The following is a 60948-nucleotide window of genomic DNA, read 5'->3' as shown; positions in this document are numbered from 1 at the left end:
AACATGCAGTAACGTAATGTAACATGTAACGTGCAGTATGTGTAGCATGTAATGTGCAGTATGTGTAGCATGTAACATGCAGTATGTGTAGCATGTAACGTGCAGTATGTGTAGCGTGTAGCATGTAACATGCAGTATGTGTAGCATGTAACGTGCAGTATGTGTAGCATGTAACATGCAGTATGTGTAGCATGTAACATGCAGTATGTGTAGCATTTAACGTGCAGTATGTGTAGCATGTAACATGCAGCCTGTGTAGCATGTACCATGCAGTATGTGTAGCATGTAACCCACAGTATGTAGCATGTAACATGCAGTATGTTTAGCATGTAACATGCAGTATGTGTAGCATGTACCATGCAGTATGTGTAGCATGTAAAATGCAGTATACAGCAAGTAAACCATAGTACTGTATGTAAAATGTAACATAAATCATGTAGCATGTAACATACAACATGTAACACAGTATATAGCATCTAATAAGCTGCATTTTAAACCAATATAATGTTGTGTCTAAACTGTTTTTTCTAATAAATGTTCAAAAATAAGTCATACTTTAACACAAAAGTTTTTAAAATTTATTAGGTTTTCGTTTAAATACAAAAAAGAATATTCATAAAATTAATGTACAACGCCAATAACTGTTTAACAAAACAATTTTACTCAACGCTTTTTTAAAAGTTATCCAACCGTGGATAGAAAACAAAGGATATTTTATTATAAGAAACATTTCCTAAAAGGTAATATTGTAATTCGGTGCATATTGCATTTTATTTCTGCCTGCCCTGGGCCAAAACCTTTAGTCTCACAGGGGTTTTCTTTCATTGATAAAAGCCCAGTTGACTCTGAATCATCGATACCTGCAGACTAATGCTTTATCATCCACCGAATGTAGGGCTCTTTGTAACGTCTCAACCATCGTCTTTCTAAATCTGCGATTTATAATGCAGGGCATGACTCAAGTTTACATAATGTTATTACTTTCGTTTCGTTGCTGCAACATTATTCGCCAACAACCCATAGAATGTTCACTCCGGAAGCACCTAGATTTACACGCCTAAAAAGAAAGAATTTGAATGTTAAAATCGAAAAAAATTAAAAAAGCAAAAGCCTACGATTGTGTGTAGAATTTGTCTAAATCTACGCTTCCCCACTCCAATCCACTTCAAACTGTATCTCAAACATAGTGGTGGGCTATCATATTTAGTCTTTATGTTGCTTGATTTCTCACTGTATTATATGTTAAATATTGATGCTACATTTTATAAATATTAAAATTATTAGGGAAAAGTTTATTTAAGTTTATTTTTTATCCATCAGCATTTTTAACGATTTTAACTTTAAAAGTACAGATTTTATATCTTAACTTTGTTCTGAATAATTTATATGTTTGTATTTGTATGTTTTATCGAGGGCCCTTAATGATCAGTTCCCTCCTGGGACTGGATATGCCACTTTCATTACAAATGGTATTAAATAAACAAATAATAAAAAAAAGGTTCACATATTACAGTATCTATATATTATAAGTGAGAGAGTTTGTCTGTCTGTTTGTTTGTCTGTTTGTTTGTTTGTCCGCAATTGTACCGGGAATGTTCTAAGCTATATTTCAACATCATCCGCCACCTAGGATCCAAGTTAGGGACCAAAATGTGGTCAAAGCCCCCACTTTCGATGTTTGTTCGTTATAAAAATTTCTGTTTCTGCACGTAACCATACGTATGGGGTATCAAAATGATGGCAATTGTACCCTATTCTTTAAGGGTAGATTTTTGTGTTTAAAAAACGTTCATAGAGGATGTGAACCAAGAAACATGGACGATGAGGATGATTGAGCAACTTACCCTAGCATACCGTGTTCCTTTGTTTTAATGCGGTGAAGGAACAATAGAATAGACTGGAACATATTGCTTCTACCCTGAAAAAACAATAGAAACATATCGTCAAATAATATGGGTATTGTATTGTATTGTCGAATTGATCTTAATATTCATGATTTTGTTGATTTTAATCCAAGATATTCCGAATCAGTTATTTTTAAACACAAATATGCCAGAACCAATTCTTTTAAATATTCATTGTACACTAATTTTCCCCGTGTATGGCAAGAGATTCCTAATTATATTAGAAAACATTCTTTACTTTAGTTTTAACACATTAAACAATAGAAACATATCGTCAAATAATATGGGTATTCAATACAGAAATATCTATTAACGTTATACTTTAAGTCTGATTGCAGCAAAATGCGTTGGATAGCAGATTCAACGATTTTACAGAAAAAGTGGGTAAACATAAATTCTAAAAGTCGTTAAAACAGTTTTACGATTGCAATCGTTGAACTATGTTTTACTTCAACGCTGAGGAACTCAATGTCGACTTGAAAGCAGGCTTTGTTATTGAGTGCTTCAACGTCATTGACTGATTTCAATCGACATGCGTTGCCTTTGTGTGAGATAGAACAGTAAGTTATGTGCTTCTTACATACAGTTTTCATTTTCTTCATTACTTACTCATTTTTTAATCAGTGGCGTAAGCGCGAGTACTTAATGGCTAAACCCAAGGGGCCCCAGAGCTTAAGGGGCCCCAGAGCTTAAGGTGCCACAGAGCTTAAGGGGACCCAGAGCTTAAGGGGCCCCAGAGCTTAAGGGGCCACAGAGCTTAAGCTGCCCCACTACCACAGTGTTAGGAGTGCTAAACCAGGGCCTTTCCTTCCCATGTTCCACCAAAATTATATCTAAACAGATAAATGTATTAGCCTAAGTTTAAGGTGGGACTCTCTCTCAACAGGTGTTCTGCTACCGGGCATAGTAAGGTCCTGAAGGTCATCATGGGTAGGGTTGCTCACACCATCGGACCACAAATAGATAGCACACTTATACTGCACCAGAATGTTATTAACGCTTAAATTACTTAATTTTGTACGAGAGAAACATCATCAGAAAAAAAAGAAGTTAAGTTAACCAATTCATTGTTTGGGATCATGTCAAAACTATTTAAAAAAAAGGTATTTTTATTATTGTATTTGGACCACAGCAATTTTAACAGAACTATTCACTTTCATTTTATCTCTAAGATGAGTCATCATACACTCCTCAAGCTGTGTAAGTAAATATTTAGGTAATGCAGTATATATCTATAAACCTTGTATACAAATCCAAACAATAAACTAATCAAAGCCATATAAAAAGCTTTACATTTCATCAAAAAGTAAACATGTGAACTCATGTATACAATAAACACAGTTTTCCTACACAAGTCACAAGAAGATCAAGTAAATAAATTAAATCCATCAATTGTAGACTTTTTCTTATTTTTCAAAATGTTAGGGATCAAAATCATTCTTCTGCATTCATTGCAATAAATGTAACTGCAAAAACAGATACTGTGTGAATTATTACTGATCATTGATAGTCAGAGCAATCAAACAACAGGACACCGAGCTCGCCTTGCCAAGATAGGAACTCGTAACAGTCCTTTTATCTTATGTCTGGCTGCGACAAACACCAAAAGTACTGTGCTGTGTACATATTCTCCGCAGTGCACAGTGTCTGTTAAGGGACGTAGAACTGATTGTGTCACAGCCACAGATAACCCCTTTGATCTCTGGAGCTCAGCATCCTTTTGTTAGATTGCCTTGGTCACAATAATATATACAAAATCCTATATACTGTAAATATATTAAGCTGAAAATGTGGATGGAAATATTTCGACTATCTCATATAAAAGGGTGATAATAAATAAATTATGATTGACTAACTCCTATTTGCATTGAGTAATACAACAATATCTGACTATAAAACGTTGACCTTTGTGATGAGAGTAATGATATAAAACGAACAGGAAGAACATACAATAACCATTCTAAACAGTGTGAGAGGAGACACATAGAAGTGACCAAAGCAGTATATAAGTACTGAAACCATCAACATATTTCAAAGTCAAAGAAAACAGTTTAAGGTAAGTACAAAAAATCACAATTATTCTATTAATAATAATAATAATAATATCCTGGATTTATATAGCGTCTAACGTTGTGAAACCTCTAAGCGCTGAACATTATTACCCAACCTCATTTTTTCTAAACACATACAGTATGAAAACATACTCCCATAATGCAGCTAGTCAGTCCAAAGTTGTGTCTTGATCTAACTGGGTTCCCATTTATACACCTGGGTGGAGAGAGGCAAACGTAAGTAAAGTATCTTGCCTAAGGATACAAGCAATGTGGCGAGAGTTGGATTCGAACCTCGATCTCCCGATCAGTAGTTGAAGGTCCAACACACTGCGGCACACGCCCTTGCCTTATTCACGCCCTTGCCTTATTCACGCCCTTACCCTTAGCCAAATTCATTTATATTGTTTTAGTTTTTCTAAAAATTCATAAGGGATTGTGTCAGTGCGTTGTTGCTGCTGTCATTAATCAATGGTATTACAGTTACTATAGTCAAAATATTTTAACATGATCCCTAGCAATTATGTATTGACCTACGTCGACGGTTGTTTACTGTTTTTTTGGTATTTTGTTGTTCTTTCTTTCCTCTTTGTCAAGTGCCACTGTAAAATTGTAAACTCCAAATAAATTATTATTATTATAGCGGCTGTTACACAGTTACCTAGTTACAGTTTAATAGGTTACTGTGTTATTGTATCAAAAATAGAGTTTTAATAATTTCATGGTTAGGCAGAGTACTAAAGAATCTACTGTATATGGTCGGAAAGAATGAAAGTTTATTTAATTATTTTTTTTTTATTTATTCAATTTCTGCCATATACATAACAAAGAAGACAAAACAATTATAAAAGGAGGCACGGAAAGACCAAACAGGTGCTAAACACCTATGCTAGTTGGTCAACCCAGAACAGAAAAAAATAAATAAATTACGTTCTACAATAAAAGCATCGACAAGAAAGCGACCAACTACACACATTTTCAATATCAAAATTATTCAAAAAATAAATATTGAGATAATTAGGTTATATGCATTATGCATATAACCTCTTGATTCTGTCAAAATCTTTATTTATTTATTTATTTATTTATTTATTTATTCTTTCCTTAGCACTATTTTGTCCGTGAATTATCTTGGCATCAGTTTCATCTAGCTAAGTCAAGTTTTCAGAGTATATTCCTTATGGCCAGGAATCGATGTGGTTATATTTTCACGATGCGCAATCAAAAATTACGCGGTCTACGCGCGATTTTATGAAATCACGTTTGTAATCATATCTTCACAAGCATGAATCACAATTAAACAAAATTTGGTACTCATAAATTTCAGGTCATATTTCATCATATGGCAATACAATTAAGTGCGTAGCGCATATAACGCTTGCGTACGCGCGCTTAAAATGTTCAAAATTGTCAAAATTTATTTTCGATGAAATTAGAGTACGTTTCAGGCAATTTTAAGCGTTTAAAAAATTACCATGAGTGCGCCGATTTTTGCACGCGCACTGCGCGTTAAACGTTAATGCGCACTCTTTTTGCCCGATTTCTGTTTTACAATCTTTCTTTAATAATATCATCATATTTGATTCACGTTTCAACTCGAAATTGCGTTATACGAGCACGTCAAAAGTGACTGACTACGCACGTATAAGTTAACAAAATGGTGAAAATATGCTAATTTTTAAAATTAATATATATCGTCAGAATGCTGGGGAACACCTATTTTTTATTTCATTTTCTTGAAGTGTATGTATCATATGTATGATTTATTATCAAATTAAGAGAACAAAAGTTGATTAAGTCTTCATTAATTGCATATTAAATTAAAAAAAAATAATTTCGACAATCAAACAAATTATGACATTTTCTTAGGCCGAAATAACAAACTTAACATTAACTTTCTTTCTTAAGAAGTTCATATATTAAAGTTAAAAGTATATAGTTTGACAGTGCATCATTTTTTTACATTTTTAAAGATGTCATCATAGTAAAAAATTATAATTCATTGCGGTATGTAATAATCTATTTGCACCAAAGTGGTTACTGCATAGTAAATACACGGAGGAATTTTTCTACAACGTTTAGTCAGTTGTGTATGGCTCGATGGTCTGTGCTCGTGTCTATGGCATTCAAGGTACCGAGATCGAGTCCCACCTTGGGAAACTAAATTAGATTTTTTTTTTATTATTCGTATTGTTTGTTCAAATTTATTTCTTAGTGTATAGATTATACACATGATTTATAATGAAATCTAAATAAAAATTAACTTATGTCTTTATTATTATGTAACAACAAATGTGGTTTATGACATTATACGCATAGGGATCTTTGATCGGATTGTGATACCGGCTATGGTGGTCGCGTTAGCAAGGTCCTATCATATATTATAAATAATTAAAGATTCTGACAAAATCAATCAATCAATATATCTTTTAAAAGTCAATTATCTTTATTGAAATCAATGCATATAACCTATAATTCGTCATAGTGACGAATTAAATCTAGTTAAGTAATTTGGTTTTAAAAGAACTAACAGAAATATTTAAGTTGCGGATTTCACTGGGTAAGTTATTCCAAATTCTGGTAACACGTGGAATATATGATTGATTTTATTAAGGTCATAAAGGTTGAACATTTAACCTACCACTTTATGAGGACTAAGATCTGTATATATATATATATATATATATATATATATATATATATATATATATATATATCTATTATTAAAAGTATCATTGATGATGAAACACATCCTCTTCACAAACAATTTGCTCTCATGAATTCTGGCATAAGACTACGTGCACTTAATACCAAAACAAAACGGTTTAGGTGCTCGTTTGTACCTAATGCTATACACTTATATAACTCCAGAGTACAAAGGTAAAATGTAACCAATAATTTTTATCTAATTTTAACAATTTTTAGCCTCTTAACTTTTTGTGTGTTTTTTTTTGTAAATTGTATTTTATATTTTTGTATTTTGCCAGTTTTCAAATCACATTTCTGTTTTTTAAATGGACAATAAAGTATATATGACTATGACTATGACTATTAAGCTAGTTTGAAAAAAAAGTGTGATATTTCCAAATATAGTAGTGATATACAGTATATGCCTAAATATCATACTGATTGATTATAACATCATCATGTCCATATATGGGCACATTACATTTGTTTTTGACACATTTAATTTGATGGTGTAGACAGAGCTTAAGGGCTTGCTGAAGAATTGCATTTAAACAAGTTTAAGAATAAACAAAATTTGATTACTGCAGTAATTGCAGTAGCATGTTTATATGGTCTTTCACACAACAACTGGAATTTTCAAATTAACTTTAAAAGTTAAGATCATATACGATATATATTACTTAATTTTTTTTTAAAGGACTTTAAGATGGCAAATATTGAAGTATCTCAAGAGTTCCAAAAACTCAAAGAAGATGTACAACTTTATAATCAACAACTGGAAGATGACCTGAAAGCTGTTGATAGTAACGCAAGAAAATTAGAAAAAAGCAAAGAATATAGCTTCGTAGATATTAATATTCATGTAGATGAAATGGTTAAAAATATTCAAGAAAGTGGTAAGAGAATGAAGAACCAAGTGGAGAGAATGTTTGAGAAGAAGAAAAAGGCGATCGAAATACAGGCTGATAACCTCGATAAGAAAAAAGCTGCAGTGGATGACAAAATGGAATCTCTAATTCAAGTGCTGGAGAAAGGAGAAGTAGAGATGGCATCAGCTAAAGATGGAATGAAAGAGCTGCAAGAATTTATCAAGGAGTCACCGGACACAAAACCTAACGATAATGGAGAGATTTACTTTTTGAAAAACAAGCATCAAAGTTTGTTGACTTTTAACATCGGAAAAGTTACACAAACAAAGGCAAGCTATCAAATTGTGGAACACGATGCTTCCTCCAAAGGGGAGAATATTATTGTTGTAAAATTGCACCAAATTAGAGACATCGACGAGAGTAAACTGAGCGCCACCTGGACACACCCAACGGGAGAAATGAGCATCACGAAAGTCGAGCAAGATGAAAAGGGTGATTACATTGTCGCAGAGAAATACACGTTTCCAGGTGTTTGCAAAATAGAGGTTAGCGCTGATGGCAGTCCAATCGAGCAATCGCCAATAATAATCACAGTTGAGAAATCAAAACTTTTAAACACGATTCCTGCAAAAGGTGGCGACGTACAAGATGCCGTGAAATTTGATGACGACAGCTTACTTGTTTCGTGTAATGGTGGTATTAGTAAGTATAATTATTCAGGAGAATTTTTGGGGGAGATTGCGCTACCAGAGGGTGCGAAGGTCAACAGAATGCTGAAAATAAATGATTGCATAGCTTTCAGTGACAGTGGCCGTAAGTGCGTAACAATATGCAACATAAATGGCGAGATTGTTAAATCAATCGGTGAGGGCGTATTGAAAGACCCTTATGGTATGTGTGTAGATGAAGTGTCAAACACTTTATACGTTGCCGATTATGAGGATGATTGTGTGTTTGTGTTTAACATCAAAAGCGGTGAGATGATCAGAACTATTGGTGCGCAAGATGGAGAGGTACTTAGGGGGACCATTGATGTTGCTTTAATTCAAGGGAATGTTCTTATATTGCGACACACCAGCAGGAAACTACAATTATTCGGTAATAAGGGAAGGTTCATTAAAAACCTTGTCACAATCGGCGGGAGTGGGAATGGATTTGTGCTTTATCCCAGTGGGTTAGTAGTCGATGATGATAACAACATCATTGTTGCCAGTAAACAGAAAATCCAGCTTCTAAGTAATACCGGAGATTTCATTAAACGAATCGATACTCCAAAAGATGGCATATTTGATCCATGTGGAATATCCATCATTTCGAATGATCCCAGAACAGTTTCTGTAGCTAACCGCGGTAACAAAACAGTAAAACTATTCCAATATTAATAGTTCCATCAAAAATAATCAGAACTGCTACTGTAAACTTATTGTTCTGTAACAAATATTCAGAATTGCTACTATAAACTTACTGTTCTGTAACAATACAGAACTGCTACTGTAAACTTACTGTTCTGTAACAATACAGAACTGCTACTATAAACTTACTGTTCTGTAACAAATAATCAGAATTGCTACTGTAAACTTACTGTTCTGTAACAAATAATCAGAATTGCTACTATAAACTTACTGTTCTGTAACAATACAGAACTGCTACTGTAAACTTACTGTTCTGTAACAAATAATCAGAATTGCTACTGTAAACTTACTGTTCTGTAACAAATAATCAGAATTGCTACTGTAAACTTACTGTTCTGTAACTATACAGAACTGCTACTGTAAACTTACTGTTCTGTAACAAATAATCAGAATTGCTACTGTAAACTTACTGTTCTGTAACAAATAATCAGAATTGCTACTATAAACTTACTGTTCTGTAACAATACAGAACTGCTACTGTAAACTTACTGTTCTGTAACAAATAATCAGAATTGCTACTGTAAACTTACTGTTCTGTAACAAATAATCAGAATTGCTACTGTAAACTTACTGTTCTGTAACTATACAGAACTGCTACTGTAAACTTACTGTTCTGTAACAAATAATCAGAATTGCAACTGTAAATGTAATTTAACTGTGCGATGTAACATACTGTATACAGAATTGATAATTGTAAAAGTATTGTAGTGTAACATACTTTAATTACTACTGTAAACTTATATATATATAGTGGCGCTGTGCAACACGGCGACACAGCTCGTCTCATTGTCTCACTATTGTTACTCATTTTTTGACGTTATTTTCGTATATTTGGACTGTATTGTATTGTGGAAGAAGTCATTTGATTTATACATTATGTTGTATGTGAAAGTTTTGAAATTTATGTATTTTTTGCTGATATTTTGGCTGTTCTTACTGTGTGGATTGAGTAAGCCGGGCGGTGGAATTGCGTACACGTCATCTGATTTGCATTCCATGGGCGAGAGGTCGACCTCACCGCTACCGGCACACGTTGAATTACCATCTGAGATACAACGTCGCAGGCTTCGGAAAAGGGGCAAGGCTGGTGGGGTCAGAAAGCGACTACAACGAAGGAAATGTAAGCCTTTTATACCATCTTTAATATTTGGAAATGTAAGATCTTTGAATAACAAAGTCGATTTACTCAGAGCAAACGTCGAACACTTCAGCGATTTTAGGAATGCCAGCTTACTTGCATTCACGGAAACCCACCTGAGCGATAAGCATAGCGATCAACATATTCAAGTAGTTGGCTTTAAATCTGTTCGTGGGGATCGTACAGCCGAAGCGAACAAAGATGGCGGTGGTGGTCTTTGCCTCTACATTAATGAGAAATACTGTCATCCAAATAACTCTACGCTTAAGCTTCATAAATGTTCGCCACACTCGGAAGTGCTGGTTGTTGGTATTCGCCCCTACTATCTTCCGAGAGAGTTCTCGCATGTTATCAATGTTATGGTATACATACCTAACAAAAAGCTTGAAAAGCCTGCTATAAATGAGATCGCAGAAATTATCGAAGGTATTGAGTGTAGTCACCTGAGGCGCTTGTAATTATCAATGGCGATTTCAACAGATGCAAGCTCAAGAAAACAACGGCCACTTATTATAAGCATGTTACATGTAAAACGAGGGACAACGCGATTCTTGATTTATGCTACTCTAGTGTGAAGGATGCCTATATTTCGACCCCACTACCGAACTTGGGCAAATCTGATCATAATTTGATTTTACTCAGTCCTAAATATCGCCCGTTAAATAAGACATGCCAACCAAAAATTATTAATGTACGTAAATGGTCTCCTGAAGCCGAGGAAGCCCTGATAGCGGAATTTGAATCTACCGATTGGGATATTTTTACGGAGGATGAAGATTTGAATAGTATTACTTATGCAGTGAGCTCGTACATAAACTTTTGTATTGATAAATGCGTTCCAGTTAAAAAAGTGAAAATCTACCCTAACAACAAGCCATGGATCACGAAAGGCGTTAAATTACTGTTGTGTGAGAAACGTAAAGCCTTTAAGATGGGCGACTCTAATCGTATGAAAATATTGACTAGAGAGATTAAATCTGAAATAATGAAACAGAAGAACATTTATAGGAAAAAAGTTGAACATAACTTCATGTCTAATAATATGAAACAAGTTTGGCAGGGTATGAAACTTATGAGTGGTTACACAAACGGTGGTAATACACCCACCTCGATTCCGAATGTTACTGTGCAATATGTTAATGAGTTAAATGAATTTTATAACCGTTTTAATGTTCATGATTTTAAAAAAGAAAGAGAGGCTCTATTTAGCTTGTGTCGGGTGACTGATCCCAAATTTAGTATAAGCATTTCTGATGTACATAACGAATTCATGAAACTCAATTCATCGAAGGCTGCTGGGCCGGATAGAATCCCACCACGAGTACTTAAGGTCTGCTCTCCTCACCTTGATGGTATATTTACATTTATTTTCAATATGTGTCTTTCTTATCATGCGTTCCCGGATATTTGGAAACTTTCATGCATAATACCGGTACCTAAGAAACCTAAGATTAACAGCATGAATGATTTGAGACCCGTTGCACTCACGTCTGTCGCGATGAAAATATTGGAACGTATTATTTTAAAAATTATGCAACCTTATGCTGAAAAAGTGTTAGACCCGTTGCAATTTGCTTACCGATCACTCCGTAGAACCAGTGATGCGATTTATTTTAAATTACATGAATTGTATTCACATCTAGATAATGTAAAGAAAGGCCACTCGGCACGTATTATGTATTTTGATTTTCAATCTGCGTTTAATACCATACAACCCCATATCTTAGCAGACAAAATGTTGAATATGGAGTTTCCCCGTCCGATTGTTCGTTTAGTTTTAAATTTCATTTGTGATAGAAAACAATTTGTTAATATTAATGGTGTTAAGTCAGAAATCGTAACCTCTGACACCGGTGTTCCTCAGGGTACTGTCAACGCACCTAAATTATATTCCTTGTATACGGCGGATTACAGATCTTTAAATGATGAGCTTTGCCCCGTTGTTAAATTCGCTGATGACACTAGTACTATTGGTCTCATAGTTTCAAACAATGATGAAAATTATCGTAGCGAAATACAAAGATTTGTTAAATTTTGTGACGATAATTATCTCCAAATAAATGCATCAAAAACAAAGGAGATGATCATTGATTTTAGGACTAAACATAAATTTAATTTTCAACCAATCACTATCAAAGGTAAAGAAATTGAAATTGTTGACCAGTACAAGTATCTAGGAATTGTTTTCAATGATAAACTGAGTTGGGGAGACCATATAGACTTCATCAGCAAAAAATTAAGTCCCAGAATGTATTGTATGAGAACTTTATATAAATTTAACTCCTGTGATTTGATGTTACTTTCGTTCTATAGATCCGTTATATGTAGTGTTTGGACGTATTGCCTCTCCTGTTGGGCTGGTAATGTTACCGGAGGGAATAAAGGACGCCTTGAAACTTTCATCCGTCAGGCTGGTAAAATGATTGGTCTGGAACTGCCTTCCTTTACCGATGTGCACCTAGAACACCTCCAGAAAGATTTCGAACGCATTGAGTCGGATGCCTCTCATCCTCTCCACAAAGTGATCATAGACCAACTTAATCCAAGTGGTAGATTGAGGCTCCTCAGTGTGAAAACAAATCGATTTGCTAAATCCTTTATTCCCTCCGGTATCATCCAGTACAACAGGAAGTCAAGAAGATAATTTTATAATTGTAATTTTTTAGATGTTTTTATATGAATGGTTTTATGCTATATTTGTTTTTATAGTGTTTTCTTTGTTATTATGACGAGCAATGAATTTCCTTTTTGAGGATCAATAAAAGTTATCTTATCTTATCTTATCTTATCTTATTGTTGTGTAACAAATAATCAGTACTCAGAAATATGTTTATTTAGATGTAATTGGCTATTCTTTAGAATTATTTTAATATAATTATATAAAATAATAAATAATAATAATATTAATAATCCATTATTCATATATAATTTAATATACTTGGATTACTCAATAATATTTTGGAAGTAAAAAAGAAATAATTCATATATTATATCATTTGTATTACATTCCAAATTATTTATTATACTGGTTTTCTGTGTTTTTATGACTTTCTATTTCACTACTGTAGTACTCAAGAATAAGCCCATATTAGGGCAAAAGCCCACCTTAAGTTGTAAGTTAAAAATTGCCAAAATCCAAGTAATTTCAACGGTACTATATTCTTACCTAGCTGATCAATCAGTGTATTTAAGACTTACCTTTGGAAGATCCCATGTGTCATCACCAACAATCAACTTATAGTGTGGCGGATTAATAGTTGACTGGTATAATATTAGGTTATCTTTTCTCTTTAAATCTGAAACAAACAAGGCCAACAGCCATAAGTCGCGTGCTCTCAGAAAAAAATGAACTTTCAAAAAGTAATGTACTTTAAAACTTTTCTGTACATCAAAACAGTTCAAAAAGTACAGAAAAGCGATAAAACGCATAGTGATACCGGACCAACAGACAGACCGACCGACATAGTAAACTACAGAGTCGCGTCCACGCGACTAAAAATATATATCATATGTGACAAAGAAAGTAGCATCTAGTAATTGTTAACTAACAACTTTAGTTTAGCTGGTGTCTATAGAAATGCTTAAGTAACAACTTACCAGGTTTATCTGGTGTCTTTAGAAAGTGTTCATTCGTAAAGATTGTACCATCAGGATATTTCGGGTGTGGTGGTAGACGGAAATTAAAATAGCTACACAGAAGGTGCATTATGATCTAAAATGAATGAAAAATAAATATTTCTGTTATTTTAAATTGTGAATTTGTCAATAAATTGAAATAAAAATTGTTTTCGTTTCGAAATCATATGTTTTCTTCCATCACACGTGGTGACACATGACAGAAATAATAATAAATACAATGTCGATGACAATAATGTTGGTGGTGACAATGACAATGGAAACAATGACAACAATTTTGGTGGCGACAATGACGATGACAACAATTTGGTGGTGACAATGAAAATGACAACAATTTGGTGGTGACAATGACGATGACAACAATTTGGTGGTGACAATGACGATGACAACAATTTGGTGGTGACAATGACGATGACAACAATTTTATTGGTGACAATGACGATGACAACAATTTGGTGGTGACAATGACGATGACAACAATTTTATTGGTGACAATGACGATGACAACAATTTGGTGGTGACAATGACGATGACAACAATTTGGTGGCGACAATGACGATGACAACAATTTGGTGGTGACAATGACGATGACAACAATTTGGTGGCGACAATGACAACAATTTGGTGGTGACAATGACAATGACAACAATTTGGTGTTGACAATGAAAATGACAACAATTTGGTGGTGACAATGACGATGACAACAATTTGGTGTTGACAAAGACGATGACAACAATTTGGTGGCGACAATAACGATGACAACAATTTGGTGGTGACAATGACGATGACAACAAATTGGTGGCGACAATGACAACAATTTGGTGGCGACAATGACAACAATTTTGGTGGTGACAATGACGATGACAACAATTTGGTGGTGACAATGACGATGACAACAATTTGGTGGTGACAATGACAATGACAACAATTTGGTGGTGACAATGACAATGACAACAATTTTGTTGGTGACAATGACAACAATTTTGGTGGTGACAATGACGATGACAACAATTTGGTGTTGACAAAGACGATGACAACAATTTGGTGGCGACAATAACGATGACAACAATTTGGTGGCGACAATGACGATGACAACAATTTGGTGGTGACAATGACGATGACAACAATTTGGTGGCGACAATGACAACAATTTGGTGGTGACAATGACAATGACAACAATTTGGTGGTGACAATGACGATGACAACAATTTGGTGGTGACAATGACGATGACAACAATTTTGGTGGTGACAATGACGATGACAACAATTTTGGTGGTGACAATGACGATGACAACAATTTTAATGGTGACAATGACGATGAAAACATTTTTGATGGTGACAATGACGATGACAACAATTTGGTGGCGACAATAACGATGACAACAATTTGGTGGTGACAATGACGATGACAACAATTTTGGTGGTGACAATGACGAAAACAATTTTGGTGGTGACAATGACGAAAACAATTTTGGTGGTGACAATGACGATGACAACAATTTGGTGGTGACAAAGACGATGACAACAATTTTGATGGTGACAATGACGATGACAACAATTTTTGGTGATGACAATGACAATGACAACAATTTTGATGGTGACAAAGACGATGACAACAATTTGGTGGTGACAAAGACGATGACAACAATTTGGTGTTGACAAAGACGATGACAACAACACGTGGTGACACATGACACAAATAATAATAAATACAATGTCGATGACAATAATGTTGGTGGTGACAATGACAATAGAAACAATGACAACAATTTTGGTGGTGACAATGACGATGACAACAATTTGGTGTTGACAAAGACGATGACAACAATTTGTTGGCGACAATAACGATGACAACAATTTGGTGGTGACAATGACGATGACAACAATATATTATATTATTATAATATATTATTTGTAATATTAACTTCATGAGAATTAATATTATTCTTACAACTGAATCTGTGGGTAAATCTTGGTGCCATTTCCTTCCCTTATGTGTTCCTCCACCATTCCACCTAAATTCACTTATACTGCCGCCACTGCCTAATTCTGTAACACAAATAAAAGAATAATTAAATTTAATACACAATATACTATTATTCGTCATTATTCGTCGTTATTCTTAAAATCAGCTCACTCTAAAGAAAAAATGTATTAAATATACGAAAGTGAAAACAATCTTACCTTTAAGCCTAGTAACTAAGTATTCTTGGTTCGTTGAGATATCTAGGTAGGGCAGAACTGCATTCAGTGTGGGCAAGTGTTGAGCTTTGGTGTGGGCTACTTGCTTTAAAGATGTAAGGCTCACATCTGTTAATAAAAAAAAGAACATTTTGAATATAATATATTCTTTATGATAAACCAATAGTGTTTGATGTTTCGATTTCCTTACAACAAATATTCATCTGGCAGTGCTCTCTATAAGCAGGCCTGGCCCGGGATTTGTAAAATACATACTTACCTCCAATTTTCAGCTCTGGGGTGCCAAGTTGAGTTAGCCTCCTATTAATACTATCAATTTCTACGGTAAGTGGCTTCAATACTGACTGGTATATCCACTGAAAGAGATTTTTTTATAAATACAGATTAAATACATTTAGGCCTAAAATATGTTCTTTTTTTCCAGATGAACAGAAAAAATACAAATGTCATTCCATATATAACAATAGGAATTTTTAGATTTGAGTGAACATGCACAACGTTCCACATAGTTGACCGTTACTTGTCGACAGATATATAAATGTTATGTGGACAATTTCGTTGATGTACTAGTGAACATTATGACGTAATGACCTTGGGATCTATAGCTAGTAGCACTCGTGGGGCTATTCCACTGCTGGGCCGGTAGTAGTACACGTGCCTAGCCAGCGTTTAGCTTGGGCCTAGCCTAGATCCTTAATTTTAATGAAGGCTGGAATCCTAGTGATAAGATACTGCATAGCATGTAGTATTGAATTCTTTATTTAAAATATCCGATAAAAATTGATTTCTACTCTCTAAAGCCTTGTTCACACTGGCAAACAATCGTTTTTATTTGCAATAAAAAGGCTGTGACACTTTTATATTTGGGAAGAACGAAAATATCTTACTCTATTATAATAATAGTGTATTTCAAAAGAAAAAAAGGTCAAAGTTAAAACCTTTCTTAAATTGGCTGTCCATTCTTCAACCGTATCCTTAGAAATATGGAACTTCGACCACACTTCGGCTGCAGTCAAAGTTGCAGGAAAATCGGGGTCATCATCGTCATTACGAGAAGACGAAGACTGCGGTGATCGACTAGCTAATTGGTACTGATATTTACGCAGCACCGGAGTGAATTCTGCCGCTGTGCGATTATAAGTCCAGAACGATGGGCTTCCGCTTGGGGACAGATCAGCACCATCTGTTGTAAAATTTAAATAAAAAATGTTTTTATTTTTAATTGACAAAAATGTCAAAGGTTACATAATTCCACTCAAGCATGACCAATACATACTTAATTGATTTCTCTTCTCCTTCTCTTCAAAAGCCTTGAGGTAAGACTGCAAAGATGCTGTGTCCGTTATGACATCATCACCACCCATTGTAACTGAAATGAAACAACACATACGTTTATTGAAGTAGTAAATATTTAACTTTTAAATTTAAATTTTATTTGAATAATGCTTTAATTGTTAGCCCAATCAAGTACGAATAATAATTGTCTTCAGAAGAAAACGGCTACAAGAACAGTAACAGTAGTGGAGCTGTAGATCGGTGGTTAATATGCTTGCCTTCTAATCCTAAGGTCCAGGGTTCAATCCTAACCAAGTGCCAGGGTTCAATCCTAACCTAGTGCCAGGGTTCAATCCTGGCTGGCCTAGTGCAAGGGTTGTAAACTCACAACTCTTTTAACTCCACTCCCTAAGGCCTCAAATGAGACTGAGTTTATAAGAACGATAGATTATAAAATAGTTTATCCATCATGTAATTGGAGAGTTACTCGCTGTTGGATAAACATGAAATAACATTTTTTTTAAATAAATATCCGACGGTTTTTTTAATTGATGCTAACATAACATTTTATTGCTAATATTAATAATGAATTACTATTAGATAGAAAGATACATGAGAATAATAATTGGGACTGTTGTGAGAAGGAAGGGGCTTCAGAGATTAGAAAGAGTGAATGCAAGTATCAAAAGGTGGGAATGCAGACAGCAATACTGGCTTACCTGGTGAACTATTGACTGGTGTTGAATGGGTCCTTGACCTAAAGTAAGTAGAGCTAGCATCACGGTGGATGGGAGAGTAACCCGACACAGGGGTGTGAGGACTGCTTGATGGAGGCTGAAAATAACAAAACTAGAATTTTACAAAGGCCTAGAACTGAAATAATGTACTCGAAAAACTTGTACATGTTCAATATAAATTCCAAGATATCTATTAACAGCTCTACCAATATGTTGGCAATTTAATTTGTAAGCTCTATACAATGGAACAAAACTAGCTGATGGGAAAATTTGTTTGCCATTGATAACAATTTCCGAAATTCAAAAAAAAAATATGCATGATGCATTGGGACTGTACATTTAAATTAGCTGATTCCAGCACTACTGTATCTAGTCTGCTGAGTATCATACAAAGTAATTCCTTGATACAGATGACACATGTTACGTACTAGATCTATCAAACATTATGTTTACAAAACCGGCCAAAATAATGCCGTATCTGTAGAGACTATAATGAGATTACTGTCTAGACAATAAATGTTGCTTATATACCGCAGTACTTTTGTTTAAATGCTATGAACTTTTGATACAGTAGAAGCACTCCTTTGGACATCCCTTTTTAAGGGAGACAACTGTAAAGGGGACATTTTCCCATGTCAAAAATGTGAAGAGGGAGAAATTATGTTAACACTATCATGGTCAATCATTATTGAGGAGACAACACTATTAATGAGACATTTTTCCTAAAAAAAAAAGGGAACATTTATGTTAACACTGTGGTCAACCCATATTCAGAGAATGACCTTATTAAGTGGATATTTTATGAGTCTTGAAGGTGTTCTACTGTGTTTTGTATACATACCCTAGGGAAGGTAGAATACGACGTGGGTACGGTCGGTGAATATCCCGACGCAAAGTTCGGAGAACTAGAAAAAACATTTTGCGATATGAAAGAGTTGTTTCCATCAAGAGTCGAGTGAAAACTTGCTCCCTCATTGTTCGAGGCATTCATGTACGACATACTTGGACTTGCACAATGTCGCAGTGATGACGACGTATTTGTCGGGTCTGAATGAACACGTGAACGAGTCGGTGTTGTTTTAAATCCGTATGCTACAAAATAATATGAAATATAAATAAAAATGTGTTATAATTTATCATCATAAGGATGAAGAATAGAATATATCACTACAATTTTGAGAACAATGAGGGAAAAAAATTTACCCTTAATATATAATATTAAATATATTTCAGTACAATACCATCTTTTAATTACAATTTTAGCAATTCTTACCCTTCTCTTTAATGCCAAATATTACCCGTTCCTCATTGGTCAGTTCAACAGGGTTACGGCTGGCGTTCACTGTGAAAAAAAAGTACCGACTGAAGTCTACTGCCATGTTGATTGTGAATACTGTGGCGAGGGCGCACTCTCCATACCATACTACTGGATGCTGACAACTCAGAAGTTGAGATATGTATTGCAACTTTCTGTGACATAAAAATAAAAAATATTGTTATAATTTGAATTATCCCTTCCTCACCGAGAAGAAAATTTGCTAATTTAAATAAAAGTCATAATACATAGACGAAACTACCGTAATTGATGATAATTATTTCAACGTTCAACGTAAACATTTATCTTTCATAAACTATTACAATATAAATTAATAAGGTATTGAATTTAAAATAATTTATTTTGAAAAAAAAACATATCATTTACTCTTTTCTTTTAAATTTCATAAAAATATTAATATCTTCTCAATTTACTCTTTTATATTTATTAACAACAATTATTGGAATGTTTGATTATAGATATTTTTACATTCATTTCAGAAGTTCTTTCCACCGTTTTGACAGCTATAAAAGTGTGAACTACTTTTTATTTATATCTAAAGTATAATTGACTGACTAAATTAACATTTGTTAGTGCTTGACTGCATTTGGAGCGAAATTCATTTTCTACTTACATTTCAAAGTAGAAAAAAGTGGCAGCCAGCAGATTGAAGAATCCATAGATGAGTGCTCGTTGTGAAAGTTGATAATTACGCTGTTGACTGATTGATAAATTTAACTTTGATGATTCATTACGGTTAACAAATTTAGTTTCTCCCATTCTGAAAAAGTAATTAGCCTACAGTTAGCAGAAACCCTGCTCTCTAGTATACTATATAGGCCTAGCTAGTAGTAGTTATATAGAAGTAGGCTATAAAAGTATGTCTAGGGCCAGGCCTAATACGTAGTCAGATCATGCCAGCAGCCATCCATCCAGCAGATAGACTGAGCCAGCTATACAATATAGTATACGCCGTGGTTAGGATTCCGGCACCGGAACTCAACTGCCCACCGTTATGGAATCTGACACCCTATTGCGCATGGCCAGAGCTCTGGGAAGTGAATTATAGCTTGCACTAATAGTGCCACACCACCACACCACCACGGAGAGTCGGAGTGTTATAGGGATTTACTGAAGCCTAGATAGTCGTTACGCGAGCGAGAGAGTGATGGATGACACTTGGCCTATGCCATACATGAATTAATAATTAAAATACGCCACGCGTTAAAATAATTATAATGATATTAATAAGTATCAGTATCTATCTAAGAATCGTAATGCTGTTTTTAGCGTTGCGACCCTGACTTCCCGAACAGTTTTTTCACATCCACGCAGTGGCTGCCGTCAACAAATCAACTTGTGATTGCATGTTGTTATGTAGGCTACAGTATAATGCGTTATGAAAAATCATAAAACTAGTCATGTAATTATATAATTCATAATGATATGAAGTTTATATATGAATGAAGCAACCACTTTTTAATTACAAAATAAATACTGTAGGCCCACTGGTCACGTCTAACTGGTAGCCCTAGCCTAGATTAGTGGATCCCATATTTAGTAGGCATCTAGGCTAGTTCGCCGTGTGGCGCAGCTATGAAATGATCCATCGCTGTTGTTAAGCATAGAGTCGCCGATTACCTCGCTCTGGGCATGCGTAATAGCGTGTCGGATTCCCTAACGCTGGGCAGTTGAGTTCCGGTGCCGGAATCCTAACCACGGCGTATAGTATATCTACCTAGGCCCTAGGCCTAATAGGCTAGCTAGGGCCTCTAGTAGCCTAGTATAGGCCTACCTACTACTAACTAGGCCTACTGACTGGCCAAGGCTAGATCGGCCTGCACTAAAGACAGTGAGACACTGAACCTAACCTTCTAGGCCGTGTTGCTCTCATCGTTCCCGCCGCGACCGTGCGTGTTTTACTCGCTCCACACCAACCAGGCCAGGCTAGCGGCTAGCCTACTAGCCTAGCTGGCCTCTAGAGGCCTACTAGCAATAGAATATTATTATTGGAATAGATTACTAACTTGTTATTAATTGTAATTTATTTTTAATAATCAATGTCGACACAAAGAAGTAAAACAGTTTCAAAAAGTATAATAAAAACAACAAATTCACAAGAAAAATAAAACATCCGAAACACAGGCAAAAATTCGTGCATGTTTTTCCTATTTATTCATCGCGCGCCGCCAACGTTAACGTTAAGCTATCAACAATTGTTGTAAATATTATATTAAATTATTTGAAATCGTAAATTTACTTATTTATTATTTTTCCTTTAATACTTTGTATAGGGATAATACTTTATTGTTACTTTTTAATAGTATATGAAAACACTTGAGCAAATACTTTGTTTTATGTAAAAAGATGGATATTGATAAAGGTCACTGTCCAAAGGTCAGTATTACGCAAAAAAATAAAAGAAAAACTAGGAAGCTAACAAAAGGAAAGGAGGAAATACAATAAAATGGACACGTAGGTTACATAATTTTCTGGTTTATTATTATTTTTATTGTGTATAAAATGGTTCTGGATATTTTTATTGTTTTAAAAATGAATTCCAGGCGCATACCATGCAATAAATACAGACAGAGACTCGTGGATGGACTGCCTGCTGGGTCGACGTGCTGCATGGTGGGTTGGCAAAACGTTAATCCCCTTCCATGCAACAGATAGGCCTGGCTATGAAATGGGCTTAGGTTAGGTCTACTTACCGTACTTGCACAACCGGATTACCTTTCACATATAAATATAAAAATCCAAAATGCCTCTCCTGGTCATATACGGTCAGGGTGATGATGACGTTCAGTCAGATTAATATTTGATAATGTTATTGTTATTAAATATTTATTGGCAAAATAATTTATATAATTAAATAATCTTTTCTTTTAATTTCAGTTAATAAACAAATTGCAAGAAAAGTTGCTGAATCATTTTTCAAGATGGCAGCTAAAGAAGTGACAAGCACTTCTAAGCAACGTTTTGTCGACATCCACCATCCGGATTTCGATAGTTATGACAATGAGATGTCAGTGGAAGATTACAACTTCTACTCAAAAAACAAAGATGAGTTCCGCAAAATGTGGTTTGATCAAGTATGCTAAGCTTTCGTTATTGCACGTTAAAGAACTTGTTACACTATTTAGAAAGAGTAGGGGAACGTCTCAATCAAAATGTAAAAGAGCCAAAAAAGAGCTGAAGTGTGAACCATCCATCCACGAGGGCATATTTTATATTATAATATGACCAGACGATATACGAATCCATTAAAAAAAAATCGTCAACACAATACAAAAGGCTTGATAAATAAATAATTCTATTTCAATTTTTACAAATAAAATACTAATAAATAAATCCGAATACATATCTTTTTCTTTACATTCATGTAAACAATTAATTATTTAAAAATTGAATTTTGTGTGATCCAAAACAAATTATATTTTATGAAAAACCTATCTACATTTTAAAATCATGTATTTCTCATTGGTAAATAAATTTTAAAAAAGACATAAACTCAACATGCTTATTATAAACAGTCATACCGTACATTGTCTTTTGGAGTGGAGTCATTTTAGTATTGAAAAAAAAACCCTGGAACCTGATGGGATTAGAACCCAGAACCCTAGGAGTGAAAGCCAAGCATCTTAACCACTGAGCTACTCTATATTGTTATATTAGATATGGTCTGGTATCTTTATTGTTTTATTGAACTGGTTTTATTATTACTTTTCGCAGACTTTACTTTTCTGGAAGCGGTTCAATCTCAACTATAAAGCATTCCTCGTTGACTATGGCACGGTTTACAAACTACGAGCTTCGGTAAAATTTTTTTTTTTTTATTTGGGAACAATAGAATTTATGTATATTTTCTTTTGTCCAACTTACTCTTCTAAGTTACTAATTTACATAGGATAATATACAAGTAATGAATATTTATGAGTGGAATGGTACAAATAATTTCATGAGGCAAATCATGAAATTCTATTTCCATGAGGCGAAGCCTGAGTGAAAATATAATTTCATATTTCACCGAATGAAATTATCTGTACCATCGCACGAAAATAAAAATATTCATTATTTGTTTTATATAACATCTAAGTAGATTATTGCCGTTGTTCTGATCTTGTTGTTGTGAAGGAGTAATTGTGTACTATAGTGCGTGTTTCTCCTATATAGATAATTGAAAAGTTAACTATAATAGGCCTATGGGATGGAAGAGATGCCTGTGAAATGTGCACCAGCTTTCAAAAACAAAGACAGAAGGCCCAACACAACAAGAACAAAGAATGTTATGGATAAACTATGGAAGCTGAAGTCATGATGATACAAATAATAATATTTCAATTACAGTAGTTGTATTGCTTATTACAGGGACCCTTGATGGACATGCTACTGAAGGAATGTTGGGGCTACCTGGACAGACAGACTACAAAGTGTAAGTTAAGCTCTGTCTACACTATCAAACTAGTTTGACGAAAAAAGTGTGATGTTCCCAAATATGGTAGTGATATGACATTATCGTGTCCATATTTAGGCACATCATATTTTTTTGGTCACAAAAAGTTTGATAGCGTAGACAGACCTTTAGAATTAAGAGGGTTAACAGATTGGGTTGAAGGTGACAGACAGCAAAGTGTTACAAAATATTATTTAGTATATAATATTATGAAAAAACACAACAGTAAACTCAGGACATACATTTTTGTATTAAGCAACATGCATATAAAAAAATCATATTGTAATAAATATGAATGAATGTCTAGCATTTTTACAAGGATCGCATAGAATACACTACAGACTTGTTGATCTGGGTAGGCGCTTCACTTCTGGCTTCCGTGGGTCAAGAAAAGGCTGAATCAGAATTTCCAGTTAAACATTTATTAATGCGTCACTACATAGGGGGCGTGAATAGCATATCGAATGTTCGATTGCCGCAGCCTTATTGGTAATTGTTACTTTTCTGCAAATGCTAACTATTTATGTATTACTATGGTCTAGTTTGACAATTTTATTTCATGTTACAGCAAATGATGTTGAACTTGTTATGCGTCTTATTGAGGATGGTTATGTGTTGATGAAATCAAGAGACAAACTACCGTTTGTTGATGTACGTGATAGAGGTAAATAAACGTTTCTCTCCATTGAGATCCAGCCACTGATACCCACAGCATTGTCATTTTTCCAGTGCATATTTTATTTGTATCTCCATTTAGATCCAGCCACTGATACCCACAGCATTGTCATTTTTCCAGTGCTTATTTTATTTGTATCTCCATTGAGATCCAGCCACTGATACCCACAGCATTGTCATTTTTCCAGTGCTTATTTTATTTGTATCTCCATTGAGATCCAGCCACTGATACCCACAGCATTGTCATTTTTCCAGTGCTTATTTAATTTGTATCTCCATTGAGATCCAGCCACTGATACCCACAGCATTTTCATTTTTCCAGTGCTTATTTTATTTGTATCTCCATTGAGATCCAGCCACTGATACCACAGCATTATAATTTTTTTCAGTATTTTGCCTTTGTTTAACATTTAATATACAAATAAAGAATGTTTATGAGTTGGATGTATAATTCCAAATGGACACATGATGCGTAATTTACCCAATAAATTTACAAGAATGTAATCGGGTGTGTTTGAAATATACCGGTACTAATTATATTGTTTGAATTTATGAATGTTTTTCTTTCTGACTTGTACTCTTTATGCAGAAAAATGCCCTTTCCTGAATGAAACCACTAAAAAAATGTTCCGAAGGTTTTTTGGAGCTCCAAGAAAAAATGGTTTACGGTTAAAGGTCAGTATCTGGTTTGCCAATACAAATGGTTTTTATATTTAATAGCTCTGTATACAAAATAATAATTTATGGATATATATTATAGATAATATTGAATAAATTCATCTGGCTCCAAATAATATTTTTGAACATAAAAGTAAAATCCACAAAAATACATTATAGATGTTCAATGTGATAAGAAGTTCCCATCCTTCCTTTACTCAAATAACAGTTTTGTATGCTGCAAACTTATTTCTCATCTGTTTTAGATAAATATATCACACGTCATGCTTAAAGATGCATTGTTCCCCAAAAACATGAAAAATGAATATTAAAAACCGGAAAAAATTATGTTCTCACTTATAAAAAGAGCTTTAAATTACAGTTTAAGGTTTTTTAAATCAAATTTTTGGTAAAAGTGAATAACTATTAAAAAAATTATTGAAAAAAAATAATAATAATATGGTGAATTGAAAATTAAAAATGTTGTTTGTCAATACCCACTCTAGTTTGCAATTTATTTTTGTCCCATACCAGTGACTGTAATTAACTGTAATGTGTGTTGTTCCAGGTGTGGTACCAGTATCCTTTATATGTCAAATATACAGCAGCACTGTGTAAGGTGTTGAAGAGATGGATCAAGGCAACCACGTTTATAGAAGAAGACACAGGGAATTATTGGAAATTACCGGTTAAACGTGTTTTAGATTCGTACGAGCTGGACTACTCTGTGCTAATGGGTAAAGAGACTAAGCCTCCATGGGTTCATCCAGATCCAGACAGTAATATGTGGTGGGACAATGGTGGCCTGTCCACAATGATGTTCCTTTCGCCAGAAGGTCCAAAGATTCTTGCACGCTACTTAGATCTGTATATTCCTGAATACATGGATAAGAAGGAGTTGGAAGAACACAAAAAAGAGCAGGAAAGAAAGGCAGAAGCTAAGAAACAGGAGGAAATAAAAATTATTGAGTTCGCTTTGAAAAAGGAAGCGGAGAAGAATAATCTTGAAAAGAAGATGGAGGAGCTTAAAATACCGAAATCTAAACTTTCGGAAACAGAATCGCAGAAAGAGGATGACATAGAGGAGGATAAAGAAACAGAGGAGAAGAAACCTAGAGCACCAATAGAATTAGTTATGGATGCTGATGAAATACGTAAACTAATCGAAAGTGATGATTTTGAGATGGAGGCTGGAGAAACGCATTTAAACGATGAGATGGCGCGTGATTTGTTTAAAGCAAAATTAACAGGTGCAATCCCGAAAGATTCAACAATCAAATCATCTGAGAATGGTATTCACAAGAATCAAGGAAAAAATAAGTCAAAATCGAAAAAACCAATAAAAGTTGAAATTGATTCAATTACCAACCAGAATGCACGAGCTAGAAAGAATAAAAATAAGTCGGGTGAGAATGCTGGGGATAAGAAAGTACACAACGTGACAATCAACCTATCTGGTGAGGGAGGAACACAAAGAAAGGTTGTCCTTACAATCGATAAAGAGAAGCCAAAGAAAGAAGTTGCTGGAATGGTTTGGAATCCTCCAATCTTCAAAGACGGAAGTTTTGCGCAAGTACTCCTGGCAAAGGTTGATGATGAAGATGAAACAGATCCACATTTGATGTTGTCAAGGAAGATACTAAAAAAGAAGAAAGATGTTGACTACCAAAATGACTCGGATTTGGAGTATGCAAGTCGACATCTTCATGTTCTGAGTTATCAATCCCGACTGAAGAATGTTCCAGCTTTACGCAAGATTATTGATCCTGAGGAAGAAAAGCTTAGGTGTCGACAGTACAGAAGGAGTATTGAAGCACTTAAAGGTCATGGCATTGATGCAATAGAGTTGGCCAACGGTCACCTGCTGTCCTGCCATGCTTGGAAGTGCGATATCTTTATGACCGATGACTGTTTGGATGGGTTAATGCTTGTGAAAAATAGAAAACATGGCAAGGTGCTACATAAGGCAGATCGAACAAAAGGCCGGAAGCAACGTGTGAAAGCGCCAAAAAATATGAAGAGAGTTTTACGCGATGAAAAAATTCGACAGAAGAAGGAAGAGCTTATGAAAGCAATTAGATTGAAACAAGAGGTTATGCGAAAAACATGGGAAGAAGAGAAAGCAGTTGTTGAAAGGCGATACAATTCAGCGAAAAATCCTTCTGCAGATGAAAGTCCATTTATGATGTACAAGAGTCTTCTATGGGATGTGGTTGGGGGAGATGTACGGGCAATGCGAAATATGATCACTGTCTTGAACGACACATGTAATCATGATATCAATGTAACTGCTCTCACAAAAGAGGAGAGGCAGCAGATAGAAGATGACAACCAACTTATTGGCATTGTGGTAAAGAAGATTGCAGAATACAAAGACGACCAACCATTTATTGCTTTTCCTCCAGGAATGGACCAAGTGCTTGACATCTACCATGCAGTTATCATGGCTAAAATGCTACGAGAATCTTTGAGGGAACAATACAATGAAGATGATGGACACACATCTCCAGGAAGATCGATCATTCTTGACACATTTGCACAGATGGTTCCTCTCTTAGCAGACGAGGTTAAATATGACAACATACAAAAAATAATGAAATACTTTGATGGTAAAGACAGATACAAAGCTACCCTTGAATGGCAAATCATTCAAGAGGCGGAAGTGAGGATGCAAATCGAGGGAAGGATCAAAGGAGTTCCTGTGACACGTGAGGACCGCAGGAAATACACAAAACATCCAGATTTTGAGAATATGGTCTTTGACAAGCTACTTGAGGGTTACAAGAATCGTGAATGTGGAAGAGAGGTTAAAAGAAGGTCGAAAAAAGGAGGTAGGTATTTTAAATACGAGACATAATATTTATAAACAATTAATGCAATTTTTATTTCTAAATACTGTATGAATACATACTACAATAAAAAGATTAATCAAAAACCAAACATTTAGATTCTGAATAAACACATTTTTGTTATATCAGTTTGAATAGGCCTACTGTATTTTATCACTTTTTGATATTGTGTACTGTAGAATAGCAGTTTTTCATATCTCAGGAATATTTAATCAAGTCGCCCCTTAAATGAATGCCTCTCTTGAGTAAATGCTCAGTACAGACCTGCCCTAGTATGATAAGTATGATAAAAAAAGACCATTTTTCTTTTTGTAGATCAAGACGTTGGTGATTGGTCAGAAGAGAAGTTTGATTGGACCAATAAAGAAATGCTCTTGATTGAGCAGGTGATGGCAAAGATCGAAGATGATTTGAAGAAACGTCTGCATATAAAGGTACAAAATGGGTCAACCCCAGAGGTTCACTCAACACCAAAGAGGAGCCGATATGAGGAAGGCAAAATTGAATATGCTTTACAGATGATCAGGAAGCAGGAGATGAAAGAAATGGAAGCTGAGAAGTTAAAAGAATCAGAGAAAAGAAAAGATGCAGACACCAGAAAGGAAGTAGAAACAAGGAAGGAAGCAGAAAAAAAGAAAGAAGCTGAAAAGTTAGAGCAGGAAAGAGAAGATGAGAAGGTCAGAGAGATTTTTAGAAAAGATGCAGATAGGAGGAAAGAGAAGGAAAAAGAATTAGAGAAAGAAAAAGAGTTAGAGAAAGAAAGAAAGTTAGAGGAGGAAAGAGAATTGCAGAAGATGAAAGAGAAGGAAGAAGAAGAGAGGATCCAAGAGATTCTTAGAAAAGATGCAGAAAAGAAAAAGAAGGATGAGATCAAAAAGCGGAAGGAAAACGAAGCAGATAAGATTAAGGAAGTCAATGGTCAGGAAGTAGAAAAGATGACCAATGGTGATTCAAAGAAACACAAGAAACCTTACGATTTTAAAACATGCTCTTTTTGTGGAAATGTCGAAACTGTTCGTAAGCAGTTCAAACAGTGTCAAAGGTCAGTTAATTGACAATTTTCTAACAGCAAAAAAAAAAAAACATAACAATTAGACCCATGATTGAAAATGTTCATCTGGTTTGTAGGTATAAGTATATTGAAAATATTCTTTTTTCCAAACCAATAATTAGTAAAAACTAACCTTGACAGTTTCACTGTCCTGATCGGACAGCTTCTTGAGAAATAATGACGATCTATCATCAAACAGACTGACCTCTAGAGGGCCTATTCTGTTTAATGACAGGGTCATACACGTGACTGAGTTGGTGGGTGCCCTCGTCTCTGTTGATGATTTGGTTTCCTCGTCTGCGGATCCAGATGGCTTCTCTGATGCGTCGGTTGTTTGTATCTGGTTCCCTGTCAATGATTTTAGGTTGTGTCCAGTCTATTATGTGATTTAACTTGACGGCATGATCTGCTATAGCTGATTTGCTCAGTTCATTTTTTGATTCTCTATGTGATTGACGAGTGAAGTTCTTTCTCTAATAACCCAACAGAAAAAAAAGAAGAATATTTTCAATATAATAAGACCCATGGTCTTTTTGAAATGCAATGTCATTACAATTTGGATTATGATGATGTTCTCTGGTTTTAATTTAATTTCTGCCCTCCAATTGAAAGAACATTCATCTATATTATATTGATCGCTAGAGTTTGTACATTTGATTTAATACAAATTTATCCTACTGCATATAATTATATAGGGTAACATAATTTTCCGGAATTGCTCTGGGAAGGTTTTCAACGACATTTGAATATTATCTACCTCTAATGGTGTGGTGATGGTGGGTTAGATAATTGATTGATTAATAGGGTATCAAAATGATAGGACTTGTACTGGAGAGGTTTTCAACTAAATTTGAAAATTATCTACCCCTAGTGGTGTGGTGATGGTGAGTTCGGCAATTGATTGGTTAATACCGTATCAATATGATGGAACTTGTACTGGGAAGGTTTTCAACTAAATTTGAAATTTATCTACCATTAGTGGTGTGATGATGGTGGGTTGGATGATTTATTGGTTAATAGGGTATCAAAATGATGGGACTTGTACTGGGAAGGTTTCCAACTAAATTTGAAAATTATCTACCCCTAGTGGTGTGGTGATGGTGAGTTCGGCAATTGATTGGTTAATACCGTATCAATATGATGGAACTTGTACTGGGAAGGTTTTCAACTAAATTTGAAATTTATCTACCATTAGTGGTGTGATGATGGTGGGTTGGATGATTTATTGGTTAATAGGGTATCAAAATGATGGGACTTGTACTGGGAAGGTTTTCAACTAAATTTGAAAATTATCTACCCCTAGTGGTGTGGTGATGGTGGGTTGGACGATTGATTGGTTAATACTATCAACATGATGGGACTTGTACTGGGAAGGTTTTCAACTAAATTAGAATATTATCTACCCCTAGTGGGTTGCACAATTGATTGGTTAAAATGAAGGGAATTGTACTGGAAAAGATTTCAAAAGTTCATTTGGGTTACAAGGTATATTTGCAGTACAGTAATTTGATTCTTATAAAAAATAACCCAAACAAGAAGGTTGGAGTCTTTCCTTCTTTTCATCAATACATTTGTTTTATTTTATGTACAGATGTGTTGAGAAGAAGTCGGAGAAAGTACGCTTTTACTGCAAAAAAGAATGTCAAGGTATGATAATTTTTAAGAAATTAAATTACGAAGGTTTGGGTGGCACAATATACAACTCCCACCCTACCCATTCTGATGTCTTCTTTCTGGCACACTACACTTTTCTGTCAATTTAGTGTCATTACATTACATATAGTCAGATCGTACACATACAGTACTATACTGTATATGATGTTTTTGGTTAATTAGCAACAACTAAAAATACAATTGCACTGTTTTCATTTAGAAAAATATGATATGTTCTACTCCGAGTAAAAGATTAAATGTAGCAATCCAGCATGAAATGGTGTATATTTGTTTGAAAAAGATTAGGCTTAATATTTATAAAGACAAAATATTTGGCACACTTGGCGTGTCATACCTATTCTGGAGATGGAATCCAAATACAAAAAAATGCTAGAGCTTTGTGCAAGTCTACTTTTCGCACACACAAATTTGTTTTTTTAATTACCGACCCATTTGTTTAAAATTGAAAGCTCCTTTTATCTCGATTATAATTTTTACATTTTTTTTGCAGTTACTGACTGGAAGGTAGTACACAAAGAACAACATGCTGCTGGTTATTGATTTTATTTTTATTTTATTTTATTTTATTCAGTCAAAACCAACAGCGATAAAAAAACCTACTTAAAGACATTTATCTACTCAAATTAATTACAAGTTTTCGCTATTGCTTAGTAATAAGTTTTTTCTTACTGTTTGTCAACTCGGCCGAATTTAGATTGCCAATTAAAATTAATTAATTAAGTTAAATGTGATGAAAAAAACAATTCTATAGAAAAACATTTCTTTTGATTTTTTTCACTCAACTGCAGCTCGTTTTACTTGTTGCAATGAAAAATGATTATGAGCAACCATGGAGCTCATGGAGCAACTTTTTGCAACTCATTTTTCTGCACTAGTTAAGTTACCATTTGTTGTAGTATTTCTGAAAGTTCTGTTTTAAATTTCATTTAAAAAGAAGTTAAATCAATTTTCCTAAAACTTTGTTATCAAAATTTACTGTTGTGAGAACAAATTTTTAAATTTTGATTTAAGGGATCATGTCAAACAGAAGTAGTTATTGCAGTAGAAACATTCTAACATGGTCCCTGAATTAGTTCCACATGAGTGATTATGTACTTGTGTAATACCCTTAATAAAGAAATTGTGTTTTTATTTAAATAAATAAAGTTTAATGAAAGTAATTTACATTTTATTTTATTCAACGAATCAAAAACAAATAAATTATGTAGTTTAACTAATATGCATAATAAAAAGAAGTTTAAAGTAAGTTTATTAAAGTTGAAAACATTTTAAAATAATAAATGGGCCATCAATATAGCTAAACCAGTACTAGTAATAAGAAAATAATATATTTCAATTTTGCTATGATAAAAATCATAAATCATGCTATACTAAATTATTATTATTAATGATTTGTTTATGTTAGAATTATAATGTTTTATTTTCAATTCAAGTTAAAAATAATTTTGTATGTAAATATTTGGTAGTATGTGTGTCTGCAAATGTCTTGACTAATTATATAATAATTCATAGTTAAGGAATTTACCATTTGTTTAATTTCCAGAATATTTTGAAAATGTTGATTGTTTTTTGGATGTATGTAATATTTTGATGTATGTATATATATATTTTATATTTACTCCATTAAAAAAAAATTCTTCCATAATGGGAAAGAAACGTTAATTTGAATTTAATTTTAATCTTGTATGTAAGTAAAAACCAAACCTCTCCCGTCCCCCCCTCCCCCCTTTTTTTAGGACACCCCTATTAAAGAGACACTTAATTCAACCCAAAATGTTCCCTTAATATTTTATTATTATTTTGATTTTTTAATAATTTTACAGTACCAGATATGATGATTATTAATTTGTGTCAAAGTTACATTTAACTTTTTTGTTAAACATGATCACTGCGTTGACCAGTGGCTGCGTTGACCAGTGGCTGTGTTGACCAGTTGCTGTGTTGACCATTAGGCCAACGAAGTATTACTCTTGTGATAAAGATATTTTTGGTGGTGGTGGTTGTAATCATTTTCAATAGATTTTCTTTTTTAATAATCTTTAGTAGGTAGAAAAAAAAAGAAAGCAGAATACGAAAAGTACTGTAGAAAGAGATGTCTTTTAGTCGGAAGTTTTTTAAAAATTATTGATACAAAGGAATGTTTAATTTTAACTGATCGAAACAGTGAAAGAAACAAACTATGTACGAATTATGATTTTTTAATGTTTACCAAATATATACGAAATTACTGTCAGTAATGTTGTTAATTTTAAGTTTATATGAATATGTTTGTTTACAGATCAACACAGGAAAATAACAACATAAATGTATAGAATGATACTTCTTTTTTAATTTTATGTACTAAATCAGAATGAATTTATTTATAGTTCAGCAATGTTGTTTGGAATAGGTGGTGGTAATTTTAAACTACTGCTTGTGTGTTCAATCAAGGAAATCTAACAGGATGAGCTCAGGAGATCAAAGTGTTTATCTGTGGCTGCAACACGATCCGTTCCACGCATCATAACAGACACTGCTCACCGCGGAGAATATGCACATTAGTACAGTACTGTGGTATTTGTTGCAGCCAGACATAAGATAAAAGGATTGAGACGAGCTTGTCCTGTTGTTAGAATTATTTGGTTAAATACATGATGCAGTTCTGCAGAAAATATGCATTTTATTAATTTCATCGAATAAAACTATGATAGAAGCATTGTAGGTATTTTTTGCTTTTTGGACAACTAAAAAAATAAATGAGTATGAAAGCCTTACCGTATCTCATGTCATTTGTAGTACTTCTGAAACTTATAATAATTTCCCGAGCTGATAAAAAAAAAAAAAGACGATATAAAAAGAAGCAAAACTAAATCGGTGGTCTACATGATGTTCAATTCATATTCTATTTTCTTCGTACTTGTTGGGCATACTAGGAACGATTGAAATTAATAATAATAGATTCCAATTGATTTAATAAACGAACACGTTTTATTTTATTGATGACATTTTACTAAAAGTTTTCAAGATGGTGAACGGAACTGTAATGATCTTTTGCGATCTTCCAGCGGTATTTGCTGTGCCGTTTTTCATAATTTCAGTAACAGTTTTACTTTCGAATACCTTGACTGTTGTTGCAGTGCTATCACTAAAAGATCTACAAAAACCTAGTTTTATCATCATTGCTAGCGTAGCAATTGTTGATTTTTATATGGCCTGCTGGATGCTAATGGGACTTGCCAAATGGACTCACACAGGAAAATTCTACTACACTGAAGATTACCTCGGCAATATTTCGTTCAACGTGGCAACCTTTCATATTTTATTCTCTTACATTCATCACATCTTTTTGGTATTCGAAAGGTACTTAGCGATTTTCTATCCTTTCTTCTCCGTGGCTAAGATAAACAACAAACGTGTTATAATCGCATTAGTTGTCTCGTGGACTCTTTGGATATCACTTGTAGTAACACTTATTCGACAATATTCAATTGATGAATATTTTCCGATTATTATGATATTTATAGTATATTAACTTGCGTTCCGGTATATGGTTGTCATACTCGAGTATACATCGAAGCTAGAAAGGTATTCTTTGAAATTGCCTCAACGGATGCCAATTCAGCTGATCACCAACGACACACAAGAATTCAAAACTTCAAAGCGACAAAAACTACCGCCATAATTCTTGGCGCTTTTTGTACTTTTATGATACCATCTTTTCTTCAGGTAATCTACGAACCAGTTAGATTCAAGATTCAAGATTCAAGAAATTTTATTTGTCCATAAAAATGGAAATTCACTTTGCTTGGTAGATTAAAACAACAATATTGCAACAATTTAAAAACGTGCAGTATTATAACAGATTAAAAATACAAGATAAAAAGTTAAAAATACTGTTAAAAATGCCTTAACGTCTTACATTAGAATTAAAAATTGACGACAAAGTATGCAATACAGGAGCTTTTTTGGCAACTATATCACTGTATCTGAATTGTTTGATGAATCCTATCATTTACTGTAGAACAAATACACACTTCAGAAATTTTTGTAAAAAGATTTTCAGAAAAATTATTTGCAAATGAACCTAAACAACTACAGTAAAACTCATTCTACTTCTTTTTCTTATATTTAAAAATATGAAATTGTTAAAAAGATTTTTAAAAATAGTCTAAGTTAATAAATATATTATTAAACAATGATGTTAAATGATAATTTATGTATACAGAAAAGAAAATAAGTAGAAAATATGTATATGAACTAATATGTTTTTAATGAGAAATACATTAAAAGATGATATGTATACATTATAAGAGAAAATTATGGTAAATAGGATAATAGATAGAGACAAGATTACAACAAAAATCAGATAACAAAAAGACAATGTTAGAACAAGTATTTATAAATTACTATATTAATATGAAAATGTAAATGATGGAAATAAAGGTGGGATGAACCCACATAAGACAAAAAATAAACAACTATTTTATCTTCATATTATAATTTACTAAAAAGCAAGCCATTGCAGCAATGACACTGGCCTTTAGAATAACACAGTACAGTTAGGCCTATGTCAGTAAAATTTCTATCTTTTAGGCATTAGCAATTTTATGCCAGGACCAAAAAACTAAATTTATTTATCATCAAGCTAATTGAGTGTGTCCAGTATTGTACATTTTGCGATTTGTAAATGGACTCAATTAAGTTTAATTATTTCATTTGATTGCCTTGGCGTAGGCAATAATAATCAGATTGCTAATTAGGCCTTTGTGGATAATTTTTTGTTATGCTAATTGAAAAACAAGTTATTAAATATTGCTAAATCTAAAGAGATTTTGTCATCTAGGTAATTATCTTATTAAGCTCATGTGTCTTACAGTTTCTGATAGAAGCAATTGAATGCAAACGACTTTTAATGTATTCATCAAGAACATCAATTCAGACAATTGACGGCTATTAAGACAAATAAACGCAGACATAGTCCTAGCCAAATGACTGCCAAAAATATCGGATGTTTCACTCGAGACATAGCAGACAATTTAACATTAAAGAGTATAGCTCCGGTTTTAACTGTATGTTATAAAATATAACCCCGCTTATTTTCGACAGCGGTAAAGCAGAACCATTACTTAAATAGGTGGTGCTACGTGTCTTTTTTTTTTTGTCTTGTGTGAGTTCATCTCACGTTTATTTTAAATTCTCAGTGATGAATATTATTGTATACATATAAATAAAAAAATAAAAAATTGTATGTAATACCTATTCCACAACCAGATGAAATTCTTCCAACATATAAATACATTTGTGACAATTAAAGTAAGTGTTTAAAGTAGTTAAAATAGTAAGTTAAAATTTACATAATAAGATAGGCCTACTTGAATTCACTATTAACCATATTTGTTTTCATTTAAAATTTTAGATACGATTTTAATTAAAATCTAAAAATGAAAGATGTCTCTGAATGCAAATAAGAAATAAAAAAAAATCTTGTATTATTGTTTGCGGTATACTACGTATGTATTTCTGAAATAAACTATTGAGATTCTCGACGTCTTTCGATCTATATTTTTCAATTCTCATTCCTGAGACGTTTGAATTCTACTGATCGAAACGTCAAGAAAGGCAAATGTTCTATTCAGCCTGATCTAGGCCTACTTATACATATCGTGGTGTAGGCCTACCGCAAACTTTTCAGCAACACATTGTGACATATTGTGTTTATTTTTTTGCATTTTATAGGTTTCAATTATTGTCATCATGTTATTTTGTTTAATCATGGGGAGTGATTACCAAAAAGAATCGACTAGTTTGCTATACTTCCTAATTTAATCTCGAAGACTTCCTCTATAAAACCAACAACCCGGATTACAACATTGTAGATCAGAAGTTAACGTAGTTGTACACAATACAATACATTGATGTTGTTAGATACGACAAAGTCACCGGTAAAAATTACGGTACACCACCGGTGTCCATGACGTATTGCAATGTGTGATGATGCGTTTGTCTACTTCACTGACAATGACATCACAAATAATATCATTTTAATTTTTTAACATGCACGTTTACCAGGATTTATTTGACCACAGCATTGTATAAATCGAATGCAGTTGAAAAATTTACTTCATTCCCGTGTTTGGAAATTACAAAGTTGGATGTCAAAAGTAAAACAAATCCAAAGTCATAGAAAAGTAAGTATGTTTGTATTTATTTTAAATATCAATAGCATCTAAGAATATTAAACTATAACGATGTTACGGCACCATTTTTGTTATCTGGTTCAGGTAGAAATCATGAGTAATACATTAGCCTAACGTTACGTTACGTAAAATAATTAGCCGACCTATTTTATAAATATAATTGAACCTAACCATCTAAATAATCTCTCTCGGTATCAACAAATATTCTATGTGTTTCGAACGCGGGTCTTCAAGTCCACAATCTGAAGTCTATACTACTGAGCCACACGGCTGAATTACAAAAACTCGTTTTTGTTTTTGAAAATTGTAATATTACTTTTTCTACTACACAGATTTTATAGTCAACAGGATCAATTACTTCAAAGACAGAGAGATCAAACTTGTGTAATAATTTGACGTTTGATACAAGATTTAAGGACGAAAGGCATATACAAAAAAAAATAATAACTTTAATTATGTTGCGAATTAATCTTGCCAACCTGATGTTGTTTGGTTTGCTAATCGCTACATCTCAATGCCAACTTCCTGAACACCAGACAACGTTAGAGACATTGACCGTAACCGGTGTAACTACCGTGGTTGTTACCGAATTAGACTCTTCATTATTGACAACAGACGAAAGAACTACAGTACAAAAGACAACAATAGCTACTACTAGTGGAGAGATTACTGCCAGGAAAGAGCCAACACAAGAGATTCTTACAACCAGCATGACCACGTTGGACACTTCCACAGTCACTATCAAATCAGAAGAAGAAACTTTGAATACATCGTTAGTCATTGGATTGTCAGTTGGTGCAGTTGTGTTTGGTTTACTTGTACTCGCAATACTATTCTTACTGTACAAGAGAAAGAGATCAATAACAGTAGAATTATGAACCAGATGAATAAAATAACTGAACATCAATTAAAGTATAAATAATAGGCCTATACAACCGGTTTTAATATGATATAAAATGATTATAATTATGCTGTACTACTAATAAAAAGAAATCGTGTCTACCATATTATTCTCCTGCAGTAACTATATTATAAACTTAATCTGTTTTATACAACTATTCAGCTGCAGGCTACTAGGTCTATTTCCTAAATCCCTAGGTCGCCGTGAACCCACAGCTTCCTAGGCCTAAGTGTTAGACTGCATGACAAAAAGAGTATTTTAACTACAACCTTTTAAAATGTTTTTAGTGTTTTTTGTTTATCGTATAACACGAATTATAGGCCTATTGATAACATAATTGTTCTCAATTATAACTTATTATCTATATATAAATTTACGTAAGGGCAAAATTCGGTAAATCGCGGCTTACTTTTCGAATTTGTACTCGATGGTATATAAAGTTGGTTCGTACTTTCGGTACTGATTTTAACCACCTGATGTAACCCTGTTTACTAATTAAATTAAGTTAGATAATTAGTTATTGACGATTAAAACGAATTTAGGTTCAACGATTTGCCCCAAATAGGGGTGTTTTCCGATCGTGGTATACACTGTCTAATGGATGTCCGTCTTGAAAAATACCCGCCACAAAAATGCGAGGAGGCTTCGCATTTTCCTATCTCCTCCTACGATAATTGTTTTTAATGGCTGAAAACCGGTTGAACAGCTAGAGTACACCATCATAATGTTGAAGACAGGCCGATTTTCTTTAAAAAATACTATTTTGATAGATTTAATATACGATATACAAATCTATTGATTTGCGATGAATGGAACATCCCAATCTCTCAGTCTGCCAGAGTTTGGTTTAACACAAGTACTGTAGGTAAATTTATGAGCCCTTGGTTTAACACATACGGTAGGTAAATATATGGGCCCTTTGAGAATAAACTTGCGACATTGTGGATAGGCTCTACTGTTAGATATATAAACACATTATTATATACAAATAAACTTTATACTGACAGTTCTTTCTCAACGTTTGTATTAATTAATAATTACCAAATATAAACGTCGTAGTTGTGTATCGTGACATGGTACTTTAATATTTCAATCGATTATGACAGTGACAGTTTTAACTAAACTAAATAAAGAATGTTTTCTAATATAATTAGGAATCTCTTGCCATACACGGGGAAAATTAGTGTAAAATGAATATTTAAAAGAAATAAATAAATAAATAAAATAAAAAAAGTATTAAATCGCAAATGTTTTACTGTATTTAGAGGTATATTATTTATAGGCCTATAAAACATGAAAAAAATATTTCGTTACTGAGTGGATAAAGAATAATAATATTTAAAAATTGTTCCTCTTTGTACCTATCCGCTTTCCCATCCCTCAACCCTAATGTTACATACAAAACACAAATTGGGTTTCTTTAAATGAGTCCAAATCAAAAACTTGATTTTGTGATAAGTTTCTCCTTCGGAAGTAATTCCCAGGGTGCTAATTTTAGTTGACTACATAAATCATCGTGTCTATTTATTCGTTTCTGTAAACGACAATGTATAATATAGTCCTGCGGTACGTACATTTGAAATCGCCAGTTTTGTTACGCTGAAATTACTGTGTATTCGAGAACCATCTGTGGGCACGACCTAGATGGTACGCGAGCGAAGCGAGCGTACCATCTAGTCTATATATAAATTTACGTAAGGGCATGCAAAATTCGGTAAATCGCGCCTTACTTTTAGAATTTTTACTCGATGGTATATAAAGTTGGTTCGTACTTTCGGTACTGGTTTAACCACCTGATGTAACCCTGTTTACTAATTAAATTAAGTTAGATAATTAGTTATTGACGATTAAAACGAATTTAGGTTCAACGATTTGCCCCAAATAGGGTGTTTTCCGATCGTGGTATACACTGTCTAATGGATGTCCATCTTGAAAAATACCTGCCACAAAAATGCGAGGAGGCCTCGCATTTTCCTATCTCCTCCTACGATAATTGTTTTGAATAGATGAAAACCGGTTGAACAGCTCGAGTACAGTATCATAATATTGAAGACAGGCCGATTTTCTTTAAAAAACATTATTTTGATAGATTTAATATACGTTTATGCAAATGTATTGATTTGAAATGAATGGAACATTCCAATCTCTGTTCCACAAGTGTCTATTCCCTCAGGCGTCGTAAAGGCAAGTACTGTATACTCATAACAGAAATTCGACACTATAATAATAATAATTTATTTGGAGATTACACTTTTACAACAGTGGCACTCGACCAAATGGAAGGTGCATCCATCCAAGAGAAATATACAAAAAAAAACATGATATAGAAAATAACAATTACAATAAAAAGTCGACGTAGGTCAACATGTCAAAACAATTCAACTACAGTAACTACAATACCATTGAACTGACACCTAAAAATACAAAATTACAAGAAATAAACATATAGAATAGGTAGGAACTGTACAATATACTGTTTTCTAAAATGCTGAAACCGTTACATCAGTTACATTACGTAACACAGCGTTTACTCAGAATGATATACTGTAGTTTGTTTTATGACTTGTCAAACCTAAACAACTTCCTGTGTGGCGCCAGAGTTCACCAACCTGTTATATACGAGAGACAGTATAAATACAAGAGACAGCAGAAGGTAGTCAGATATTGATGTAATTTCGAGTGAGGATACAAAACTATAAAAGCATTACAAAGTAGTAAGTAACGGTATAGATTCTTTCTTTTCTTTTAATTTTTAAAAATTTTGTTTAGCAATCTATTGACGATGCAATGAAAGCTTTAGAAACCCTCAATTTCTCACCTGGTCCTTTCCGGGGAAATCCTGTTTTGTTTAGAGTAACGTTATACTTGTTATTCAATTAATCTGAAGAAAAAAAATGTTTTAATAATAGGCCTCTGTTCTTATACTTTACCTCACAGATATTTCTTACCAACAAAGAATTGACAGACTCGCCGCTTTCATAAAATACTGATCAAAAGCAAAAGTTATCTTTGACAAACTAAGACTGATTTGTAAGTACTATTATCAGTTAAGTTTGTTTGGGTAAGGTTAAACTCAGAACTACAATATTATGACAATGTTTGGAATTAAAATACAAATCTTGCTGTCGATTATTTTGCTAGTTATGCCAACTACAATCCAATCTACCATCATACCTTTGATTGGAAATCAATCGACTGATATATTGGCTATTGAAGGTAATATTGTACACTTTTCATGTACAAATTCTCCACCCAGAAACGATAGCTATGTCAGTTGGTACAGAAGAAGCGCAATTACTGGAAATGTAACAGAGATTTACAGAAATGGAACGCTTTTGACCTCTGACCTTGGTCAAGAAGCACTGGCATATTCAATTAACAAGCTTAAATTTGAACTGAGATTATCGACTGCCAATGGGTTTGGACAACTTCTCCACGAGAATGGATATAAATGTAAAGTTATAAATGCATCTTCTCATGAGGTGTTATATGAAACCAACCATTACATCGAACTAAAAGTTTTCTATACTCCGCCACCTCCATACCCACTTTGTAGTTCAACCAATTACCATGAAGACGCTATCGGAAAATCCACTAGACTTACCTGTACATCAACGGGCAATTCTATATTGGCTACACGGATTAAATTTTTGAAAAATGATAATATTATTGCTAGTCATGTCGAAGAATACAATAGAGAGAAGAGATTTGAGGAATTTTCAATTGTGTATGATTTTGTTCTTCAACAAGAAGATTTAGAAGCAACTTTCCAATGCAAAATCAACAGCAACTTGGGAAAAAATTTTGATGTAAAGACTTGTACTATAACGTCTCAAACAACAACGCAATCGACAATAACAGAATCAACATTTTCACCAATTACTACATTTATAGCTGAAGCAAATAGTCCTACTAGGCTTCTGCACGATGCTATGCCTTCAGTTTCGTCAATATTGACCACGGAGTTACATCAGACTACATCGGAGACAACAGTCGCTGAAACTACAAGAGATTTATCCAACGTTCCTTCAACTTCGTCAATTTTGTCCACAGAGGTACAGCAGACTACACCGGAGAAAACAGTCGCTGAAACTACCAGAGGTTTACCCAACGTGCCTTCAGCTTCGTCAAAGTTTACCACGGACGATGTTGTACAACGGACGACTACCGGAAGTCTTTCGACCGTGCCATCAGTTACTGCACCATTGACAACAGAATCGATTCTAGGAAATACAGCACCAGAGACCACATTCGGTAAAACTACTAGGAATCTATCCAATATGCATTCGGACTATTCAATATTAACCACAGACAATGATGAGTACATAGAATCAAAGACAACAAGAGCTATTAGTCTAGAAAGTACTTTCATAAATGAGCCAACACCAGAAGCTCTGACAAAAAGCACCAGCACATCTAAGAATCAAATAATTCTTGAATCAATCGAATTTAAGAAGAAATCATCTTTGGCCATTGCATTGTCTCTTGGTTTTTTTTTACTTATAGTAACACTAGTCTTCTTAATATACAGAGAAAATCGCTCAAGTAGACCTTCAATACCAGACGCCGAAAATCGCTCAAGTAGGCTTACAATAACAGACGTCGAGTTAACAGGAATAAATAACGAACCAGAAAAATATAATAAATGAATAATTACAAGAAATCAGATTTCAAATATGAAACTTATTATTATTATTCAAGTTATATTATTGCTACGAGCTCATAGAGAACGTAAAAAAAAAAAAACGTTTGTAATTTGTGCCGAGTACACACATATTTTTAACTCAGATGATTATTAGGCCATGACTAGCACATAGCCAATTATAAATGTAATTATGTTGTGTATTTAGAGAACTTAAATAATATAATCAGATTTGCTTAAAATGAAAAATAAAATTTAATACCTTTTTATAGGCAATAATTGAATTATTATTTAATGTAAATGTTTATATATTCATAAATAACCGTTTTTATAATTACAACAAATAAAACAAATTATTTTAGTCATTTGATACTATATATTTGAATTGTATTGTTTATAGAATCTGTTTTATACCGCTACCATACGCCCGGAGCACTTTCCTTGTATATAAAACCATAGAGATATTTAATATCTTATCTTAATAAATTACTTTTAAACGAGCCTGGATTCGGGTACGGTGGCCGGATAAAAAAACCTGTGAGGTATTGTTAACAAAAGAACCGTTTACAATAGGCAGTTTGGACAACCTAAGAAAGCGTATACGTGTGTTTTTTCCAAACTCTATTAACTCATTCCGGACGTAGGGCCTATGTATTATCGAAAAACATAACGCATGACGTAATGCAACCTCCGTGTTAACGTAGCTACAAATACAATTTATGTAGAAATTGGAATGTTTTTAATAAACTAACTAACTGGTGTAACGTGTTGAACTTTTAGTAAATAAAGCTGTTTTATATATATAATATTATATATGCCTAAGACAATGTCTAAATACCCTGTTTTAGAATAAAATAGTTATTACACTAGCATTTTAAACCATAAGGTAAGCCCATGTTTCAGTTACGTCATCTTTAATATTAAAACATGTACACTTTTTTTAGCATATCTTAGCTAGGTTTTCCACTACACAAGTTTATTCGTGCTACACTAATCAAAAAATTGGTAAATGCATTCACATTTACATCTACGTTTTGCAATGCCAAAAAAGGCCAACCAATCAGAGCACTGTAATATTTGATTAGCATAAAGAGATTCGCCTATTGAATGGAAAACATAATTTACATCATTTTAATAAAATGTTTCAGTTCAGAAATTATTTCGTTTACATTAGCAGATAAAACTTGTGTATGCATTTTTGGTCTACGAATGGACTCTTCCAGTTCAAGGTGCATCATGGGATATGGGTTGAAGTCTTTCAACTGTCGAAAGAGTGTCACAGGGTCATCTGCATCAACTGACCCCTCTAGCGCGGTCAGTACATCTGAAGCGAATTTCCCATAATGTGCAGTTGAACAAATTACCATAGGAACAGATTCATCATGGAACCTGTCTGCAACCGCCTTAGCCACCGCTGTGTGCGGGTCCAATAAATAACCTAGAGAAAAAAATAAATGGTAATAATAAGAAATGAATATATGCCTAATAATATTAACAATACTTAATAATAACAGGTTTGAACAAGTCTAGTAGTGAATCTATACAATAATATTACAATTAATATTGATATGTAATAGTAATAATAAAAAATACAATTTTTGTTTATCTCTCTTTAAGGCAAATTTACACAGACGAGCGGTAACGGTAATCAAAATATAGAATCTATGTTATTATTCTGTGTGACCATTTACACACAACGGGGGAGTGGACGGGCGGTTTCCGCTCAGGATAGATGCAGACTCCACGTGGTACACAAGGTACGTGGTTTTCTGCTTACCGTTACCACTCGTCTGCTGTGTAAATTGACCTTTACCTGTTCTCTTAAAGACAGCATGGATCGTCTTTGAGCACAATTCCTCTGAACACCAATCAGCAACGGTGTCTCTTTGCATCCGCTCTACAACCTCTTGTGAAACTTGGAAGAATTTATTGTTCGAAAGTTCATCAAAGCAACGTCTAACCTCTTTACTGTCCTTATTGGTTATCATATATAAATACCTTACACAAAAAGTAATATTAAATTACTTGCATTAAAGTTACATTTTTGGCTAAAATTAATAGTTTTTTGTTGGGTGGGGTGGGGGACGATCTAATTATGAGGACAGGACTGGCAGTGTCTATACAGTTATTTACCCTAGTAAATGGGGCTAAGCTTGTCAATATCATTGTATGCAAATAAATAGTATAAAATAAACATCAACTCAATGACACTCAGCATATTGGCCAATAAGCCAAATCAATCAATCAATCATTCAATCAATATCTATCTATCAATACATCTATCAATACATCAACCAATCTAATTATGATTAATATATCCATCATTCATTTATCAAATTGCTAGTTCAGCGGCTATTACAAATCACTGTCGATGACTCGGTATCGAGCGCGCATGTGCGTAACCAACAAGGCGCGCGAAGCGGATGACCCTCCTCAGTAGGAGAGAGCTGTCACGGCGGGTGGCGTATGCAAACAATGAATTACTGGGCGTGGCCTGTTTTAAATCACACACAATGCTATTGGTGGAAAATCCTTTAATCTTTCTTCTGTTGGTTAAAAGTTGGGCGTTTATTTACGTCAATAAAAAAAGTGGTCGTGATACACGTGATATATTTGAACTTCCAGCTGCTGGAAGTTCAATCATCTTCACCTGCTGCAGGTAGGCAAGCATTGCATAATAGCTGATCATTTACTATTTTTTTTTGACACTTTTTTTTGTATGTATATTGGTAAGCTATTTATTTCATAGTCATAGTATCTTTATTTGTCCATTAAACTGACATTAACAGAAATTTTCTTTGAAAAACTGGCATATCATCACATAAAAATATAAATAAAACAATTTGAAATCTACTTTTATTTTATACCAGGCAACTCACTCACTCCTGGCAGGAAGAATGAAAGCATAAAGTCCTCTCTGAAGTCTGAATGACTTATAGGCCTACATCCAAAAACCGCAAAAACATCTACGATCAACACTAAAACCAGATATGTCCACCTATCAGTATCAGACATCGCAACTTGCAGCAAAGAGGTTCTGCGATGAGGATGTGCATGATGTGGAACTAAAACCCCCTTTAAAACAGTTCGTAACTTCCATAGCAACAACAGTTGTAGGTAACTCACTCACTTCAACTGGCAGGAAGAATGATATATCATTGAATAGCATAAAGTCCTCCCAGAATGACTCATTACAACCAACAAGCGCAAAACATCTGCGATTGACACTAATACCAGATACGTCCACCTACCAGACAACTTGCAACTTGCAGTCAAGAGCACCCATGCTGACGATGTGCAACTGGAACAGTGTGCAGCTACCTTCGTTCAAGGTGTCCTAGCAACTGCAGTCAAGCGCACCCATGATGAGGATGTGCAACTAAAACAGTTTGCAGCTAACTTCGTCCAAGGTGTCAGAGCAAATGCAGTCAAGCACACCCATGATGAGGATGTGCAACTGAAACAACGTGCAGCTACAATCGTTCAAGGTGTAATAGGAACTGCAGTCAAGCGCACCCATGATGAGGATGGGCAACTGAAACAACGTGCAGCTACCATCGTTCAAGGTGTCAGAGCAAATGCAGTCGAGCACACCCATGATGGGGATGTGCAACTAAAACAGTTTGCAGCTACCTTCGTTCAAGGTGTCCTAGCAATTGCAGTCAAGCGCACCCATGATGAGGATGTGCAACTGAAACAACGTGCATCTACTATCGTTCAAGGTGTCAGAGCAAATTCAGTCAAGCACACCCATGATGGGGATGTGCAACTAAAACAGTTTGCAGCTACTTTCGTTCAAGGTGTCATAGCAACTGCAGTAAAGCGCACCCATGATGAGGATGTGCAACTAAAACAGTTTGCAGCTTCTTTCGTTCAAGGTGTCAGAGCAAATGCAGTCAAGCACACCCATGATGAGGATGTGCAACTGAAACAACGTGCAGCTACAATCGTTCAAGGTGTACTAGGAACTGCAGTCAAGCGCACCCATGATGAGGATGTGCAACTGAAACGTGCAGCTACCATCGTTCAAGGTGTCAGAGCAAATGCAGTCGAGCACACCCATGATGGGGATGTGCAACTAAAACAGTTTGCAGCTACCTTCGTTCAAGGTGTCCTAGCAACTGCAGTCAAGCGCACCCTTGATGAGGATGTGCAACTGAAACAACGTGCATCTACCATCGTTCAAGGTGTCAGAGCAAATTCAGTCAAGCACACCCATGATGGGGATGTGCAACTAAAACAGTTTGCAGCTACCTTCGTTCAAGGTGTCCTAGCAACTGCAGTCAAGCGCACCCTTGATGAGGATGTGCAACTGAAACAACGTGCATCTACCATCGTTCAAGGTGTCAGAGCAAATTCAGTCAAGCAAACTCATGATGGGGATGTGCAACTAAAACAGTGTGCAACTAAAACAGTTTGCAGCTACTTTCGTTCAAGGTGTCATAGCAACTGCAGTAAAGCGCACCCATGATGAGGATGTGCAACTAAAACAATTTGCAGCTTCTTTCGTTCAAGGTGTCATAGCAAATGCAGTCAAGAGCACCGATGAGGATGTGCAACTAAATGAGTTTGCAGCTACCTTCGTTTAAGGTGTCATAGCAACTACAGTCAACCGCACCCATGATGAGGATGTGTAACTAAAACAGTTTGCAGCTAACTTCGTTCAAAGTGTCAGAGCAAATGCAGTAAAGCGCACCCATGATGAGGATGTGCAACTAAAACAGTTTGCAGCTTCTTTCGTTCAAGGTGTCCGAGCAAATGCAGACAAGAGCACCGATGAGGATGTGCAACTAAATGAGTTTGCAGCTACCTTCGTTTAAGGTGTCATAGCAACTACAGTCAACCGCACCCATGATGAGGATGTGCAACTAAAACAGTTTGCAGCTAACTTCGTTCAAGGTGTCAGAGCAAATGCAGTCAAGCACACCCATGATGAGGATGTGCAACTGAAACAACGTGCAGCTACCATCGTTCAAGGTGTCAGAGCAAATGCATTCAAGCACACCCATGATGGGGATGTGCAACTAAAACAGTTTGCAGCTTCTTTCGTTCAAGGTGTCATAGCAAATGCTGTCAAGAGCACCGATGAGGATGTGCAACTAAATGAGTTTGCAGCTACCTTCGTTTAAGGTGTCATAGCAACTACAGTCAACCGCACCCGTGATGAGGATGTGCAACTAAAACAGTTTGCAGCTAACTTCGTTCAAGGTGTCAGAGCAAATGCAGTCAAGCACAGCCATGATGAGGATGTGCAACTGAAACAACGTGCAGCTACCATCGTTTAAGGTGTCAGAGCAAATGCAGTCCAGCACACCCATGATGGGGATGTGCAACTAAAACAGTTTGCAGCTACTTTCGTTCAAGGTGTTATAGCAAATGCAGTCAAGAGCACCAATGATGAGGATGTGCAACTAAAACAGTTCCTAGCAACTGCAGTCAAGTGCACCTATGATGAGGATGTGCAACTGAAACAACGTGCAGCAACCATCGTTCAAGGTGTCAGAGCAACTGCAGTCAAGCGCAGCCATGATGAGGATGTGCAACTAAAACAGTTTGCAGCCACTTTCGTTCAAGGTGTCATAGCAACTGCAGTTAAGCGCACCCATGATGAGGATGTGCAACTAAAACAGTTTGCAGCTTCTTTCGTTCAAGGTGTCATAGCAAATGCAGTCAAAAGCACCGATGAGGATGTGCAACTAAAACAGTTCCTAGCAACTGCAGTCAAGCGCACCCATGATGAGGATGTGCAACTGAAACAACGTGCAGCAACCATCTTTCAAGGTGTCAGAGCAACTGCAGTCAAGCGCAGCCATGATGAGGATGTGCAACTAAAACAGTTTGCAGCTACCTTCGTTCAAGGTGTCATAGCAACTGCAGTTAAGCGCACCCATGATGAGGATGTGCAACTAAAACAGTTTGCAGCTTCTTTCGTTCAAGGTATCATAGCAAATGCAGTCAAAAGCACCGATGAGGATGTGCAACTAAATGAGTTTGCAGCTACCTTCGTTTAAGGTGTCATAGCAGCTACAGTCAACCGCACCCATGATGAGGATGTGCAATTAAAACAGTTTGCAGCTAACTTCGTTCAAGGTATACTAGCAACCGCAGTTGCAAAATGTCAAGCAATAAATCAAGTCATGAACAATGACCGTAAGAACATACACTATCATCATGCCTAAGCCAATTTATAGGCCTACCTATAGTTTTAAGGTGGAATGTGTGTACTTGAAGACAACCTCTCCCCAACACCCACCAATAAATCGTTCATCTTTTGTTTTATACTTAGTAAGATTCTTGTTCACATTTATATTTGGATTAATTTGTTATATATCAAAGTAATTATAAAAATTATCCAAAAAAATTTCTCCATAGACAAGGAAACTGAGGCACAGCAGACAACTGAAGCATCCACCTTTGATGATGATGATGAGCTTGACAATCTGGCAACAAGTGTTGTTGAAGATTTTTTATCCAAGGTATTGGTAGAAAATATTGCCATCATTCATAACAACCTGACAACTGCAGCACAGTAGCCAACTGAAGCCTCCATCTCTGATGAGGATAAGGAGCTTGACGAGCTGGCAACACATGTTTTTGGAGATGTTTTATCCAAGGTAGTGGCAGAACATCTTGCCATCGTTCATAACAACCTGACAACTAAAGCACAGCAGCCAACCGAAGCCTCCATCTCTGATGAGGAGCTTGACGAGGTGGCAACGCGTATAGTTGGAGATGTTTTATCCAAGTTAGTGGCAGAAAATCTTGTCACCGTTCACAACCTGACAACTGAAGCCCAGCAGCCACCTGAATCAGCCTACATGGATACGGTAGAGAAAGATCAGAGGAAAGGTACAATATAACTTTTCATTCATTTGAATTTTCATTTAAACCTTACCACCGATTTCCTATACTGTTAACAATTTGAAATCTATATTACAGTATATCACTAAGCCAATTTTTTTTTTGCTCTACCCCTCTCCCAGTCTCCCTAGACCTCACAACTGCTACTTGTACAGATCGATATTGGTCAGAATATGGAGACCCGTTATTCGGAATTGAAGAAAATACTGCATTCTATTTTTAATGTTTAGACCAACACGAGCTCCAAGACGTCGACAAGCCAGTAATAGATGATGATCACGAGTCATGTTTGGCTTGTGCCAAATCTTTTTTGTTTATATTTTCTATGCCCCTCCTCTTATGAGGCATCTTGAGACGCAATGTCTACTATCCTTTATGCTGCTCCTGATCGGCCACCGAAAATTTCTATTTATAACCGAAAGTATCGCCGAGGATTGACTCTCACATTATGGGAAATTTATATTTTTGTCTATGCCGCTGTGTAAAAAAGGGCACCCGTCAAATTTAAGGGACCCTGTGGACTCTGCTTTAGATTTGCCCTTGTCAATGGATACATTAATCAATCAATCCACCAAACAATTCATTCTTCCATCGATCAATCAATCCAAAAATCAATCAATTCATGAATCAATCAGTTTAGCAGGATGAATCAATTCATTCATTCATTAATAAATCAATCAGTTTAATAAGTTAAAGCTAAATACCTTTCAAGATTTGAAGATTTCAGAATGTCAATAGCTGGAGAGGTTGTCACACTAAGCTTCTTCTGTCTTAAATCGTACATGCCTGTGTTGAAGAATTCACTCAGCACGTTATTCTTGTTAGAGGTGCAAACAAATCGCCGAAAAGGAATTCCCATTTGCTAAAAATAAAGAGAGCATGGAAATTGTATGAATGACAAGATATTATATCTGTATGAAGATACCAATGACACATAATACAAAGTGTTCTTGTCGATTGATCATCACTCGATTCTCAGTAATGCATTCTCAACAAATGACAACATTTTTTGTCTATCATCATAGACAAATGTCTTGATACAGCGTAACTAGTAAATTATGTATTATTAACTGTTTCTAAGGTTAGGTTAAATACAGCATCACATGTGACATTGTTCCAATAATACATGTATCACATGTGATGCACATAGTATTCTGTATCACAGACTGCTCAATACAGTACTAGGCAAATTGTAAAACAGTACCTGTACTGATAATTGACTTTGTAAACTAGCGTTCTACAACTAAAATTATTAATTTACCTTTGAATAAATCGCTCCAAGAATGTTCCCAAAATTTCCGGTTGGAATACAAACATCAACAGGATCTCCAATGCCAATAATTCCTTGTTGTACCATTGTCAGATATCCTGAGGCATGGTAGACAACTTGCGGAAGTAAGCGCCCCCAATTGATGGAGTTTGCAGCACTTAGCTTCAAGTTGTGATTTAAAAGTAGTTCCTCTTTGAGGGCAGTGTCACTGAAGATTCTCTTTATGGCAGACTGGCAGAAATCAAAATCACTGTTGATTCCTGGAGAAAAAAGCAATGACATAAAACCAGCATTGTGTTTTTGGACCATTCCATTTAATTGTTTCCTGATAAATTTGCATTTTTCTGATTAGATTATAGTCAATAGAAATATACATTAGTTCATGCCTTCGGAATTTGTGAAAACTAACATCTTTAGATATGATACGTTTCAATACATTGATAATATATAAATGCTTGGCCACTAATAATTAATTGACATAAAGTTTAATTTTTAGTTGTGCACATACCAATGACTTTGATGTTTTCTCCTGTAGCGGATGTCATGAGTGCTTTTTGTACAGCGCTTACACCTCTCTCGGGATACAACACAACGACAGATGTATTTTTATCTTAAAAAATAGAAAACTTGTTTAATTACTTCAAATATTGAAACAATAAATTTAGATTTAATTAATAATGGTATACATATTCTTGAAACTATTATGCAAATGAAGTATCAATTTGCATTGGTTTATTTGCATACTGTTAAGAATACCTGCGTATTTGCTGAATCCATCAAGTACGGCACTACCTGTATCACCTGATGTTGCAACCAGTATTAGATGCCTGTGAATAAAGATTACAATAGGTAAGCATTATTGTAAGTTATTTAAAGCTCTGCCTACACTATCAAACTTTATGTGACAAAAAAATTATTTTGTCAAAATAGTTTAATGGTGTAGACAGAGCTTTACATTTTCAAAGTGCTGTGTGTATGTAAGATTGTATTATACTCTGACTCATTCCCCACCTTGTATTTGGAAAGTCCCTTTCCGATGCATTTGAAAAGAACTGAGGCATCAGCTGGAGAGCACCATCTTTAAAGGAAGCTGAAGGCCCATGGAATAGCTCCAGAATATACTGGTTGTTCTCCAGAGGAACAACTGGAGCAACGACCTTACAGTTGAAATTTTCAATGGAATATGCCGTGTTGATCATATTTTTCAGCAGTCTTGGATGAAGATCGGACGGATGTAAAAGAAGTTCTAAGATTCGAAGAGCTCTCTCCTCATATGTCATCTCCACTAGTCTGTCCCACTGTTTTATTGTCATTGATGGCAATGGGTGTTCTGGAACATAAAGCCCTCCATCCTGCGCAAGACCCTGTAAAACAACTTGATTAAAATCTGCTGAACTCTCACCAAGAACCTGTGACCTTGTCGATACATATCCGGATTTATTCTGGAATCTTCTAACTGCTTCAGAAATCTTCTCCCCGATGCTTTCAAAAGACTCTTCTTTTTCACAAGTCACTCTAACATCGTAGTTGTCCTCGTAAAATTGCTGTCGATATGTTAAGATTTCTTTCATTGTCATTCCAGAACCTTGTCCAACAATTCTGTCCACCTTCATGGCTTCCAGGCGTGAAATAATGTCGTCGCTATTTGCATCAATGAAGACGACGACTCCAGACTCCGAAATATACTGCATTGCTTTGTTATGCAGTGGATTGGAACCAGTCAATGAAATGATTGTGTTTGAAGCTTTTAGCTGCAAAAGAGCTTCTCCTTCAGCTTCTAGAAATTTTTCTGCCCCAACTTCATTAAGCTGGAATAAAAGAATATTTTATATTACATTTTAATTTTATTTAGATTCATTTAATACTTTATTTTTATATACAATACTATTAAAGACAATAATGAAAATCAAGAATATTTGATGGAATGACTAAGCTGCTTCCATCTTGAATGGAATGTCAAAGACAGTGGAGCTGTAATCCATAGCCATAATATTGGCAAGGGTTTGAGGCTCACTCGATTCATTTTTTCTTCTCAGATAACCTACGTACAGCATCTTTCAAAACGAGTGTAACAGGGATTTCCTGGTCGACTAGTTCACATATAACTACTGTCGTGGACAGGAGAGAGAGCACCTGAATTAGCAGCACTGACATGACATTGTAACATGTAATTATCAACACACTCTAAATACTAACCTTTTCGGACACTTTCATCTGCCAGAGTGGTTCCAGATGATGATCATCAACGTCCAGTACAGGCATACCAAGTCTTTTAGACAGTTTTCTGCCATGAGTGGTCTTTCCTGATCCGGGACTCCCCATCAGGATAATGTTCCCTTCATTCTGAGCAAAGAAAAGGTAAAACATTGTGAAAAAAATTATTTAAAAAAAAGTCTCAATTATTCATTATATTTTATACATGAATTTGAACCATACCATGAAAGCACCAGTCTAATGGTAGTATGCCTTTTATATAAAGAAGTTTCTGGGTTCAAATCTAACCTTGAAATTTGTGAAATTAAGTGCTAAACTTAACCTAATGTCCTATCTTTATCATTGTAATTTAAGGGGTCACCAACTGGCTGTGGGGCCCCCTTAAAACCACCTATGCAAATTCATCTATCAATAATTTAAACCATTTTATAGCAATTCAACGGTAACTAATATGGCAATGTTGTTAACGTTTTCCGTCTTCCGACATTACGCTTTCCACAATTTGTTTCCATTTTTTTCTGTTTATGGCAGGATGGTTTGTTATTGTGTTAGTGTCTACTTGTCCTTGTAAGTCTTTCTTTATTTGATATAATATGGCAATGTGTGAGTTAAATTCATCTACAGTAGGCCTACTTCTATCCAAGACATCAACTATTTTTCTATTGGTATTAAATATAGTTCACATCTAGGCCTGACAAGGTCTTCAATCGCCTTACCTTGTAATAGAATGTGCTGGTTGAAAAGCATTTGGCCCTTGCTATCCATGATTTTGACATCTGGACTTTTGACATCCATTGGGCCTGCGGCCTCATGCTCAAGGTACGTTGGATGGACAGTATGGACACCCACATTTTGACCGGATGATTACTTAAACATTCAAGAAAAATTATGTAATAAGAGCTGGAAATCTATACGAAACTGATAATACAATTATTGAATAGAAGCAAATAAAATTAGCATTAAATTGTAACTGTTGAACCATTTGCATGAGTAAAAATTATGTAAATTGAAGAAATAAAAACGTTATTAATATTATTAAACTTAATTTTCATTCTGACATAAATAAGGTTTGGTTTAAATTGTCCTTTTTCCTACCAAGATAACTTTTTAAGAAGTCTTCCTTTGAACATTGGAGACCTGAACTGTCACTACTGATGCCTATAGGCCTAGAACAGACGGTGCAAGTACTATAATATAATATTTTTAACTTTCTAATCAGTTCAAGTTCACAATGAGTAATGAATATTGATCGCCTTTCAATTTGGCCAAATGATTTATGGAATGCCTGGCTAGGCTAAAGCAGTAGGCCTAGTATATAGTAGTAGCCTCTCTATATATCTAGGCTACTTCTAGGCATAGCCATAGCTAACTACCACCAAAGTAGGCTAGGCTACTGTAGCTTGGCAGCAGGCCTAGCCGCTCTAATAAGCCCAGAACAGAAGCTAGCCTACCTAGTCCTACTACGTATACTACTAGTCTGAGCTTTTGGCCCTCCTAACCCTAGCTAGCTGGCCTACTAGAGGGATAGGGCCTAGGTAGGCCCTAGGAGGTAGGCTTATACTATACTATAGTTTTAGTAGGCTTAGGCCAAGGCTAGCCCTCTTTACTCTACTAGTACTACTACTAGCCTAGACCTTAGGCTAGCCTAGCTAGGCCTAGCTAGGGCCTAGAGTAGTAGGCATTTATAGCCTAGCTAGCCTAACTAGACTAGGGCCTAGCTAGGCCTACATACTAATAACAACAACGATTAATCTTAACTCTAAAATACCTTCAGAGAGTATTAATTAGGAAAACTATCTTTAAGCCGTTCGTATGCTAACTAAAAGCAGGATACATCACTTTTTAAATTTTGACAATGTCATGCGAGAGAGAAAAATGAAAACTTTGGCGCCACGTAATTTTTGTTGATGTCGTCACGGTTGACTGAACAACAAGGCTCCTCCTGCACTGACGTCACAAATTTACTGTATTATATTATTTTAAAGACTAATGTTTGATTGATTTTATTCGATATTCATAAAAATAGTTAAAATATACAATGTACATATTAAAAAGAATACCAGGATAACCCATTAAGTCGACAAATAAAAAGTAAACTTATTTCCGTATCAACTGAAAAAGTGATCAGTGGTTCTTGGGCCTAGTACAATTTATATGATTGAGTTATATGTTACATAATAATGTTATATAATTTAACTCATATGGTTCACGAAACAATTATGGGCGTGGTAGATAAGCAAAAACATTTTAACAATAATTAATATACGTTACTCAAACAATGCGCCAAAAAAACAACAAAAAACGATATTAAAAGGATTTGTTATCATTCCCACTGGTCCTGTGGGTGAACACTCTGATTGGAAAACACCTTTTATTTTTTTAAGTACCGCGGGAAAATCCCGTTATCCACATGACAATTCACATGACTGGTCCACCTGTGTACACGCGCCGGATTCTTCCACTGTAATAAGGGTAAAGATAAAACCCTTTGCATGTAGATCATTTTTAGAATATTATTTTTTAACATAACTTAACCTAAATGAACCAAACTCTTACTCGCAAAATATGTTTATGTTTTTTTTTAAGTTCCTTTTGTTATTCAAAAAGATATGTCTATTGTCATTTAAATTAAGTATAAATAATATTAAATCAATAATGGTCACGACTGAAGCGTCACCTCAGCAAGAATCAAAATATCAACACGGTAAATTCCAATGTTTAATCATAACTTCTTGTCCTTGAAGGAAACATCATCAGTAAAATCAACGGAAGTTTAATTTACCGTTATTTGTAGATCTAAAGAGGTAGGTGTAGACTTACTAATAAGCATGGTGCAATGATATGCAGTTTATTGTGTATAATAGTCTCTCTCTAAACTAATAAGCGTAGCAAAATTCACTCAGTCACTTACTAGGCCGCAACAGCTGATTTGATGACTTGAAGTCAGTCGCATGTCACGCAATGATGTGTGTAGACGTCTCCCTGGTTGTTGGAGCATCATTGCTCATCATAGGCCTAGCTAATCACCCTAACTTTATGACAGGAGCCCACTAGCTGTTATCAATAAAATGTGCAATACGTTTTAAAATAGGGGTGTTGAGGGAATCTATATCAAATCAAACTAAGTACTGTATATACTAAATAGGTATTTTTTAAATGGTGGAAATGTTTTATTCAAATAAATGTACTTGAACTGAAGAGTTTCCTAGATCTGATAGGCCTAGTATTAAGTCTAGTCAAAATTTCTTTACTCAGCAAGATCGTGAAATGTTGATAATACACTATATTTCAGGCATTTCCAGGCCTAAAATAAAAATTGTTGTTTCTCTATAGACTATATTGTAACTTTGTGTAATAATTATGCACGTTCCGTTACTTATTAGTACTGAATGAATCCATAAAAGGCTTATTAAGATTTGGTTTTATTATACAGAAAAATACAGTGCATGCACTAACTTTTTATTGCATTGCGCAATTTAAATCAAGCATAGAAAGTGTAACTTAAAGCTACACCTATAAACTATCAGTATTTTGACAAAAATAGTGTGATGTACCTAATATGGTAGTGATATAGTATTGATTGATTGCTTGATTGATTTTATTCGATATTCATATATAAAAGTTAAAATATACAATGTATAAAAAGAATACCTGGATAACCCATTAAGTTGACAAAAAACTAAACTTATTTCCAATGGGGTTCAATCCGTAATAACTGAAAAGTGAGTGGTTGGGCCTAGCACAAAATATCATTAAGTATGACGCAGTAAAAATGAAAAAAAACAAGAAAATACATATAAGACAAGATAACATAAAAAAAAAAATATTAAAAAATAACTTAATAGTATGCCCAAATATGGTAGTGATATTGCATCATCATGTCTATATATGGGCACATCACATTTTTTGTCACATAAAGCAAAGTTGAATGCCTTTTTATACCCTCTGAAAGTTAATACTAAAGACAGGATAATATTAAAATTTAAGATTTGTTATTTAGGCCCTACTTCCTGAAAGGACAGTACAAAGTAAAAGGAATACAATACCAATAGGATGTTTGTCATTATTCGCAGAAAATAATATAAACAAGAAATATTTCTTACAAAAAACTCTGCTCGCTTATTGAAAAATGTTTTTTATTTCAAATGTTTTTGAATGTGTCATTTTATTGTCACATAATAGTTATTTTACCTAAAAAAATGTAATTTAAAGCAACAAATACTTAAATTGTCTGTCAGACAATGGTTTTTGGGTTTCTTTTCTCTTTTTATATGTGAATAAATATTATTTTTTTGTTACTGAAGTGAATACTCAATTTCTGTCACTTTAGTTAATTTTATTCTAAGGGGGTCACTTCATATCCCTAGATATTTCAAGTGTGAAGTATCCTGTTTTGATAATAATTCAATGAATATCTGACAGTGAATATACCAGAAATGCTTTGGGATTTGTACATGACATGTCCTAATAGACTCTTTTCGCAGACGTTAAATAAATAAATTATGAATTATAGTGGAGTTTCCATTTTCGCAAAACTGTCGTCCTAAGAAATATAACTGCTGCTTGCTTTAGCTTCTGATTGAGTAGTCCTAATGGGACGTAGCGGGCTAGAGCAGCAGCGTGAAAAACCTCAAACTAATGAAATAACTGTATTTCTTAAAGAGTATATTCTCCCCCTGAAAAATATCTTTAAAAAATAATGTTTTGCTAAATAAGCCATTTTAATGTCACATAGTAATTAGTTTTTCACTAATTTGACCAAAAACACAAACCTTAATAAAATTGGTTACTGTCAGTACCTTTTTAAACGGAACGGAAGTCCGTTGACAGGAAGTCAACTGGCATTTGGTTAAATTTAACCTTTGACCTGAATTAGCTCAATAAATTATGCATATTTGTGGTTCTGAGAATTTTTAGTTGTAATTTTTATTTAATTTACAGGAACAGGTATTAAATTTTAAATGATCATGTACTATTACGTGATGTCACTGTTGTTGGGTATAGCAACGTTAAGTCATGCGAAACAGTGTAATAATACCATAAAAACAACCAATTGTAAGACGTTTGGTACACGATGCGAATGCTCTGATCTTGACTGTTTTCCAAATCGTAATCCATGTGATCCAAGCACGACCGACATGGTGTTTTTAGGAAGTTTGTTTGATACTATACAAAAAGATACATTTGCAGATTATGGTGATATTACATTCTTAGGTATCTCCGGTAAGTATAATGTTTATTTCCCTATATCAATTTGTATATTTTGATATTTCTAAATGACTTCAACTTCAATGACTCTATTCCATACACTATCATATTGTTTAATTTTTGTTTAAGTTAAGAAAAAAAATTGTTTATTATATTATAAACACATTTGTATTCCTCCAAGCATAATTTTAGACAATTGCACGTAGGTCACATACTGTAATTACATACCTTCTTTGAACTAAGGCCTGCTGTGAACATTTGGTGAAAATCCGCTCATTAGATTGGAAATAATCTTGCTAGATAAAAAAAAAAGAAATACAAAAAAAGATGTCATTTTTTAACATTCTTGGCAAAGGTTATAATATAACCGATTATACAAATGACTGGTTACTTTGGATTTATCTGACATACAGTACGATCAGTTCCATGCCTGTATGCCACAGAGAATATGTACATAGTACAGTAGTGTTGGTATTTGTCGCAGCCAGACATAAGATCAAAGCACTGTTAACAGTTTCTATCTTAGTAAAGGCGAGCTCAATATGTCCTGTTGTTAGATTGCCTTGGTTTTACCAAAGGAAAATTTGTTTTGAAAACTACACAAATAAGGTCCGACCTTGTTCATGTTTTGTGACAATATTGAGTCACTTTAATATCATGAATCAATGTAAAGCTCTGTCTGTACTACTGTATATCAAACTTTATGCCCATATATGGACAGGATGATGTCATATCACTACCATATTTGAGAACACCACACCTTTTTTGTTAAATTAGTTGGATAGTGTAGACAGAGCTCAAGAAAAGTATAATTAACTGGTATAAAAAATACTCATAACATTTTTTTTTTTCATAGGGTCTGTTGGTGGCATTGAAAGAGAATCCTTTAAAGGACTTAGTAATCTTCTTATGTTGCGTATCAATGCTTTTTCTATCAGTGCATCCAAAAGGTCCTGGTCCACAGACGTTGACAAATATATAGCCCATTTGACTGGTCTAATAGGGTTGCGCGCCATTGAAGGGGGCGCATTGAGCAACCCGTCTATGACCAGCCTAGATCTTAGTTTCAACCAAATTAAAAACATGAATGAAGACATTTTCAACGGACTTGATAACATGAAAGAAATTGGACTGGCCGGCAACGCAATTGAAAAGTTGGACGAGCGAATCTTCAAACGTGTCCCTTTATTGGAAAAGTTGTATCTAACCAATAATGTTATTTCACATATGGTTTTTATGACTAACACATCAGATGGCGCTTTAAAACATTTAAAATTTCTTGATCTGTTTGGAAACGAACTGACAACATTTCCAAGTTTAATACTAGAGACTGCTTCCACCAATTTTAATATTGACATCCGCGAAAACCCTTTAATTTGCGATTGTAACATGGTTGATCTGCTACAGAGATTAGGAAGCGAACAACAGATAATTGGTTTGGATCCAGCTTGTCATAACCCAGTTGAAAAATGTTCACCGCCAAAAATTGCATCCACGAGTCAAGAATTTCAAGTTCCACAAGGAGAAAGTTTTTTACTTCAACTGGAAATACAAGGAAGCCCTCATCCGTTTGTTTCCATAATGGGACCTGACGGGGAGCTGCGAGTTGGAACGTACAATATTAACACCAACGAAGTACTTGTAGTCATCTACATTGAACACGAGAGCGACTTTGGCGTGTATACGTGTACTGCTAAGAACAGTCATGGGTCAACAACTTTTAACATATCGGTCAAGGCTGTTATTCACGATAGAAATACTACGACTGCAGAAAATAAAAAACCTCACTCAACTAACGGTACAGTCAAACATACTTTATCAATTCTGCTTATAATTGCTATAAGCCTCCTGCGTTATATTTCAGTTTGAAAAAAAAAAAAAACATTCCAAAAACATTGATTATCTGTACATAATGTATCATAGGACAATTCTGTGATACGGTGTCACATGTAAGAAATGACACCTGTATCATAGGTCAAGCCTAACTTTAGAGACACTAGACCTACGTTTTTTGGGCCTAATTTAAGGTCACACACTACATTTATGTAAAAATAAATACTATATGAACCTATTGTGATCATTTTTTTCATCTTAAAACAGTTAAAAATGTGAAAAATAAGTCAATAATCTTATAATTTTAGCAGCTCACTATAAATCCCAAAATGCATTGCGTGCAGATTGATATTTTCATATTTTTCATAACTTTGATCGATTTCGTGAAACTGTAAACAAATAAAAGCTAAAATACCATGTCTTCCCCAATTTGTATTAACAGATTCTGCCAAAAAATGAAAGAAAATTAATTCAGGTTGCGACATCGTCAGGCTAGGCCTATAGTTAGCTCATTAAGATGTTCGTACAACACTGCCGCTCTTTACCAGCTACAGTAGGCCTTTAAAACGAAGGCTATAAGCAAGGCCTAGAAACGTCTATGTGGGAACTTTTGACGTAAGCTACTTTAGGTAGTTCATTGTTTTTCTCTTTTTATCATAATTAACGTTAGACCACACAACAAAATGACCTGGTTTAATGTTTTTAAAGTTATATACATTATTTTTACAAAACATCAAAAATTGCAGGTCTAGTGTCTTTAACTGATTAACATAATACAGGTGCCACTAGTGATACTACATATAATAAGATATTACAGAATTTACCCTTGATACTGGACATTGTACAATATCATATATGGAGATTACAGAGAACAGGGTTAAAGCTATCTTTCACATCGCGCCTACATTCGGTCCGCTGCGTACTGAGGAAAACATCGGGAGCGGCATGGTTTCACATCGAGCACGAATTTAGTAAGTTATCCATTGTCAAGCGACGTCATTCATGCTCAGATCATTACACAGATGGATTTGTGAGCCACATACACCAAATCGGGTAAATATTCAAATGTGTGGTGTGAACGAATGCTGTATCACTGAACCTATTTCGGGCGCAATGTGAAAGCAGCCTTAATAATATGCAACAGCATAAAAATGTGTCGGTATAATGCACTTGTCCCACCGTTTTTAAGCGTGTAAATAAAAATGCTTACATTTTAATGTCTGCTTTACTATCTGCCTCATATAAAATAAAGTA

At 34.6% G+C, this 60948-nt stretch overlaps 4 protein-coding genes and 1 long non-coding RNA gene across 6 annotated transcripts in view; 3 read left to right on the top strand and 2 right to left on the bottom strand.

Moving 5' to 3' along the window:
• Positions 1-585: 585 nt before the first annotated feature.
• On the bottom strand, positions 586-21404 carry LOC140058616 (transmembrane protein 209-like). The gene is made up of 14 exons (XM_072104298.1): positions 21255-21404; positions 19862-20008; positions 19186-19382; positions 18754-19004; positions 17895-18009; positions 17177-17269; positions 16839-17083; positions 16160-16256; positions 15883-16008; positions 15650-15747; positions 13660-13774; positions 13261-13358; positions 1845-1918; positions 586-1057 (listed from the first exon to the last, which is right to left on the bottom strand). Exons 2-14 carry the CDS (start codon positions 20005-20007, stop codon positions 1003-1005), a joined length of 1710 nt encoding a protein of 569 aa, XP_071960399.1. The 5' UTR covers position 20008; positions 21255-21404; the 3' UTR covers positions 586-1002.
• Positions 21405-21637: 233 nt separating this feature from the next.
• Positions 21638-33347, top strand: LOC140058734 (uncharacterized). Of its 2 annotated transcripts, XM_072104458.1 has the most exons (10): positions 21638-21702; positions 22126-22322; positions 22963-23046; positions 23599-23662; positions 24252-24347; positions 24948-25033; positions 25584-27846; positions 28180-28906; positions 30507-30562; positions 31080-33347. In XM_072104458.1, the coding sequence occupies exons 2-10, from the start codon at positions 22170-22172 to the stop codon at positions 31127-31129; spliced, it is 3579 nt and encodes a 1192-aa protein (XP_071960559.1). In that variant the 5' UTR covers positions 21638-21702; positions 22126-22169; the 3' UTR covers positions 31130-33347. The 2 variants fall into 2 exon arrangements, with proteins under 2 accessions (XP_071960559.1, XP_071960558.1); XM_072104457.1 differs by lacking the exon at positions 31080-33347 and having other exon boundaries at positions 30507-31050.
• A 3084-nt stretch (positions 33348-36431) lies between these two features.
• LOC140058878 (uncharacterized) lies at positions 36432-37661 on the top strand. Its single transcript, XR_011847069.1, has 2 exons — positions 36432-36756; positions 37098-37661. It is a non-coding gene; the product is annotated as an uncharacterized lncRNA (long non-coding RNA).
• Positions 37662-42374: 4713 nt separating this feature from the next.
• Positions 42375-54542, bottom strand: LOC140059115 (threonine synthase-like 1). Its single transcript, XM_072104956.1, has 10 exons — positions 54422-54542; positions 53370-53520; positions 52636-52782; positions 51451-52247; positions 51196-51266; positions 50948-51049; positions 50431-50699; positions 49874-50031; positions 44122-44306; positions 42375-43746 (listed from the first exon to the last, which is right to left on the bottom strand). The coding sequence occupies exons 2-10, from the start codon at positions 53502-53504 to the stop codon at positions 43430-43432; spliced, it is 2181 nt and encodes a 726-aa protein (XP_071961057.1). The 5' UTR covers positions 53505-53520; positions 54422-54542; the 3' UTR covers positions 42375-43429.
• Positions 54543-55196: 654 nt separating this feature from the next.
• Positions 55197-60948, top strand: part of LOC140058901 (uncharacterized) — an 8139-nt gene continuing 2387 nt past the window's right edge. Inside the window, exons 1-3 of the mRNA XM_072104686.1 lie at positions 55197-55457; positions 57595-57876; positions 58718-60948. The exon at positions 58718-60948 is cut by the window's right edge and continues 2387 nt beyond it. Of these exons, the coding sequence (XP_071960787.1) occupies positions 57615-57876; positions 58718-59730 (1275 nt within the window). The 5' untranslated portion in view covers positions 55197-55457; positions 57595-57614 and the 3' untranslated portion in view covers positions 59731-60948. The remainder of the gene's footprint in view (positions 55458-57594; positions 57877-58717) is intronic.

The sequence above is a fragment of the Antedon mediterranea genome, chromosome 9, assembly GCF_964355755.1.
Source record: "Antedon mediterranea chromosome 9, ecAntMedi1.1, whole genome shotgun sequence".
NCBI lineage: Eukaryota > Metazoa > Echinodermata > Crinoidea > Comatulida > Antedonidae > Antedon > Antedon mediterranea.
Note: the sequence above shows the minus strand (reverse complement) of the source record. Positions and strands in the feature narration are given on the sequence as shown.

Coding starts and splice junctions, on each gene's coding strand:
- LOC140058616 (XM_072104298.1), bottom strand. CDS start 20,007: ATGGGAGAAACTAAATTTGTTAACCGTAATGAATCATCAAAGTTAAAT. Junction 17,270..17,894: donor ACCAGTCAATAGTTCACCAG/GTAAGCCAGTAT, acceptor GTTTCATTTCAG/TTACAATGGGTGGTGATGAT. Junction 17,084..17,176: donor GGAGAAGAGAAATCAATTAA/GTATGTATTGGT, acceptor ATTTTACAACAG/ATGGTGCTGATCTGTCCCCA.
- LOC140058734 (XM_072104457.1), top strand. CDS start 22,170: ATGGCAGCTAAAGAAGTGACAAGCACTTCTAAGCAACGTTTTGTCGAC. Junction 23,663..24,251: donor GGACAGACAGACTACAAAGT/GTAAGTTAAGCT, acceptor TTCATGTTACAG/CAAATGATGTTGAACTTGTT. Junction 24,348..24,947: donor TGTTGATGTACGTGATAGAG/GTAAATAAACGT, acceptor CTCTTTATGCAG/AAAAATGCCCTTTCCTGAAT.
- LOC140059115 (XM_072104956.1), bottom strand. CDS start 53,504: ATGTGGGTGTCCATACTGTCCATCCAACGTACCTTGAGCATGAGGCCG. Junction 52,783..53,369: donor CCAGCACATTCTATTACAAG/GTAAGGCGATTG, acceptor TTCTTTGCTCAG/AATGAAGGGAACATTATCCT. Junction 44,307..49,873: donor AAATCTTCAAATCTTGAAAG/GTATTTAGCTTT, acceptor TTTTTGTGTAAG/GTATTTATATATGATAACCA.